The 71,019-nt window shown below is 47.9% G+C and overlaps 2 protein-coding genes across 4 annotated transcripts; both read left to right on the forward strand.

Annotated features, from left to right (window-relative positions):
• Positions 1 to 2,914: 2,914 nt before the first annotated feature.
• Positions 2,915 to 36,361, forward strand: LOC144142954 (uncharacterized). Its single transcript, XM_077674782.1, has 13 exons — positions 2,915 to 3,191; positions 3,493 to 3,605; positions 3,672 to 3,773; positions 5,882 to 6,044; positions 13,268 to 14,834; positions 17,140 to 17,200; positions 19,530 to 19,758; positions 21,560 to 21,723; positions 23,306 to 23,410; positions 23,477 to 23,572; positions 26,685 to 26,789; positions 28,230 to 28,359; positions 34,589 to 36,361. The coding sequence occupies exons 2-13, from the start codon at positions 3,587 to 3,589 to the stop codon at positions 35,697 to 35,699; spliced, it is 3,852 nt and encodes a 1,283-aa protein (XP_077530908.1). The 5' UTR covers positions 2,915 to 3,191; positions 3,493 to 3,586; the 3' UTR covers positions 35,700 to 36,361.
• Positions 36,362 to 40,359: 3,998 nt separating this feature from the next.
• On the forward strand, positions 40,360 to 51,939 carry LOC144142410 (uncharacterized). 3 transcript variants are annotated; one of them, XM_077673906.1, is made up of 5 exons: positions 40,360 to 40,503; positions 40,800 to 40,920; positions 40,994 to 41,095; positions 44,116 to 44,239; positions 50,654 to 51,939. In XM_077673906.1, exons 2-5 carry the CDS (start codon positions 40,902 to 40,904, stop codon positions 51,630 to 51,632), a joined length of 1,224 nt encoding a protein of 407 aa, XP_077530032.1. In that variant the 5' UTR covers positions 40,360 to 40,503; positions 40,800 to 40,901; the 3' UTR covers positions 51,633 to 51,939. The 3 variants fall into 3 exon arrangements, with proteins under 3 accessions (XP_077530032.1, XP_077530031.1, XP_077530030.1); XM_077673905.1 differs by having other exon boundaries at positions 40,375 to 40,683; positions 40,728 to 40,920; XM_077673904.1 differs by lacking the exons at positions 40,360 to 40,503; positions 40,800 to 40,920; positions 40,994 to 41,095 and adding an exon at positions 42,813 to 42,956.
• The last annotated feature ends 19,080 nt before the right edge of the window (positions 51,940 to 71,019 follow it).

The raw sequence follows: 71,019 nt of genomic DNA on the forward strand, positions 1-71,019 counted from the left end.
TCTTGCCCGCCAGGCTTATAAAAGGCATGCCAACCGTATGATAGGCAGGGCAGTTGCCGGCAAGTGATGTAAGTCTCAATTCCTTGTAAATAATTCATGCTGAAATGACTGGCACGTGAACTACTCCAGGGGCAAGTTATTAACTTTTGCATATTTTTGGAGACCTTGTTTCATGGAGAACGTGTTATGGCAAACCAACTGTGCTGTTCGTCAATTTGGGCTTGCTTGCCTCACCTGACCTATGTGTGATTAGACCGACTCACTTCTTGCTGCAGATCAACCACTGGAGTTTATTTGTTCACTGCCCTGGCGGGAAGCTCAAACTAACACAGGGACAAGAGAAGAAAATGAGAACATAGGCGACACAAAGAGCTATTGTGAACTGAAATTTTATTTCGAAACAACACCGATATGATGATATCAGGGAGCCTTAAAAGATATACTTAAAAAAATACATTGCAACTTGGAACACTCAGCCATTTACAGCTGTTAGCCACGAGCTGCTAGATAGTGAAGTTCTTTTCTAGGCAGTGATACAGAATGAACACTGATACACTGGTCATTTAATCTATGTATTTCCGCAGTTTCTATAATTTCTCGGGTGGTCTGATTTGAAACACCCGCCGCGGTGGCTCAGTGGCTGAGGCATTGTGCTGCTGAGCACGAGAATGCGAGTTCGTTTCCCGGCCGCGGCGGCCGCTTTTCTGGGCCAGGTGAAAAGCAAAAAACGCCTGTGTACGAGATTTCAGTGCGCGTTTAAGATCCCCAAGTGGTTGAAATTACTCCGGAGCCCTCCAGTACGGCGTGCCTCATCGCCTGCGTTGTGTCGGTGCGTTAAACCGTACAATCAATGAACAATCAATCAATGTTTGAAACACGGCTTGCAGCTGTACCGGAGGCACTGCGAGCCCAAATGGCCACTAGCAGCACTTGATACATTGTGTTCGTGTAGCCTGTCATTAAGGCAGCGGCCTGTTCGACGTAACGCTTGTTGCATTGGGGGAGCGGGGCCGTGAATACACGACTCCTTCTACACAAGGCACAAACTTTGCTCTGTGCCGCTAATCGCACATCTTCCCCTGTGAAGGCTCAGCTGTAAATTCACAGATGTTTCTTGGGGGCAGAAAAACCTACTGAGACTGCTGAATCTTGTGTGATTTTCTTTAGTCTGTGAGAGATGCATGTACGGAATAATGGTGATCTTACTTTCCTTGGGATTCAAGTGAACCGTGCTTTCCTAGTTCCTTGAACAGCCCCCATGAAATGGAGGACAAAAGATGCCTCGGGCATCCCGCTTTCTCGAGGCCTTGTGTTAGGCTTAGGAAGCTCTCGTGGACTGTATGGCGACACAAGATTTCCAGAGGGCATTCTAATGGTTCAAACCATTAGAATTTTGCTTTAATCCAACTGTGTAGGTTTCTGCAGCACTACACGCAGAATTGTGCAGGCTTTACGAGTCGGGATGGGTGCCATGGCTTTTCTGACAGATGGGATTCTATAAGCAAATCGACCTCTGGACAGAAAAGTGAAATTGTGTGGACGCCCACACCTCCATGGAGGATGAGTTAGCTAACTAAGCAGGCGCTGGGCAGTTCAGGGACTTCCAAGCTCACCACATAATAAAGGGACCCTGCAACACTTTCAATAAATGCTTTCACTCTTTCCTTCGTATCTGGAAGCACTGCGAAAGCTATAAGGTCTATTCGTTCCACCTGCACCGCGTGAACCAGTTGAAGTGGTGCAGCACTTAGCCGTTCGTTCCAGTGGTGCAGCTCGCGGCACCTGAACCGCGCTGTTCGATTCACCGGTGGGGCTGACGAGTGCAGGACAAGTTCATAACTTTGCCTGCACTCCCTGCCGAGGAGGTGCAGAAGCAGACGAAAAATGTGCAGGTCTGGTTCCACCGATGGCGGAACCCGCTTTGCACCGCTGTGAACTGGTTCAAGAGGTGCAGGCTGAATCGAATAGACCCATAGTTATCGCCAGCACGGAGCGGCACTGCGTGATTTGCTCGTCGCAGCAGGTACACCTTCCATTTCTGCTTTGTTTTTGTGGCTTTATTTCTAAAGTTGCTATCGAAAAGCGTTCATTGCTGCAACTGAAGGAAAACTTGCCAACAGCCGCTACATGGCCTTAATGACGCAATTCGAGTGGTTGAAGAACGTCAAGACCGGGAAAGAGAGAAAGATCTTTTGAGCGAGTTTCGAAGTTATCTGATGGGCATAGAGCAATAATTTTTGGCTGAGGTACTTTGCGACCCCCTAATCTAAGTACGGGTGATTACGTTCGCAAGCATTTAAGATTTCAAAAAAAGTTGAAAAAGTGCTGCAGGGTACTTTTAAGAGATCACTCAACTAAAGTTGTAAGCTTAGTTGGAGAGCACGTCCCCACACTTCCACCCAAAACTGTGCTCTCTAATTACCATACTCTTATACATGTTCCCAAACATACTACTATCCCCTTCTCCCAACCCCCTCACTCAGCACCAGTTGAGAGGGAAGCAGGCGTCTTCTGATCGATCTCTTTCTCTCTCTCTCACACTCACTCACACACACACACACACGCACGCACGCACACACACACACACACACACACACACACACACACCTCTGGCGCTAATTTCGCATCGCTCATGTAGGAACATCCTCCATGTGTAGGAACGAAAGCTGCACCGGCTGCATCGCTGGTGCCAGCAGCGCCAGCGCAGTACGTGTACACTGTAAAACAGAAATTCCTTTGATATACTGGCAATCTTAATTCGTTTGTAGTCTAAATTTTGGCTGTAAGTAATTTTTAATATCTTGAAGTACTTTTCAGTACTGTCGACATGCGCTCGTTTCATGACGGACCTTTCGTAGTAATTTTTGGCGGCCGTCAGTCTTGCCATGAGCAAACATTGTATCTAGTACCCTTTTTTTGTTGTTGTATCGCGTTTTGTTTTTTCTTGCACGACAGCCGTTGCAGCGAAGGCAATAAAAACAGCCGTGCGTGTGCCGTAGGATAGGCATCGATGCGTCTGCAACGCTTGGGTCCTCCCGAAAAACGCTAGACTGTCATTGCTATCGCCGTACGTATTAAAAGAGTAAATCGATCGAGCTCAAGTTTTTTCCTTCTGCAAGCAAAGGCTTTGTGTACATTGGTGAGAGAGCTTCCGCGCCGCAACTCTGTGCTGTGCAAGTTTCGTGACAAAGGTAGGGAACGTTGGAGAAACGCAAAAGGGTTTTGTGGCGGCTTTCTGAGTAACTGCACTGGGAAGAGAGCGGAGGAAATAACGAAAATACCCGTACGTAAACCAATGCGCAGCGTCAAGCTGAACGGCGCTTTGGGGTGCTGAGAGGCGACAGCCGCTGGCGATTGAAAGAGGGGCTTAGGTAGTTACGAAAACGGGCTTTGCGACCACGGCTAGGGGTCAGTTTCCAAAGTGCAACTGTTCGTTGTTTTCGTTGTGCGCTTTGTTGATGCATTCACTGACAACGTGCACGGCGTACGCAGAAACGTCTCCGCCAAATCATGGCCAGCTGGCCGGACCCGCAGGCGTAGCCCGGAACAGAGAGGCCGGCAGTGACTTCAGGAGGCGCAAGTCACCATGAGCGCAGCTAGCACAGGTGCCTCCCGCCAGCTGTTTGTGTTTGTGTTCTGTGCTGACACCTGCGTCTCGTTTTGACTGACAGGGACGCAGGGCGTGCCTCTGAGCAACGGACCAGGAGTAACGCACCTCGTTGTTCCCGCTACCACCTGCAGTGTGGGGTGCCAAACGGACGCCCCCTCTTCTGGTGGGACACCTGCAATCTTCTTATTGTGCAATCCCCTAAGAGTTAATACCTTGTGGGACGAGTAAGACATAGTAAACTGTGCAGCCAAAGGGAATACCTTCACTGTTGGTGCCACGCATAAAAAGCCAACCACACGAAACAGTTTTGTGCGTGCGACGAGAAGTGTCGCAAAATGATGCCCTGCTTTTGACCCACAGTCGCAACCACGCAGTAGCGACGTCCGTCGGCAGCAGAGGTGGCATTACTTGTACCACATTCAGTAGGCTCGAAACAAATATTGGGAAAGAATTACTTATGCAGTTCGTTATAACATCACGCCATTAAACTTAGATCAAAATCTTAGCAGCCTACCTCTGAGGTACTGCTGTTCCGTTTCCCACTGCAAGTTTCCTGTGCATGCACCGTCTGTGCACATGTGCGTACACGCAGAAGTTTTTGCAGTGCAAGGAATGTTGCGCCCGTTTTGCTGAAAGACACGAAAGCTTGCCTGCTCTACCGGGTGCATCAGCCGATCTTTGAAAGTTGCTCCATCAGGACTTCCATCGTACGGCACAGCTTCGCATGAAGACCATAGGGGCGGAGAAACTGTTCTTGACTTAACCTGGTTGTTGCTGTCTTCCCAAATGACTGTTCTGATTGACTGTCAGTGTTGTCGCAATGTTGTCACGAGAGCTGAAAGCCAAACAGAAAGGGTCTTTCTGATGCCACCTCTATATGACGGTGCCCAGAGGAAGCCAAAAGCAGGGCTCCTGTTCTCAACTTCTCAACTTTCTAAAACAGGCTTGCTGGGAGGGATATGTGCTGGGAGCTACACAGTGACACGCTAATCCAAAACAGTCTGCACACCATAAAACCACAAATAGGCAAATACAACGCAGAAAAATAGAACAGGCTTACAGAAATATCAATATGCAGATTAATATATGTCACACACACGCTACACGTATCTTTTAAACAGAACCCCACCGCCAGCTTGTGAGAGGTTCAGACAACGGCTTTCAGTTCTCCCCATATTAATTGGATGTTTAGCATGCCATGATGACCCGCCGTGGTGGCTCAGTGGCTAAGGCGTTACGCTGCTGAGCACGAGGTCGCGGGTTCAATTCCCGGCCGCGGCGGCCGCTTTTCTGATGGAGGCGAAAAGCAAAAACGCCCGTGTGTACGAGATTTCGGCGCGTTAAAGATCCCCAGGTGGTCAAAATTAATCCGGAGCCCTCCACTACGGCACACCTCATCGCCTGCGTTGCGTCGGCGCGTTAAACCCCACAATCAATCAATCAATCAGCATGCCATGATGCAAGGTAACGATATTTCCCTGAACTTTACACCTGTACAATACCCTTACATCCATCATTGTTTTTATCTGATTGACCCCTGATCACAAGTCAACGCCTTTTGGCTTAGTTCACTGACATCGGATTTTTAGCGCTTATCTCGTACCCTGTGTGACACCAGGGCCACCACTGATATCGCTAGAGCTAGGGGCATGTTATGAGCTTCCCAGCTCTGTTGCACTTAACCCTCGCCATAGTCACCTCTCGCTGTAATGATCTCCGCGGTTTAGAGCAAGGGCCCTTTACAAGCATATATAATCTATGTTTGCCAAGTACAGGCGGGGACTTAATATTCCAGACCTCGCGAGTGCATGGCAGATGCCATCGATGCCTACTCTGGAGGCCTGGCGCCTGTTGTAGGGATACAAAACTGTGAGCATTCTGTTTTTCCATTGCTTGAATTTTCATTAACTAAAAATCACGGGATGGAATAACAGTGGTTTAGCCACACTGCAGGTGAATTTCACTGGTTTATCTGGTAAGGAGGTTTTTTTTGTATCCCATGGGGCCTTATTAATCCTTCAGTAACTGTCCCAGATCAGCTTATTCTGTTGTCGTGCGAACCCTTAGATTCAGCTGGAACCAACCGTTCCACTAATCCATTTGGACTGTCTCGCTCCGTGCCAGGTTTCGTTACTCTTTGGCAGGTTTAACTGACGCTTGTGTTTCAATTTTGCCACGAGGCGATTTCCTAGCCATCCCAAGCAATGAGCTAGACTCGGAAAGTATCCTCCGTAACAGCAGCCACTTTCTCTGGCTCTTGCGTGACCCCAGGGCTCGAGGTCAACACCGGGACCTGCTGCGAGGAGTGCTGCGAACTCTTCATTCACGAAAGCAGTGCGTACAAGCACTGGAAAGACCACCACCCGGCAAAGACGTCCGAAGGCCCGGAGAAGCCCAGCTGCTGCCTCTACTGCCCGTTTGCCAGTCATGTTAGGTGGGTCACTGAGGCCACCGTGCTTGTTTTCTGGTTACCTGGACACAGAAGAATGATTAAGCAAGCTTGGTTACTGTGATGAAAGTGGCTGTGAATGCGAAACACAGGCTAAACATGGACTCGAGGTGTGCGGCTAAACTCGGGAGCTATGCACAGGGTTTCAGTCCCCCCCCCAAAAAACACAAACCGCACAACAGTGCACACACTTGGTCTTCTGTTCAATTTAATTCGCTCATGATTACCTAGGGCCTGGTTTGAATCCTGTTAGGGTGAACTTTTATTTGTTAGTTTAATCTGTTAAGCCAGTGTCAGTGCAAATTATTGTTACACGGATAGGCAGATCATTACGACTGAACTTTGTACCGTTGAAGTAGTCAAGTGTTGGTAGCCCTGTAAGCCTTTTGCCGCTATTCGTGGGGTTGTCCTCCCTACTAGTGTACTTGCTGCTCGGGGCATGTTGGGGACGAGAACAGAAGGTTAGGGTGCCAGCGCGGCAGCTTTGGTTGTTAGTGCTCACTGCCAGCATGGGTGCAGCCTGTAGGTCCTCCTGGTCCAGTAAATACGGTTTGTTCGCCTTTTACTTGTGGAATTTGTAGCTGCTAATCACTGGTGGGAGGCATACTGGTATTTTTTATTCATTTCTGTAAGAGTACGGGATGTGCATCCCTGACCTGGGTAGGTGGAAGGGGAGGCTCTCTTATAGTTGTTCATGTTGGGGATGAGTGAGATGATGGGCCGCAGTTCCTGGTGAGCAGGACACAGTACCATTGCTCCCTGTGAGATAAAGGCCACAGTTGTAAGAGTGACCTTGCTTCCTTTCAAGTTTTTGATTCATTGATTGATTGGTTGATTGTGGGGTTTATAATGTGCCGACACTACACAGGCGATGAGGCCCACTGTAGGGGAGGGCTCCGGATTAATTTTGATTACCTTGGGGATCTTTAAAGTGCGCAAAAATCTCGAGCACACGGGCATTTTCGCTTTTCGCCTCCATCAGAAAAGTGGCCACCACGGCCGGGAATCAAACACGCGTCCTTCAAGTTTTTGCATCAGCGGTATTAAACGCCACTGTCTCTTGTGAAAAGTGGGACGGACACACTCCTTGTGGAAATCCTTACATTTGTAAAGAGAGAGTGAAAACTGGTTGTGCAGTCAGGGATCTGGGTCCAGGGTAAGTAAAGGCTCTTGGGCAGGCAATCTCCATGGTAGCAGCACGATGAAATGCCAATTTATTGAAGGGTGCCATTTGCTAAACTTCTTGCTAGAAAAGCGGTGCAGCAAACTGAGATGAAGTAGACAACAGTCACATGCGCCGACAAACAACTGAGAGGTCCAGAGGATAAGAACTAAAAAGATAGGAGAAGCACGTCTTCAAAGGGGTCGTGAAGAGAAAATTGATCCACCTTTTCTTAATTTTATCTGATTAAATAACCTTCTGAGAACGTAAATCCAAAACTGTCACAATTCATTGCTTCTGGAATTTAAAATACGCCTTTTAAATGCTCAATTTGAAGCACATCGCAAGCGTCCATGCGATATCTTCGGTCTAACAGTGACTTCATTTTAAGAACATTCGGGAGAGTAAAGCTCTTGTTGTATATTATTTTGCAAAGCTGTAAACCCGATATTTAAAAAATAATGCATCCTTTATTGGTTGCCGTAAAGAGTTTTCTATCCACGTTACTGGTGGCACGACTGCTTCAGTTGTCTGGCAACTGTTGTTGCAGAACTCGGACTTACTGGATGTTTGTACAGTTTGTAGCCAGTTTCCCTGCTGAAGTTCACATTGCTTTGCTGAATTCTCTTTGCAATTTTAGCTTTTTCATATCAAAAGGCAAAAGCTGCTCAAGCAAAAAAAAAAAAAGCCCCCCCACGTGTGATTTGAACTCGCGGCTGCCAGGCAAGCCTGCATTGAAGTCAGTCACTTTACCTACTTGACCAAAGATGCAATTTTTTTTTCTTTATTGCATGGGAAACTAGCCCGAATAGCTTAAAGTCACACCCTAACTATAATAGTGGTACATTCACTAATACATTTTAAGTCAGACAGGCACACACACGCTTCAAGAAGATGCAACCAGTCCGGCGGCTGCAATGGCGCCGCATAGACATTGTACACAAGCGCACATTGTTCGCGAAAAATTGACTTAGTTCCACGAGGTTCCTCGGCATGGCGGTCAATCATGCGACACTTCCATAGGCTAAACAATCCTATCAGCACGAAAAGGTCATATGGCATGGAACAGTTCTTCATCCCTGGCAGGAATCGTATACTGTAAGGGGTGATGTCTATGTCCTTTGTGAGAGTCCGCTGCAGAACATCCCAAAAAAACACAGCATCCCGACATAAAGCAGTGATCAATTGTCTCCGGCTGGTTACACAAGCGACAGTTAACAGACCAAGGCACATATACACCTTTACTATTGAGCCATGTTTTAACAGGCAACGTTGATGTGTGCAACTTAAAAAATAAAGTTTTTGCAGCCGCTTGGATGCACATTTTCTTGATGCGCTTCAACACACTGTCATCTAAAAACATCAGATATGGTTGACGGTGAATGGGCACTGGAAATAAACTTTCAATTAAAATGCCCGTCAATTCTTTCCTGGAGAGACCTACAAATACTCGAGAGAGAAACGCACAATAAGAAACTTGAAAGTGTCAGCAACCTCTTTCAGAAAGCCCCGAAGTGGCCTAGGATTCGCAGGGTGGGTTGGAGCAAATAAAAAAAACAAATGAGCACTCAATTTATGCTGAATAAAAACTTTTAAAAACGGATGATCAGCCGTTTTAATAAAGTAGAACCGCGAAACGAGCTGTTGTACAAAGGCACCAATCCAACACCACCAGACCTTGACGGGAGGAAGAGGTTATCGCGGCGCATGGGCTCCCGCTTGGACCACCATACGAAGGTAGCCAACACTCTGTGAAATGCTTGAACGTTATTTCGTGCGCAACTAAGGACCTGCAGAACATAAACAAGTTTGGAGGCAAGAAATACATTACACAGTTCTGCGCGCGCAAATATAGACAGCTCCCGCCCCATCTATGCCTGCGTTTTACGCTTCACTACAGTAAGTGCAGAAGACCAATGAGGTCCACTGTTCCGAATCTGATGTAGAGGAACCCCAAGGTACTGTATTGTTTCAGAGTCCCATGTTGTGCCTCCATATTGACGCGGCTGCGTACCCCACCAGCTCTTCCAAAAACCTCTTGATTTTTCAAGGTTGACCTTAGCACCACTTACATCGCAAAAACGCTGTGTCAGCATCATTACCTCCAAAACACTTTTCTTGTCCGTACAAAAAAAGGCAAGGTCATCTGCATAGGCTAAAACTTTGACTTCATAGTTTTCCGGTGAGAAACCATCAATGGCACTGCTTTGGAGAATACTAATGCACAAGGGCTCAAGGTACAAACTGAGTAAAAGGGGTGACAATGGGCAACCTTGCCGTACAGAAGATCTAATGGGAATAGGTCTAGAGAGTTCGCGATTTATAATCGACCAGGTCGTACAGCTTTTATAACAGAAAGATATGCCTTTATACAAGGCTTCCCCAAGCCCAGCTGACTCCAGAACAGCAAAAAGGAAAGGATGGCTAACCCTGTCAAATGCTTTGGCAAAATCAATTTGAAGAAGCGCAACCTGCCCAGCACCATCGGATACGCACTCCAGTACTGAACAAGCAATATGGATGTTGGTCTGAATGCTCCGCCCCTGAATACCGCAAGTCTTTTCGAACCTATCAGACTTGTGATTACAATTTGTAGCCTGCGTGCCAGCACCTTCGCGAATATCTTGTAATCTACGTTACACAAAGATATCGGCCTGAAGTCATCCACGCTTTTCAACTTTTCTGCGTTGTCACTTTTCGGGATTAGTACAGTATAATCTTGGTAAAATGTAGGCTCAGTGACGATGAGCGGGCTCTTGTAGAAGGACCAATTATGCTTCAAGAACTGGAAATTGCCATTTTAAACCTGCAAACCCATAAGTCACCTTGACCTGATGGCCTCACTTCGGAGTTCTACCAAAAATTCTCAAGTATTCTGGCACCTGCCTTACATGAGGCATTTACAAAGGCCTATGAACTCGATGTCTTGGCCAAAGATGCAAAGACTGCACGCGAGCGAGAACTGTGGTATAAAAGCCACTGCGCATATGTAGCTTATCACTCGGGCTTGTTTTTATAAATTCTACTCTACCCACAGCTTTAACCACCAACTTATTGTTGAGCACTTCTACAGTAGCCCAGACAAAATCATATCCAATTGGCTAAACAACGTTGAAAACATTGTTTATTGCAGGAAAGCAATTTAACTGTGCGGTAGTGGGACTCAGTGACCCACTGTGTGACTGATTTCCGCTTGTTATTTTTACGCTTGAAAGGTAAATGATGGGTTCATTTTATTTTTCGACTACTCGAAGTTCCTTCAATAAATGTGCTTATGTAAGTAGTGAATTCCCATTTTAAGCTTTCGATCATTCATCTCGATTGCCAGGCCATGAAGTTCACGTTCGCTATGTAACTGTCATCAGAAGTTATGTCAGACAGACATCTGGAAGCTTGAGCAATACCAGCTTGCAGAAAGACAGTTTAGAATAGTGTGAAGTAGTGTAAACAGCTTACAAATAGCCAGTTTTCTTTAAACCTGGTTACTCCGGCCTGCGCCACTCGTGCGGGCTGGGGACTAACAGCTCAACCATGTTGACCAGTTGTATCAGAGATGAGGCATCCCCTGTTCAGTTGTGGGTGAATTTCATTACGGCGTCAACATTGTAGCTGTATTTGACCCTATGCGAGCTCGCTGTACTCTGACATGTTGTGCAGACAAGGGTGAGCTAGGATTGGCTTCTTTACATGACGTCACTTCACGACTTGAGGAGGAAAGCTTCGCCGAAACCATTACTGCATTTTTTTACCTATTTGCCAATATTGTGCAACGAAATGGCTATGTATAGTTTGTTTATCAAGTTTGTTCATCAATTTTTTTTTTAAATGTCTTCACGACCCCCTTAAGAAGGTTGAGATCGGGAACAAAGCAGACGCGTGGGTGCTGTTTTCTGTGCCAAACAAATTGACCACCCTGCGTGCCGCAGCAAACAATGAAAAGAGACCCAAGTCCACTTGTGGGAAGAACCATGCAAAACAATTCGTGAAAGGTGTGGATTGCTTAGTGTATGAAATACTTTTGCGTGCAGGTCTACGTAGGCCATGCAGGCAGGTGTGTCAACAAAAGTCTTAGAGAGCATGCAGACACCATGCACAAAAAGGGGAAGAAATCTTGCCTCACAGCGTACAAAGTGCAACTGCTACCCGAAGCTTGATCAGACACGGGTCTTGAAATGATGCTGAGATGCCCAATCCCGTGAAATATACGAGGCATCGGCCATTGGCATTAGGGGCATAGATTGTGTAAGTTCGCCTTCGGAGGCACTCATTCAGCGAGAGACATCCTATTTTCATTTAGCTAAAGAGAAAGAATGCTGCTGTTTTTCAGGTACTAACTGGGTTCTCTTTAAGTAGTTGCTGTTTTTAACCCTTTCCCCTTTGCGTTTCCTTTTCGCACTGTCGTGAGATTTTTCTGGCGTGTTCCTATATGTTGTCACTAAATAATGGTAAAGCATGAGCTGCTTAAAGGGACAGACAACCGATTTTTCTCAACTATATGTTCTCTATCCCAAATAAAAGGGCATCACTTAAAGCACCTCGACGAGAAACAGTTTTGCTGATAACTCCCTAGAACTATTTAATCAAAATTTTTAGATCTACGAGCCGAATGTGTCCTCCCAAAAATAATGCCGGCAACCGTGACATACAGTAGCACGGCTACATACTTTTGTCTGTATGCGAGACGAAAAGCGGTATTTAAAAACTTTGCCCCAGCTAAAGATATTGTGAGTTGCAGGCTTTCTTATTCATTTATGCAGTTTTTTTAACCGCTAGTCTATTTTGCACAATGGCGCCATCTGTTGAGACGGACAGTAGGTAGAATGCTGTCTTCATGTTGTGGGGATCGGTAGTTCAATTCTCCCAGGGCGCATTTTTTTTTTAAATGCAATTGGTGTTTTTGAAAGCTTAAAATGAATATCTCAGCAGAAGAAATGCTTCTGACACAGGCAAAATCATCAAAGCTCCTTCACTGGGTCTGTTTACTGACCACTGCCATTGATTCTGGGCACGGAGGTTCAGTTAGCCACACTGAGAGCAACCCAGCGGCGGTGGGCGGCGTGTCTTTAAAATTTCCGAAAGAATGTTTAAAAATACATATGCAATTTAAACATATACAATAGAAGGTTTTCTATAAGTGATTGAACGTTTGAGCAGTTTCAGTAGCTGCAAGGTTTGCAGTTCATGTGACCAGGACACGTAATGTAGTGTCACGTTTGTGCATTACGTACAACCTTGACATCTGAAGGGTACGTTCATTCATACCCTTCAGATTTTGAGAAGTTTGGTGCCAAGTTAAAATTATTCCCGCTAGTTTGTTTATAAATCGCCTGTGGTTACTCGACTATATAAAACGCTGGCTTTCATATGAGCTAGAGAACGTGTACACAACAAAAATCGGTGGTCCGTCCCTTTAACCATCTGACTGCTTCTGCAAATTTGCGCACACCTTGTGCACAGTTGAAAAGTAGCATTTCCAAAATGTTTAAAACAGCATTACGTTCTGTGCAGACTGCTGCTGAGCACGAGGTCGCGGGTTCGATTCCCGGCCGCGGCGGCCGCTTTTCTGATGGAGGCGAAAAGCAAAAACGCCCGTGTGTACGAGATTTCGGCGCACGTTAAAGATCCCCAGGTGGTCAAAATTAATCCGGAGCCCTCCACTACGGCGCGCCTCATCGCCTGCGTTGCGTCGGCGCGTTAAACCCCCACAATCAATCAATCAATTCTGTGCAGACTACTGGAAAACTTTTAAACAGAACTTTGTGTCTCACCTCTTGCAATCACTGCTTCAACCTTGCAGCAAAGAACCTCTGAAAGCTTAGTTGAACATCTTCCTTCCTCTGAAAATGTGCTGCTGCATCAAAAGGGGACTTCAATTGTAGAAAGAAATGCAGAGAAGAGGAAAGCACGATGAAACGAGAAAAATACATAAAAAAGAACCTTTATGAGTGCCTTTATTGGAGTGTTGCACGTTTATATGCAAAGACAAGCTCCTGGAACCCTGTTGATTGCTAACATTTTGTACTCTTTCTCCACCTCATCCACCCAGGAACTTCTTACAAGAGCGTCAGAAGAAGCAGGCCGAGAAGCAGCCTTGCCTATTCTGCTCACCGTGCTGTCCCGAGAAAACTTGCTCAGCCGTCCACGGGGGGCAGTTGATCCAAAGGCCACAGATCTGCAGTTACTGCAAGAAGCTCCTTCCCTCTCAAGACGACTTGGACGCCCACGAGAAAGCGCACACCAGGAAGAAGCCGTACGAGTGCTGCGCCTGCCACAAACACTTCTTTCACGTGTACCACTTGAACTCTCACCGGAAAACGCACCTCGTGGAGAAGCTTCTGCACTGCCGCTTTTGTCCGCGACTCTTCAAGCGGAGAAGCACCTGGAGCAAGCACGAGAAAGAGCACCTCAAAAAGGAGAGGCCCCACCCGTGCGAGGTGTGCCAGAAGCGCTTTTCTCGAAAACGGGACTTGGTCCTCCACATGAGGGTGCACACCGGTGAGAAACCGTACAAGTGCGACGTCTGCGACAGGCGCTTCGCTCAGCGATCTGCCTTCACTTCGCACCTGAGGACACACACGGGAGAAAAGAGGCACGTCTGCCGCTTCTGCTCTCGGGGCTACGCTCGGAGAACCTCGCTGGAAATGCACGAAAGAAGAGATCACGCCAGTGATGTGGCAGGGCGGTCGTGTCGGCAGCGCTATAGTTGCTCGTCCTGTCTCCTGCGCTTCACTCGTAAAGGGGAACTCGACTTTCACGAAAGAACGCAGCATACCAAAGAACCAAATGGCACTGGTGAGGAAAGCTTTTCTAGCAGAGAAGATGTCGACATGCAAGAGGGCGTCCACACTGGTGAAGAGAGCTATGCCTGCCGGTTCTGCCCCGAAAGCTACGCAGAGAAGGGTGACCTTGACGCACACGAGAGAGCACACACAAACATAGCGAAATACTTCTGTAGCTTTTGTCCAAGTAGCTTTTCCACTCATCGTGGCTTGCTGGCTCACAAGCGAACCGCTCATCGGGGCACACCGCAGAAGCCGTACACTTGCCGCTTCTGTCCTCAGGCCTATGATCGGCCAGGCCGTCTTAAAAAACACGAGAGAAAACATGCGGATAATGAGCCGACTACAGAACCCGAAAAGCACGTCTGCACTGTCTGTGACAAATCCTTTTCCTGTAAAGAGGACCTTGCAAATCACAAAAAGTTGCACTCTGGCGAAAAACCCTACGAGTGCAGCATCTGTTCGAAGCGCTTCGTGGAGGAACATCAGCTTTCGTCTCACATTATGTCACACAGCACTGTAAAAAGCTACAGCTGTACCACCTGTCAGGAGACCTTTACTCAAATGAGTGATCTGTCAACTCACAAAAAGCAACACACAGCGCCCTCGAAGGAAGGCTGTAGCTGCAAAACCTGTGGTGAGCTTTTTGTGGACAAAGAAAGCCGCGCAGATCACGAGAAGAGCGTGCATGCCAGCGCTGAGGGTGACACCTATGTGTGCATTGTCTGCCATAAGACATTCGACAAGGTGTCGGGCCTTGCCAACCACTACTGCCCACAAGTGAGCAGTCGCATTTTTGCAGCGACTGCTCAAGCTTCCCTTAGTAATCTGTTGTAGGTAAACACAAGATATTTCATGTGCAGCAAGTGTTGTGCGAGCTACAATATGACTACATAGAGAAGCATACGAAGATGCAAAGCTGTACTTGTGGCCTCAGTCAGAGAGAGAGAGGAAGTTTTTATTTAAAGACAGGTGGGGGGGATTGCAAAGTGGGGGGGCCTCAGTCCTGACTTCTGTTGACAGCTTCCTGGATCAAGTTATCAGGGTGGCGTTGCTCTTCTTCTCTACTAGGTGAGGTCAGCCACTCTCCGAGAGTTTGCAACACTATTCTTGCCGATTTGCATGTGCACCTAAGTAGAGGGCTTTGTGCACGAGGTGCACCAGAAGCTACTTTCTGGCCGCCTCTGTTGCCAGCGCTGAGGCAATCTTAGAGGGCACGTGGCAACGAGTGGCCAGCTTCACTTTGCCTGGTATTGCTATCTTTTTGCTATCTTTTGCTCCCTTTTTTTGCTCTTAAGGGGATCAATGCACTTCTGTAACGCCAGGAATGTGTTACGCTCGACCCAACAAGCTACGCGCGCAGAGTTCGAGAAGGCAGCACCTTCAATCCGTTTTCACCCATGCAGATTTGGGGAAGCCCCCCGCTCAGGCCATTCCTTTTTTGTAGTACAAGCTTGTGGCTATCCTGTGAGCAGCTTGTGGTCATCGTGGGGCAGTGGCGTTGTTACAGCCACCCAACGCAGAGTGGAAGGCCTGGTGTGACCAATGTCCTACCATATGGTACCTGCAAAAGTGCACTTCTGTGTTACATCACTCACTGTTTAAGTGTCTTGTGTTCTGTTCCCTGTTCCTGTTGTATGCCTTATTTTGTCATTTATTATCTCGCTGTTGTTGTGAATAAACTTGTGGGCACATCTGATTTTGTGTGTCAGTATACATTTTTAATGGTTTGGCAGGAGCAGCAGCTTTGCTTTTATGACAAGTTTTGTGGGAGATGTTTTGTGGGACAAGTTTTGTGGAAGATGTGGGCTTTGACAAGTTTTGTGGGAGATGTTGAAAAGAGCCGTGCAGACAAAACACACGCTTGGTTCATTCCAAAGGTTGCCTCGTTATAATTGTACTGACACCTCCTTTAATGCAAACTTCGCTCAAATAAGCTATATTATGAGGAAAAACTGGAATGGCCATGTGACTTACATTTGCCTCACTAGAAGCTGTATGGTGTAATATGTACAGCTCTGCTATTGGCTGAAGCTGGCAAAAGCAAATGCAAGTTAGGCAGGGCTTATAAGCTTGCAGAACGAGCTGTAGTTGCTGAAATGTAATGCACGTTCTTTTTACAGCAGTAAGACTGCTGGGATAAACAGTGGAAGTTACGAAAGCACACTTAAACATAGAAGTAGCAATGCGTACTGCTGTTGGTACTGCGCGCACTATGCTTGTTTTAACTGCACAGCAGCCCAGCGCTTTGGGGTTGTCTCGCACAACACTGGCTGATTGGTGTAAGCAACATTGTCTGTGTTAACCTGTTTGCCAAGCTAACCTGTTTGCCAAGCATGTTTTGCGAAATAATTACTACCTACCATAACAAAAACAGGCGAGGTGTAAACATGGTCAAAAACAAAGCGAGGGTGTACAACAGTCCTGTGCGTATGGTGATGCCTGACGAATTGTGAACAAGGCATTCGGAAGTCTGATACAGACTAAACAGCGCACTGACGTTCATTTGAAGACCTATCCTGGTTATGTTGTTGCAGGCGTCACGAAACACTGTTTGGTGGGAGAATCAAAATTTTAACCTAAATTTAATAATTTATCAGTGATTGAAGCATCGTTTGCTGCCAAACATGCACTGGGGCCACTATAAAACACCTAATTTTTCAAATAAAATAGACTTGTTTTGTCTGCTTGGCCCCTTTATTATATCCGTGGAATTTCACATGCTAAAAAGTATGCTGTACCTTGCATAAGTTAGACTTTTTCATATCGCAAGTTCATTTTTATTCCTTTTTAGTTGAGGTTTTAATTTCCTTCCTTTTACAAATGGTCTACATTTACTAGTACGACGACTAAGCGTTAACTTCACCACTTGTGCGAATTTCAACTTCTTCGCTAACTTTCAGCGACACATATGTAGTCCAATGTATTCATTTGGGGCCAAGATTACAGCTTGCCAAGATGACAGCCCAGTTTTGGATGACAGCCTAGGTGACGGATAAGTTCCTTCATTGACTCCGGATATGCGGCTGAAGCAGCTTTCATTTTTAGATATTTATTTGGGCTTTCTATTTATTGAAAACTGCAGAGCAACTCTTCGCACAGCCGGCTTCGTGCTCTCATATCCTGGCCCTGTGCACAGGATAGCTTGGCAGTGTCATTTTTGGCCGGAGGGGTGTGTGCCTTGCTGCAGTACGTGCGTGGCAAGGTAGCAATACTGTATATGTAGTATTTTGGTGCTACTTACCTTAGTTTAGGCTTAGATATAGCTTGAGCTATATCAGTCATTGAAATTGATCTATAGTTCGGCACCATATTTTTTTAATCAATTAATATACTGAACATACGTTATACAACACAAATGCTCCCACTGCCTTGAGTATTGACCTTTAAAGGCAGCATTAAGTTGGGAGCTTGATGCATTGTACAGAGAGCAACACCCTCGTCTATAACACTGGTTTCGTACTTATAGCCTTATCTTGCCTCGGCCGAAAAACATTTCAAGAAAACTACTGTGTCATTCTGAAGTCTTGACCATATATTTTGACCTGACGTTTTTTGTGACAAGTTTGAGTCCGCAGTTTTGAGAGGTGACCAGTTCAAGTTGAACTTGGTGTTATAGACAAGGGTACGTGTTGCGCACTGTACGTACGCTGTTTGGCTTACAGCAGAGCATTCAAGGCGTTCTCGCAGAAATGACTAAACCCTTAAAGATTCAAGCAGAAAAGAAAGCTGCCCTAAACAATGTGAAAGGAGTTAGTTATTAATGTGGCACTTAAAAATTAGTTTGTTTATCCCTCAACCTTTGTCCGTGTCTTTTTGCGCCTTTTCGAAGATGCATGCGGCAGTCATTGTTGTTGCACCCCTTTCCCAAAAAAAGGTTACTCAGTGGAGTAACCAATTCTTTTGCGCATTTAGTGGAGGGTGTGGGGGAGGGGGCTGGGTAGCGAAAAATACCCTCTAGCTCCGCTTACTCTCAGCAACGAAATTTTCAGATATAAGACAAGGGAATAGAATTTGACAATGCAAAGTAATACAACATACTTATTCGTATGGGGAATTAGTTATCTGGTTTTTAATACCTGAAAGTGGATAAAGGCTAGCGCGTACTTGGTTCTGAACTAATTCAAGACACGCCCCAAATGGTTAACAACCAGCCGTCGCAAAGTTTTTCGTCATTAGTCGCAACAGTTCAGCACCCGCGTGTACACCCTCCCAAATTTTTATTAATATTACAGGAGCGGCAACCAATTGGCATATGATCGAGTTAATACGATGGGCATTTCAGCACCTATTATAGTGCCTAGAATATACTGCCAGTGTATACGTATACACTTGCAGTATATTCTGTAATGACTGTGATAAGGCACTGTATCCTTATCACGGTCATTATTGTATGAAACTATATATGATCACGGTGTCCGCCAGCGAAATAGATGAGTGTGAATAGATGAGAAATAGATGCGCACGAGCCAAAAGCCCCATCTTTTGTGGGCATTGTTTGCTACACTTTTTCTTTGAGAGCGATATACCCCCTGCCAGTGGGTAATGACGTAACTTTGTTTACGAGAAACCGGGAAATTTGAAGCACATGCGCATCTCCAATGTGTGTTCGATTTTAGGGCTCAGCCCTTTGGTGCTGTCTCTGGGCTGAGCCGCGTTGTCGGCGTAACCGAGTGAACGATGGATGAACTGACGAGTGAAAGAAAAAGCAAGCGATGAAATAAAGCAAAGGAGGAGAGTGTCGCGAAAATGGGAGGGGAGGGCGGTTCGCCGTGGCGGCGCGAGCCAGCGTTCCGGGAGGGGAGGGCGCATATGCTGTGCGCGCACGAGGCGCTCGACGGCGCGACATTTGGCCAAACATGAGGGGGGCGTGCGCGTGACTACGATGTGCGTTAGCTCAAGACGCAGTTCGCGGTCCCTTCCTGAGACGCACTTCGCGCCGCCTACGCATGCAGACTCATCATCGCTGCCGTCGACTGAACCCACGATCGTGAGTGCTGCCTCAACGCACTGCTGCTGCTGCTGCTACGCCCAAATATCGCCAGCCAATTTTTTCTTTCGCATTACTTGCCCGGCACGTGCATCAAGAATGTTCACGCTGTTTAGCTACCTGGCAAAACTGCCAACAGCCTTCGCACATTCCTCTGCACAGAACAGCGTAGCAGACGACACTATATGCCCGCGCGTACTCTCTGCCGCTAGAGTCTGGACACTGCGATAAGGCCCTGGCATGCCGATCGGTCGTCACTCCCGTGATTTTATCAAAAATTTGGGAGCGGGTGCACGCGGCATTCTGGAGCCGCTCGGCCGGGCCGTGACCTGGCACTGCACACGCAGAGGCAAACAACGACGCATGCGAGACACGCACGCGACTAGGACAACTTCGACCACACTTCGCCGAATCCAAAACCGTAACAAACAGCGGAACACAAAAAAATAATACGGAAAAGAAAGTGGGCACACGGCGCTGCCGGCGCTGCAATCGGGATCGAGGAGTGCGAACAATTTAACAAAAATTATTCGCACTAGGAGTGCGGACAATTTTAAAAATCATTTGCGCTAGAAGTGCGGATTTACCGCCGTTGTCCAATCCTCCCTGTTCTGTGGTTGTCCGGTCCTCCCTGTTGTGTGGTGCTGTGGTCGAGACCACAGCCGAGTTTACGATGGGTAACAACTCGCGAAAACCTTCTCGAACTCGCAAAAATGTATCAGCACGTCGTCGAGCGCAGCTGAGAGCTGCCGCAGCTGCTTCACTAAGGTAAGGATTCCCTTTGCGTTGTTGTCATTGCGCGCAGTCTCGGCGCTAACGCGCTGCAGGTGTTTGCTGTAGTCTTTTTATTGCACTCTTGCGGGGTATGAGGGTCCAAGTAGAGCCACTAAATAAGCTATGCTTGATCTAGTGGCTCTAGGTCCAAGTGTTCGCATGTGTTATGGAAATGCAAATTACTCGGGGGGCTGCATGTTTTACCTCCCACTGTTCATATTTCAGTGCTAAAAGCAGTAGAACTGGCCAGTTGTTGTTGAAAGCGCTCACAAAACATGGACGACGGTAGAAAAAAGAGGCGACACGGCGCTGACTCGGAACACAGGCGAGGAGGCCCGCCGTAGTGGAGGACTACAGATGAAGTTTGACTTTGACCACCGAAATCTCGACACACCGGCGGTTTCGCTTTTCGACTCGACTCCATCGGAAAAGCGGCCGCCGTAAACCGAGCCCGCGTCCTTGGGCTCAGCAGCACAATTTGGGTAGTAGACTTGGGTAGACTTTGGGTGGTCAGTGCACGGGAGAGGTTGGGCAAAATCAAAGCAGCTGCGTTCGCTGTGTTTTGTGTAGCGGGCCTAGGGTAGCGGCTTGGATTTCCGTCCTGATTAATAATTAACAGTGACTATGGCTGTTCAGTGCGGTGAAGCAGCTTGGCCATTGGGTAGAGATTAAGAAAGTGTTTGCGCTGCATGTTGTCAAGCAGGCCGAGGGTAACGGATTGGACTAGTACTCTGGACTGAGCTTGAGGCAATTCAATCATCCCTAATTATTACATAGTGGTTAATAATTCGTGACGACCCCGGCTATTCAGTGAGAGGAAGCCGTCTGGCTGGTTAGTAAACAATCAAGAAAGACTGTTGTCACCGCGAGTTGCGTGCTCTCTGATGGAACTTCAGTGACAGCTGCCATTCCGGAAGATTAGCTTTCCTTATCGTTCCATCTAAATGGCACGCTAGAGTGAGCTTTCTTTGTAGTGCTTTTTTGTTCACCTTATCCATAGCCTCCTTTTTTCTTTATTCAGGAACTAGGGGATACGGGTTTTCTACCTAATTATGTTTTTATGCCAATTTGAGGCCCTTCATGAGTTATGTTGGGATAGATTAGTAGAAAACATCTAGGAAACCGATACACCAGCGTGTAGGTGGCATAATTATTATGTACTTTGCAATTATGTAATTAGGTTATGTACTTTGTTCAATTGCCTTAGCGTTATTGTGTAGCTGGCTGGAAGAGACAACAGCTGCATGTGCTTCTGCCATCCGGAGATTGTTGGCAAGCAGGTGCTATAAGTACACAAAAAGCAGGTATAGCTGTTTTCAAGCCATGATTGTCTTCTGTAATTGCTCAGTTCCAGAAACCAGCACTACACAAATAATTAGGAAGTGCAGGACTGTCACATGGCTTACGACTCCCACTTTTTAGGAGCAACTACGTGCACATTCGCGGCGTGTATCTCCACATTCATTTGTATGAAATCGTTTCCTGCCAAATATGCTAACGGTCGGAGCGAGGCACTGTCATTACAGCGTAAAAGGCGGAACGGCTTTGTCTTTGTTTTTACCGTGTGTGTGTGTGTGTGTTTGTGTATTTTATTTTTCTCACTACCTACGTGATTTGCTTAGTTTCCCCCTATGGTGGTGCAGGCTGGCCAACATATTCTGCTCTCTGCGAAAATTGTCTTCTGCCATTGTGTTGCACGACATGCAGCACCCACCAAGTGTTCTATTTGACAATTTTTTTCTTGCGATGCATTTTGCTGCTGCAAATGTAGTAAAAGAGGCATTGTGTTTTACAGAAATCGTGCAGAAAGAATTCAAAAAGCAGCGCCTGTGATGGGCAGCAACAGTGCAACCATCACAAAGGCAAATCACCTGTCAGTGTCAAGTCATGAAACCACGGCTGACTGCTCGGACAGCCTTGGAATTCAGGCGCCTTCAGAAACAACACAGGCACGAAGAAGTAATTTTTTTTTGTTCTTTCATTGATCTATTTGAACGTAATGAGAAAGGCAACTTCGGTGGAATGTCAATGCTGGCAGCCGTCGCTTCTGATTTTTCTTTAGCCACTCAGTCTGTGTGTCTCCTGGCTCTTGGCGAAAATGTCAGCTGCTGGTAATTGCTCCTCCCATAGCATTTGCTATTTTTACCCATATATCAAGCTAGCTAGCCACCTGCATAACATCGTTCAAGCAGGGGCCAGTGCTGTCTTCGCTCGCCTACGGATTGGGACAGCGTCAACTTCGACAAGATTCCAATTGACAACGCCGCTCAGAAAACATAAGACACACCCGAAAGGCCGTACGTAAACAGAAAGCCAGACGGGATGAGGCGTACCACAGACCGGAGAATGTAGCCGAGATGCAAGTACCATGCCGCCAAAATAGAAAAAAAATAAAGGTAGTGACAATTGATTACAATTACCAGTGCTACCCAAATTGGCTCAACCAGGAGGGAACGGTAGCTGGTACCAGCTGGTTTGCGGTTGAATTCCCGTCTGGGCACTGCATGTCCCAGCTGGTGTATGGTTAAACCCAGCTGAGAAAAACCATTGGAAGTGCAATAGGGACTGCCGAAAACACAATTGGAACCAATTGGAAGTTCAAGATAGTCCAATATTGTGTTTTCGGCTGTTCCTATTGGACATTCCAATGGTTTTTTTTTTCTGTTTGGCTGGGAAGTCCCAGCTGCGACCAATTGAGACCAGCTGCGCCCAGGTGGGAAGTTAACCATAAACCAGCAGGTACCAGCTACCATTTTCTTCTGGAAGAGTGAAGCTGGTAGGGAGGCGGATGGAGCAGTTAAAGTGGTTTTGGGGATTTTTACGACTTGTCGGGTTGTGGGATAAATCAACTCTAGTTCTTTGCCAACCTTTCATGTTCCAACCACCGTTCTTCCAGACTCGAATTTTTGTGACGTTAGTTTCAGACGTTTTCCCTGCAAAGCTCAGTGCGAACTGCATACAGTTGCGATCAAGTTGAAGGTGGTCGCCCGAGTGGCGAAGAAGTGAGCAGGAGTGCCGTGTTACGGGTTGTATCATGCAAGAGACTACGAGGGGAAGAACGCAATGCTACCTTTATCTCCAAAGTTCTGAAATAGGCCGCTATGCAGCTTCAAAGGCCTGCCATTCGATGCTGCCGGGATCACCTTCAAATTTATTGGGACTGTACATGTTGCATGGACTGGCTGCTACCAATAGCTCACAAAACAAATTCAAATGGTGGAAGTTAACTGCAGCACAACATGCTTGACTACTGCAGTTTCCACGATGGGATGCGCAAGGCAGCGTTCGTGCTGAGGCAGGAATGTTCAGCAGAGCTGCCCGCGACTTGCTGATGGTGCGTGTTGCCTCGGATGTGCTGCACTGTATGGAAGAACCAACTGTGCTGATTTTGTGAAACGTGAATTGTGCAGCCCTAACTGAGGAAACTCACTTTGTGGGAAAATTGCTGCCACCCAGTAGTGCGAGTTTGTGAACTGTCTAAAGTGCCTCTGTCTGCCACGTTCATCTCCCGCACTGCTCATAATGGACGTGCCACATGCAGCAACGATGGCCGGTCACCGGAACATGGCTGCACGCCCGGGTGTCATCTCAGGCCACAACGTTGCCATCCCGGTGACCAAGACTGCTGTTACCACTGCCAATAAAGGTGCTCTCCTGCAGTGTTTTGTCACCTTCTTCACGAGTGTCTGACGTGGGTGTTTCTTTCCTACAGGCGTGCAGTGCTGGGGGAGCCAGGCATGTGCAATGCGGACACACCGTGCGTCCCTCAGGAGAGCCACACGCCGGAGAGAGGTTGTCACATATCCAGGTTTGATAAACGCCGTTCCTTAACACGCTGTTTGCTGAAAGTGAGGCAGGCCTTTTCTGAACGTTGTTAGCGCGTGCTGTTTCTGCATTGACAGGGCTGCAGCAGCCGAATGAGCGCCCCTCTCCTGATTCTGTTTTGTTACTCCGCAACTCTGTCTAGGGTTTGTGTGGGTCTTGGAAACCCTTGTGGGACTGACCTGTGCAGTGCAGCGCAGGCTGCCCAGGTGGCCACCGTGGGTTCAAGCAAGCCAAGCCGCATGCGGCACAGTGGCCCTCGCCACGCGTGTGTAGCCACTCCGAGAAGGTGAAGTAACTCCTCAGAACTGGTTTTAATCCTGGGTTTTCCACGGTACAACAACCAGCCCTGGTATGACACTCGTAGCCTTGGGGCAGGGACGGGAGTACCAGCCACAAAGCCCAACTGCGTGGGGCAGGTAATCAGGAGCTGTTGGTCCAGTGGCATGAGCCACCGAAGCACTGCAGGTGATGGACCCCGGGTGTGACCAGAACCGACCACCAGACTGACTGAGGAACCAATAACAACTCAAATCACCTGTGCAGGCAGGCAGCACGAAGCCAGGGGGTGCTTGCAAATCTGACTCCTGGTACGTGCGCCAACCTTACGCTGGTGAGAAAGCGGTGGCCACTTCAAGCCGAAGCGAAGCGAGCTGCATGCACGGTACCTGACAGAGTCGGGGCTTGGTAGTCTCTCCCATGTCGGACCGGCGCGTGCAGTGGTGAGCCCTCAGCCGGTGCCACTACATCGCTCCTCACATTGCCCATGGATCGCCGCACACTGGCCAGCCCATACTCACCTTGCAGGGACAGAGGGTGCGGGGAGCAATCTTCGCCCCTCTGGGAGAGGGGACCGCGGGCTATGTGCACCACTTAATGAGAGCAGCCTCATTAATTTTGCCACACCCTTTAGTTTGAAAATCTTGTTCTCAAGGCCCTGAGAGTCCTGGAATTTTTATGGACTCTTTCTTGAACTCCATCAACATGAGGCTACGTAAGGCCTGAGTTAGTGTTTTGTTGTTGCTTGGTTGACCTTGCTTAGTGAACGAAAGTTTTCATTTTGTTGCACACCAAAAGTGTTATCTGTGTCACTCAGTAATGGAAATCGTCAGAGAAGAAAATGTCACTGCAGCCGTTGTTGCGAGAAGCAGATTTGTTGGAGAACAGGTCCTATTGTGCAAACGTCACCTCCAGCAACTGTGCCATTTTTCTATGCTTTTTCATCATTCCGAGCCTCCTCTTTCCCCCGAACATTGGTCCAGACAGTAGTCTTTGAGTATCCACAATCAGAGCTACCTTGAAATTTCCTTGAAAACCCTTGGAATTGTCATCTTGAACCCGGTTTGTCATGCTTTGCCACCTTGCTAGTACTTGAGAAGGCCGAGCGGTGTGCTTAAAGCTTCAGTGCCTTACCTGTGTTCGCTGATGCAGTTTTGGGGAGGCCTCTTTTGGATAGACCTGGGGGGAAATACCTGGGAAAGGGGGACCCACACTTGGCAGGAATTTCAAAGTGACATAAAACAGTGCTTACAGGCAACGCTGAGAAAAGTGCAGAAAACACAGGTGCTGGCTTTCAGCTATAAATTTATTTTGCGAGCTGTCAAGATTTGTGCGTCACATGTTATGCGGACAAAAGAGGAAGAACACAGTGGGAGTTTTAAGTGCGGAGCACTTTAGGGGCCCAGCTTGTCGTGCAGCCAAACAGAGGCTTCGAAAAAATACCAGCTTGTCCCTCCATTCAGCCTTCAGGTCAAAAGATGGGAGGGCGCTCAAACAAGTCGTTTACCTATAGGCAGAACCATTCGAAACTCCTGGAACCTCTGGTACCCGTCATAGATGTCCCCATTATTTACCACAAAGAAAACTGCAGGTACATTTGAGGCAAGATATGTGTACTTTAACGGCAGTCCCCTCGTCCTGCTGGTTCAGCACAGAAAGTTTCTCGTGGCAGTTTCCACAAAAGCCTGCCAGGCTGTTCTGGAAACTTAACATACCCTAGCCAACCCTTACCCAGCCTAACCTAACCCACCCTAGCCTGGCCTAGTCTAACATTAACCTAACCTAACCTAAAACTAATCTAAACGAAACCAACCCAACCTAGCTTAGCCCAACCTTACCTAATCTAACATTACCTAACCTAGCCTAACCTAACATTAACCTATCCTAGCCTAACCTAAGCTAACCCAACCCAACTCGGCCTAGCCCAGTCCAACATAACCTTACGTAATGCAGCTTAAGGGGGGACAAGGCTTTTTAAACTATTTGTTTTAATTCTTAAATAACCTCTGTCAAAATTGTCAGACTTGCTGCTTTTCCCCACTGATTTCAAATATGACATTTTTTCCAGGAAGTCAATTACTTTGCAAGGTACTTTGCTTTGTAAGGGTAATCAACCATTTTTGGAGGAACAATGGACAAAACAGTGTTGGTCATAAAACTGATCTTTACATTTTCTAACACTATGAACACTGGTAAATTCAATAAGAGAATCAGTTTTTTGAGGCACCGCTTGGAACTAGTTTTACAGCTCATTAAACTTTGGTGTTTGAAATATGCATTCAAAATGGTTCCTTGCCACTGTTGCCACCAAAGCTTAATAAAATGTAAAATTAGTTCCAAGTGGTGCATAAAAAAAAAAACTATTGTCTCTGCATCCACCAGTGTTCGTAGTGCTGGAAAATGTAAAGATTGCAGTTCTATGACCACCGCTGTTTTGTTGATTGTTCCTCCAGAAATGGCAAATTATCTCTAATTATCTCGGGAACTAATTGACCAACTGAAAAAATAGTGGCCTATCTGAAATCGGTAGCACAAAAGCAGCAAGACTGACAAGTTTCCCGGAGTTTACCTAAAAAATAAAAAGTTTTTTTAAAAGCAGTGTCCCCCCTTAACGACACCGAAAAGAACCTACCCAACCCAACCCAGTAGAAATCCCGTGCATCGATTGCGCGATAAGTAGGAATAGCCCTCCTGCAAGGAATTTGACAGCTACACACTCCACAGCGATGTCGACAGTGGACAGTAGTGCAGCCTTTACGGCAGTTAGCGTCGTCATTCGTTTGTGTCGTACCACCTTGCCGTTTTGCTGTCATTTGCAGAAGCGCAGTGTGGTCCTAGTTGGCTCCAGCACGTGCAAGGTGGAACGCAGACGGATCCCACGACCTTCTGCAGCTCGGGTTGCCAAACAGAGGCCACATTTCCAGGTGGGCTTCCATGGTGTATCGTGGGGTAGATGGCCACAGAAAAGTTGTATGACCCTGTTGCATAGTCGGCGCACACACGGTGCGGGAACGACAGACGAGACCAGCGCTGGGCACTGAACCATTTATTCGTCCAAGAACAGAGTATTTAAGCATAGGCAAGAGAGAGGGAGTTGGGAAGGAAGAAAGGGCGAAGAAAGACATGACGCTCAGTTGATAAGTCACGCGCCTGGCTCAGGCGACGGCAGATAACACAGCTCGACGATTTACAACAGACCCAGTTCAGGTTTCTGGGCCCGGGAATTGCACGTAACAAAGGGGGATTGGCCGAGGGTTCATATAGCGATTAATTTCAACCGATCAGCGGTCTATCAGTTGTGATTGACCAACCAATGATTATTTGGGCCGATACTTTGCTTGTCGGTTTTCCCACAAGTTCTTATGAATGTGATGCATGCTTTGAGGAGCAGTGTTACGTGTCATTCGGAATTCTGCCCGTCGTGCAAGGCAGTGGTGGGTGTGTGGACAAAAGTCTGGTGGCCCCAACAGCACACATAGTTTCCCGAATCTTGAGGATTGAGTTCATGAGAAAGGGTGTCGCCTCGCCATGCGGTATGCTCTCAAGGGGGTTGGTGTGTGTCACCCGCTGGAGAGCTTGCGTGTACGAGCAGCTTTGTAAAATGAAAATAACCATGAGACTATTGCATTCATCCGTTTTCAAGTGTGTCTGAATTTTCGCTGTGAATCGGGAATTTCGATTTTTATGGTACTTTCCTGGCAAATAATTGTGGGCTGGTTGCAAGCCTCTAGCATGCATCTAAACGAACAGCTTCAAAATCACATAATTTGGGGAACAGTTTTAGTTTGTATGAGTCAAAGCTACCAGCTTGTTTTCACTCGAATTTAACCCAAAGATGGTGTTTTATAAGCTGTATATAGCTTGGCACCAGCATTAACGATAGCACTCACCCGATTATGCCACATTTGGTTTGGCTCTCGACGGTGGACCTGATCGGGTCCGACGATTGGTCGAAGCAACAAAAGGCCTGCTTACCCGGTGCTGGGCCCCCCAGGCAGGGCGAGGTGTGGGCATTTCACTGCGCTCGCGTTGACCTCTGCTACTACACCAAATGGGGCAGATGGGGCATGCAAATTGCTTAAACCTGGTTCAACACAACAGAGTGCGCCACGCCTCAGCAAGCACACGATTGCTTCTCCCGTCGGCACTTCTCCGGCGCCCGATCAGTGTGCACCGTGTGGCAGGAAAGAGACTTATCTTTGAATACGCTTATAGGCTGCATGCTTTGCCCGTCCCAAGGTTCCACGTTAGTAGAGATGGTCTGGGATTTTTTCATTGCAAAAACGTTTTCCAAGATAAATTCTATGCATTGTGTTCTCTAATAATGGCGATTTGGTATCCTTTTCACCCTGTGTTTGGCGAAGGTGTTGCTGTTCTCAAGGCAAGTGCCTTTTGCAAGAGGCATCCTTGCAAGTCCTGCCATCGGAGGATAAGCGCGGACAAGCACGGTGGTGACCAGCAGAATGCAGCCGAGCCGCCAGTTTGTGCAATCAGGTGAGTAACATTTGCTGCGTTCCAATTCGCAGACAGCTTGGTAGACAGTCTACGAAGCTGTCTAACTAGACGTCTAAAGGAATGAAATTGGAACGGCGCCGCGGTCGCAAACGCAACACCAGAGCAGACATGAGCGCAGACGACAGCGTCGTAGCAGACATGTTGAGTTGAGGAAGCCGCAAGTTTCGTAACTAATATTACCATTGTTATTACAAATGTTACGTAATTTAAAAACTAGGCAAAGTCACCTTCATCACTAGTAAATTGTACTAAATATTTAAATAAAGGAACAAGTGCTTTTGGTTCAACATAAAAACGCAAAAAAGTGGCGCTGGCGTCGCATTTTAGTTTAGACAGGAAGGTAGCCTGCATCGTTGCTGACTTCGATGCTGTCTCCTTGAAGCAGTCTTCGTTGACTGCTTCGTTCGAATTGGAACGGGGCTTAACATGGCGTACTGTCCGCGAAGACGGCAACGAAGCTGTCGAAACGGTAAATTGGAACGCACCCATTGTTATGCTACCATGGCACTGGTCATTGGATTTCAGCAGCATTAACAGCGGAACGAATGGTTAACCATGCAAATTCTGTGAATGGACCTCTCCCGGGGTACGTCACGCAGCGGCCGTGACGTCACGGAAAGCGCACGTGCTGGGTGTGGCCGGGAGGGTGGTTGGCAAAACATTCGAACCGGCGCGCGGGGCGTATGCAGTGGGGCTGCATTAGACGCGCGCAAAAGTGGAATTCTTGTTTACGCGTTGGCTTTTCTGATGCCGGTGGGCTGCTGTGCCCTCGGCTACGCAAATCTTGCGAGCAAAATCAGCGGTATCATACTTTTCGGAGTCCCCAAAGAGGTAAATTCGGCGTGTATTGTGAATGCGCGCAATGTGCCGAAGAGGCTGGCAGCCAAAGCAGCGACATGGTCTGCTCTTACTCGTAGCAACATTTCCCATTCTCGAACTTCTGCTGCCCGTGTGCACGAGATTTTGGCGCACGTTAAAGATCCCCAGGGGGTCAAAATTAATCCGGAGCCCTCCACTACGGCGCGCCTTATCGCCTGCGTTGCGTCGGTGCGTTAAAACCCTATAATCAACCAATCAATGAATCGAACTTCTGCTGTTCTCCAAAGCACAGTCATACCGTCTACATTGGCAGTCCGGGCTGATTCGTGCCATGAAATGGTGCTGTTTATCAACCATCTGCTATCATGCAGCACCAGCAGAAATTTGGTCAAGTGAAATAGTGGGGGGGGGTAGGGGGCACACGGAAATTTTCTTGCTGCGAAATATTGTCATGTTTTGAGGAGGTAGAGCACTGTATTAAAAACACGAATGCCTAACCTGCTTAGGCGACACGAAGTAAATGTTTTGACGAGGGATCGCGATAGCCACCTGCCGCCAGATCGACAACGGCAAGTTTGGACTTTTGGGGGGATCTGTTCAAGACGAACGAAATTCATTGCTTGTAAGTGCAATAAATTTTTACCTTGACCAATTATATTCTGCCTCGAGGATGCGGCAAAACAGAGATGCTTACCGTGCGCACATGTAGCATCGTGCCTTCGGTGCAAGATGGGCCGCTCACGAGACTCGAAAAAACTCGAAAAATGTGTTTGCCCTAAGCGAACAGACTCAGTGAATGTATTCTTTTGTTGCGGTCTCCCGACGCTTTCGTATTCAGCGGGCGTACAAAGACACTAACTTTAACTATCATGAAATAATGACTACCGAAAATTATTTCAGTGCACTGTCGCAAGCTATGCGCACTAACCATTTGTGGCTGCTATGTTACTCACACAATGACAATGAACCGTTTCGCGATTTCACTGGGAAAAAATTCCCCCGCATTTCCCCGAGGGGGAGAATGTGAAAGTGCGAATGCACGGTTGTCGGCCCGCTTGCGGCGCTTGCGCTCGGCCCCCGCAGCCCACCGCCTCGCCGCCTTCTCTTCCATCTCTTCCATCGGGTTTGTAGTATCACGTGTACACCACGCAGTTATCAAGCCGCTATAACGCCGCTGAGTCGCCAACGCACGCCGCTGACGACGTAGTTTGAATGCGTTAAAGATATAAGGCGCGTCTAACACTGATATCACCGTCGCGTCCGTGGCTTGGTCGGTAGAGCGTCGCGCTGCGGCCGCAAAGTCCTCGGATCGAAACCTGGCGCCGGATGCTGTTTCTTTTTCAAATATAGAGGAGCAGTGCGGACGCCAACGCCGCCGGCGGTGGATGGTTTGGGGTCGCTTATAAAGTGCATTCGCACTTAAAAAGGTAACAAAACAATCGGTCAATTACGTAGAGAACGACATCATCGCAATATTTTATTGGAATAATTTTTGGCTGTTGCTCTTCATATTTTTGTTTCGTTGCTGCTTATTTTACTTTTTAATCCTTTCATGCTTTACCTTTCCTTTTTCCCCTCGACATGAAATCGTGTGTACGCCACTGTCTCCGGGCGACACAAAGAGACCAAGAACAGGGAGCGTATACGTACGCTGCCTGAGGCACCGCGCTTAGCTTAAGCAGACCTCGAAATCAACAATGAATTAGCTTTCCTTGACATGTGTCCGAACACAAACAATCTTTAAAAAAACATTCTTGGAATGCGTCGCAACAGCACCAACCTTCAGAATGACTCGTTTAGGCTGTCGCGCACAGATTATCCGAAAGCGTCGCCCTTCAGTTGACCGTACGCTAAACGAAACTGTTGCGGAGGTTGTAGATGCGGACAGCTACATGGAGGTGCGACGGCCACAGCTAGGATAGCTAGACCCCCACCTGCAATGTGGGCGGCCAGTGACGGCCCGAACCAACGGCGCATCGTTCCTTTCGGGCGCCGCGCGGCCAGGCCGGGCCGTCAGAGCAGGCGCGTTCTGCCAACCGCCACCGCACTTCGCCGCCGCGAGCAGGCGCCACCCGTCGCGCACGTGCGCTTCGTGACGTCACGTTGTTTACATACAGGGAGAGGTCCATTAGTATCATGACAGCAGATGTAGTTCAGAATAGCTAAAAAAAATGTAAAAGCTACTATACTCGGTGACAACTTAAGAACGGCACCGGAAGTTGCCGCTGTGCCTTATCACCGTAGCCGGATGTTTCTCCGCGCGGCGCAAGTAGGGCGTTACTGGGAATATTTTGAACATGGCGTGAGCCGTTCCCGTGATGTTTTGGACTTAATATGCTTATAAACGACTCCAGTGACGACAAACAAACTGCGTGAGACAACGCAGACGATATCACGCATTCATAGCAAACCCCTTTCAAAACGCGCGCGCACTAACGTCACGGGTCCGGGGCTTTGGCGGAGTGATACACTACATGAGGTGGTGCTGTTCTTGAGTTGTAACCGAGTATAGCACCAAATTGTCAGAGGCTAACTTCAAACGCTGAGAAAGTTGACACACTTTTGTGTGAATGTATCGAAAGGGGATTAAATTAGAATGTTGTACCCCAACCACACAGCCTCTACACTTGCTGATTGTATGAAAGGGCTATAGAGAATGTGCAACCTTGCATCAATCAGGAGATGGCCAACTAACACGTATGAGGAGTTTAGGATGAATCCAACTGAAGGGCGAAAGATAATAAGGAAAAATGTAGGTAAGGATGTGGAGACGGATGGCATTTCCTAGTACTCGCTGGGCGATGTCACTTGGTGGCCTGCATGTATCAGCTGGTGCCATTACACGAGCATTGCACTGTCGCGATGTGGCTTTTGTAACAGCGACATAAAAGGGACACTTACTACTCTTTTTCTCATTGAACACTGAGTCTTGGGTGAGGCTGTAGTGTTCCATTTTTATCCAGTATATTCCTAATCCTGAGGTTCACTGTCTGAAACAAGCACAGCTGTTGTTGAGGTAAATGGCTCTGCTAGGTGTTGCTAGGAGGCCGTTTTTCGGTTTCTGCTGATCTGCGTGTCTTGATGTGTAGCCGGCACACTGTCGTGTTCTGTCTGCTCAGCCAACCCTTTCACTGTCGGGTGTTTTTGGCCATGACGCATTCCCAGTATCGGCTTAATTTACGAAATATGAGGGACGAAACATAGTGATCTATTTGACTGTGATAGCGTCCAGAATGTAACACGTCGAACAGAAAAAGCAAGGATGAGAAATCGCCTTTCTGCGAGATAGTTTCAGCTTGCCATGCACACTTCCGAAACGATGACCCCACCGCTTCAACATCAGAATGTGGCGCTGCGGAACTCGCACCCCTTTCTCAAATGAGAAACTCTCAGAATGCGAATCTGAGCCTGTCTCGTATTCACATCAGAATTGAAGAACCATCGCTCCTGTTCGCAGTCGAAGGCCCCGCGCAGTCAGCCATTCAAAAGGGAGCACTTTTAGCAGCCCGCACAACGCACAGAAATGAGCGAGTGAAAGCTGCAATTGAGTCATGTTTCGGTCTAGTGAAGAGTAAACGGTGCGCTGGGCTAACCTGGCGTGCCGTAGCAGACGCGGGAACAGAATAAAGAAAACCTAGTAACCCGTTACGGATGGCACAACGACCCTTGCACCCGTAATCGCATGCATGCCGCATGGTCACTCATCCCGACAGAGTACAGCACGCAAAGCGATCAAGCCCCTCAGCAACAAAGGGTGGGAGCGGTCGCTCCGTACTCTTAAATACACTGTCGCAGAGAGCTAGCAAGGGAAAATACGAGCTACCAGAGGGATTTGACAGATGGTGCGAACAGTACAGGCTTTGCGCTATGGCGCAAATTTTTGAACGCACAATGGAGAAGGTACCAGTACGTATGTCAGTGACACTGCAGAGGGGAAATGCGAAAAGGTATCGGTACGTCAGTGACAGCAAAAGGGCTAGGAATGTTGCAAGGGACACCTGGTGCGTATCTGGGGCAGGAAGCGCACAGGCATTTTAAAATGTGCCCTTATAAATTCTAATTCCTCTGTAATGATAACATGGGCTTAGCCGTACAACATTGTAGAGAGGCATAAACATCCCAGCTCTTAAAACAAGCTCGCCGCACTGTTTGCACTTGCAGGCTGTGGAGGCCTTCTGCTGCTTCATTAGTCCAGTGCTGGTCAGTCGCATGCTCGCATATGTTGAGAAGGAGCACGATGCTGTTGGCACTGTCGACTTTTGGCTGTTCAGAAGCAAGCAACGATGAGAGAAGGGTCTGGCAGCAGTGTATTGTTGCTGCCGCCACACTACTGAAGTTCTGTACCCATTGAGTTGCACTTTTTGCATCGCTTGCTAAAACTGCTCAGTGTGGTTGCCCTTTTATGGGAGAAGTATGTCCTGCAGTGGATAGAAGGTCATGATGCTAAGTGCCTGTACTGCTCGTACATAAAAAAGAAAAAAGATTTAGCGCAGTGACAGACACGGACGGTGAAAAGGACGGGACATATCACCGTCCGTGTCTTTCGCTACGCTAAATCTTCTTTCTGCAGTATGAACCAACTCGCCCAGCAACACGTATTACTGCTCGTACATGTTTGTAGTTGCGTACTGCCCGAGTTTAAAGGCCAACAGTATTTGCAGTTTATTCTTTCAATAAGTGATTCCCAAATGAAATACTTTGAAGGCTTCTTAATGAAAACTAGCTTGAAAAGCCTATTCTGAAAATGTATCTGTTCCAGCTGGAACAAATAATCATGGCAAAGTTCTCATACCAGATAAGTTCTAGAAAATTATTGCTTCTTTTAGAAAACTCACACCAGAAAGGTTATTGAGTTCAATGCGTGTGTGTGTATTTACAGTACCATTGTATGGGAATTGCTTTAACAGAGCTGAACAGTATGTTTTGCTCACAAGGTGCTTTTTTTGGGGCTTGATGAGCCAATGAAAAGTAATTGTCAGTTACGAAATATCCATACAAGGTGTATAGAAATAACTTGCAACATCTTGATAGATGTCACTGCATTTTGGTTGAGTTGCGGTAGATGTTTGTTGTATACTGTGTCAATGTCAGATTCTGTTAAAATTCACGTTAACTTAGGACCTAGTTTTAGTGAATCACTCATCATAAATCATTTACCATCTGTGCTTTTTTGGCTCAGAGTAGTCAAAACAGAAACTAAAGTTCTTTGTAAGGTATTTTGATCTGCTGCTTTATATGAAGAAGCAAGAGTGTAGGCATTGGGAACAGTAATACAAAACTATCAAAATTTGGGGTTCAGCACTTTTGTAATCACTGTTCTTGTGCTCCGTGATGTGTCACAGCCTGTTAAAATTTTGTATTTTCTTTCCACCCCATTCTACCGCTTCAGGAATTCCCTCCAAGCACAAGAGGAAATCCGCCCTGAAAAGGAGTGCAACCACGCTTCTCACTTTGGCTCACAAAGCAACGGTGATGAAGCAAGCCTTGGCAGTCGCGGAATAGAACACATGGAGCAAGAGACTGAGCCCCTTAACGTCTGTCGAGAGCGCTTTCCCAGAAGGCAGCAGTTGGTCGCTCATAGGGAAATGCCTCACAGCTGCAAGGTCTGTGACAAGTGCTTCTCTCGGGAAAGTGAACTAGTTGAACATGCAAGGATGCACACTGGTGAAGAAGAACGTTGCCATCAGTGCTACACAACCATGCAGAGCCTTGATGTTCACGAGAAAACGCACAGGGGTGACCCAAAGCCTTACGTGTGCAATGTATGCCAAAAGCGCTTTTCTGAAACGCTACTCTTGATTGCCCACCTGAAACTGCACACTGGGGAGACCTTGCCTCACAGCTGCACAATCTGTGAGAAGCGCTCCTCTCGGGAAGGGGAACTAGTTGAACATGCAAGCGTGCACACCATTGCAGAATACTACTACTGCCGCTTCTGTCAGCAACGCTTCACAAAAAAGCACCGCCTGTACATTCACGAGAGAACTCACACTGGTGACCTGAATCCGTTCGTCTGCAAGATCTGCCAAAAACATTTGTCGACGAAGAAGCACTTGGTTGACCACATGCAGGACCACACTGGCACTGGCAAGAGATCCTTCGGGTGCAGCATCTGTTCCGCATGCTTCAGTCAGAAGTGCCAGCTTTCTTGCCACATGAAGACTCATGCAGAAGGCAGAGCGAGGAGCTACACTTGCACCACCTGTCAGGAGACCTTTGCCTGGAGATGCGATTTCTTTGCTCATAGAAAGCAACACGCAGTGCCTGTTAAAGGCGGCCACTTGATCGAGGACATTGGGAAGCTTTTTCCAAACAAAAAGAGTTCTGCAGATGACAAGAAGAATTTGCCTGGCGGGGCCGAGGGTCGCGCCTATGCGTGCATTATCTGCCACAAGACCTTTGACCAGGTGTCAGGCCTAGCCAGCCACTACTGCCCACAAGTGAGCCGTGGCATTCGAGCATTGGCTGCTCAAACCTGTACCCCTGGTGTCTTGCCATAGGGGATCATGAAGTAATTCCTGCACAGTGGGTGTTGACTGAGCAAAGCTAGAGCTTGGGCTTGACTTGGGGACCTCTGTCGAGAAAGAGATTATTTTAATGAAATGTGTGCAGTAGAGTGGAAGGGATTGTAGAGAGCATTGGGAAGTTCAGAGGCCTCTGTCCAGGCTTCTGCTGGCGGCTTCCAGAATGAAGCTACTGAGCCTTGTATTGTGCTGTTGGCAGAGACTTTGTGTTTGAGCTTATTTGAGTTTTGTTTGAGCTTATGAGGGTCAGTCTTGTTCAAACCCAAATAAACGAACTGTGCTCACTGAATACAGGGAGGTAGCAGCTCTATACAGAACTTGCGTGTGCACATCCGGGAATGCCCCTTGGAGCTCAGGTCCCTCCTCTGGCTGAAAATGTGCAGCCGTTCCATGAAAGGTGCCGCGAAGTGTTGCATGTGGACATTGTGCAACGACGACATTGACCTTCATTCAGCCAACCCGGAGTGGGAGTCCGGGTGGGATGACAAGCTCGGCCATGTGCCTCCAGCAAGTGTGTGGTTCCATGTGACACCGCTCGCATTTCAGCATGCTGATATTCTGCTCTGTTTCTTACCCCTGTCGTTTGCGATCCTGTAACTTATTTTCTCTCCCTTGGGAGTAAACTTGTGCACACCCGACTGAATCATATTGGTTCATCGAAAGCAGCTGGTTCAATGTTTTGGCAGCAGCTTTGACAGTTTTTATGCACGATATTTCACCCCCAAGTTCAACAACATTTCAAGGGTGCTGAAGCACTCAATGTTGGGTAATTAGATGATGTGGAACAATCTTTTGAGGCCGCTGTATCTCCCCCTACAGGCACAATATGCCTTCTTCCCTTTCAAAATATTAAAACTTAATAGCGTGTTCCTACTCCCTTAATACTGTCCCAGGTTTTGTGCCAACACCTCTCAGCGTGTTGATGCCCCAAAGCTGGGCTGCGGACAAATCTCGTCCGCGGTTAAAGGCAGCGTTAAAGGAGCCATGAAAAGAAAACACAAGTTTGGTTCATTCAAAAGATTGCCTCGTTAGAATCATATTGACACCACTTTTAAGGTAAACTTCGCTCAAATGAGCTACATAATTAGGAAAAAAGGGAATGGCCATGCAACCCACTAGCTCAATTCCCGTAGCAGAACCTATGATGTCACATGTGACAGCTCTGGGATTGGCGGAGGGCGGCAAAAGCAAACGCAAATTAGGCAGAGCTTATAAGCTTGCCAAACGAGCCATTTGCGCTTAAATTCGGGCACATTCTTTTCAAAGCCATAAGAATAGTGGGACAAACAGTGGAAGTTACGAAAGCACACATAAACAGAAGTGCCGATTCATACTGCTTTGGTAATACACGCACTATGCTTGGTTTAGCTGCACAGGACTGCGGGGCTTTGGGGTTGTCTCGGACTACACTTGCCGATTGATGCAAGGAACGGTGTCATACGTGACCATATTTGTCGAGCGAGCACTATGTTTCACGAAATGATTATTTTCTCCGTGAACAAAAACAAGCCAGGTTTAAATACGGTCAAAAACAAACCAAAGGCCACGGAGAAAGAAATTATTGCTCCGTGCCAAGGGCAGAAAACGGCTTGCTACGGTATGGTGGCGCAATCTAGGTTCACTAACGGCAAACAAGGCCTCCCAATCGGCTTCAGAGCTATGGTCCCTAGAAATATCTTTCTAGGGACCATAGAAGAGCAGTCGGTTACCGTGATGTCATTGCAGACAACGAAAACGCACGATTTAGCGGGAGAATCAAAATTTTAAGTAAGTAATGAAGTAATTTTAAATAATTAATTTCTTTGTGAATAAAGCATCGTCTGCATTCAGACAAGCGCTGGGGGCACTAAAAACAAGAAATCTTTCGAATAACACAAATTTGTATTTTGTCTTCATGGCTCCGCTCCTTTAAGGAATTCCACAGCCATATAAAAACTTTACTAGATGCTTCTCTTTCTATTCTTCTAGTCCAAATGTTACAATTCTGGGATGATTGTTTTCAGTAATTTATTTTCGACACTTTTCACACATGGAGAAGTTCCATGCACATTAAGCATCAGCCCTACCTTGAACCTCAGCCAATTGAAATGAACGAAAATCATGAACCGTAATGTTATCTGAGGTGTTGATTAAGTCTTCGGAATTAAAGGGTGCAGAAAAGTAAGGGGCGATGCCGATATAGTTTGGCACAAGAAGCACCAAGAGGGTGGCATTCCAGTGAAGCACTTTCACGTGCGTTGTGGTGAACCCATCTGTACCTTCACCACCACATTAACAATTGGGAGATCTCCGCTGACTTTGGCAAGTCTCTTCTTTTGTTTATTCTGTGGGCACTGGTATGCCTTTGGTGAAGCGTGTTAAGGCTTGTTTTTGTGACGTGCATTTTTTAAAACTTTAATTACAATACGCGAGCATGGATCTCGGTCATTGCTGGTTGGGAGGACGGAGCAGTGGGAGGAAAGAGGGGCTGATTGGCTGGATTAAATGCTGGCTTCTCGAATTTAGAAGATAATAGGGTCGGAACCCAGTCTTCTTCCTGTGCTGACAGACTCTACTCCTGCAGCGTTTTTGGCCCGACTACAATGTGGCAGTAGAGCCTGGTTCTCTGGTCGTGCAAGGCAGGACTGTTCTATAGCAAGCTGTTGAGGTCGGCGACTTGTTGGTTGCCCGGTTATCCACATAGCTTGCAGATACCATCGCCCAGGTGCAGTTGAAAGCGGTCCATGATGTGCGGCGTCGTGGCAGTGTCCATCTGAATACGTCTAAGTGTGACTGTTGCTATCCATAACTGGATGGGATAGGGTCATCCTCTTCAAGTATAGTCCAAATTCGAACCGCTGCATGTCATTCAGCACGTTCTTGGGCAATGGCTTCCTTGTAGTCGTGTTCGAGGTTGTTCTTTTCCTCTTTGAACTTGTCGGGGCAGAAGCTCTATATGGAGACGCTTGGAGAAAGGGGTCTGGGCAATTATTGGGCCGCCTTGTGAACCTCTTCTTTGTCAGGTGTCCCAGAATGAACCAGCACCGCGAGCCTGCTTAGTTGTAAGCGATCAAACTATTATGAACGTCGATTCATGGGCAACACGCAAAAAAACGTCATACCAGCATGTGAGGTCGCACTGAACCGTTTGGCATAGAGCTAATTTTTTGTGGACTCTGGCTGCGAGGCTAGTCGGGATTGGCATGCATTCGCTTGTGCCTGAGCCTGACTCTGCAATGTGGATCACACCACTGCCATTTCGCTAGAGTCAAGAGCGAAGAATGGACCATCGTGGAAGAAAGTAAGTTGGGAGAAGACAGAGGAGTCATCCCGTGAATGGCAAGCAAGAAGCCGGCTCACCCAGACTTTCAGTCACGGCGCGGCCCAGACGATGTATAAACGGTTCGTAAAACAGCGGATTGATTGATCGAAGACACGTTTATTCCATTTTGTTGTGATTGAGTGCTGCTATGGACAGATGGGTCGGTAGGGGATTGGTAGGGAAGGAAGTGGGAAAGGATAATGCCGCCATTCACTGCGTCAGCGGCCTGGACACAACACTATGGTCACCTGGAGTCATAGCCACCATACTGTCCTGCGCATTGCCACAAAGCCGGTCGCCAACGACTGGTGCTGCAGGGTCCAACAGAAAAAGCAGCGGGGTGCGCCACAAGCTAGTAGCGTACCCAGCAGGAGCTTTTGGTGGCGGACAGGACCAGGACTGGAGAGACGTGGGCCAGCTGGTTCATGTCGCACTTTGGTGAGGGCACGGTACTGAGGAATACTGTAGCGGGGGCAGTCCCACACTAGATGTTGTAGGTCTGTTCTGGTATGGCAAGGCTGCAGGTGCTCGGGACACTGCGAGCAGCCCCACGGCGATGAAAACGGTGGAGTAAAAACGGTGTGAGCAGTGTTCCCGTCTGAATCCGTCGGATGATCACAGTTTCCCGCCATGAGAACTCACGAAAAGGAACTATGGCTCTGGTGAAGGTTGGCCATGGCTACGAGGTAAAAACAGTGGACAGGAGATGAAAGTGAAATCAGAGGAGGTGTCAGATCAAGCAACACCACTTAGACTGGGTGGTGTTGGATCAAGTCATGGAGGATCATTGTTGTTGTTGTTCCTTCACTATATTGGCGCATACCCAATCAGGGGATCGGCCAAACATCAGTCGTTAATTCGAATTGAGATTACTGCCTAGGTGGAGGATCAAGTGGCTGATTTTCGTCTTCGAAGAATGGGATGAAGGGCATTTACCCAAACAAGTAGTAAAAATTTTTAGCAATGTACACGGGACACCATAAATATAATTGAAAGCAGCAGCATTTTAAAGTATTTTCTTCACTTACGAAACCTGCGCTGTTTACGCAAAAAATGTCTCGCCGTTTTCAGTCGCAAACTATTCAATCATTTTTACGCCTAATAAATGTAACAAGACATTGTCTAGCTTGATTCTTGCGCCTGTTTATGTATTAGCTTAGAATTTACCATTAGCACAATCGTGTTTTCACTTTGCTGGTATTGGCCAGTTAGCGATAACAGTCCGCAAACACTGTAGTATAATTTTTCTTTGTTTTATAGTTTTATATAAAGAAAAAAGGAACGGGGATGTGTGTTTGATGTGTAAGCAACTGTTCTCGTGTGGACTGAAGGATTCCTGACGAAGTCGCGGTCGACACGCTTCCGAACGAAAGTTGCGTTGTTCGGCGCCGAGTTGCTGGTCACACACTTTCGGACGTCGCAGTTGTTTGCGGGCTAGTTGCAGCGAACGCCAGCCGAAGCGTATCCGCCGTCAAAAAAGTGCGCTTTGTGGTTGTTGTGTGTTACGCTTCCCTCTGATTGTGTTGCGCACTGCAATTGCGACATCAAGGCATCAAAAATCTCCGTCACCGAAGCGGGGGCGTCTATTTGAGCCCGATTTCTGCCGCCTTAAGAGAAGTGGCCGAACGTGGTAGTGGCTGTCGTAGTGAAGTCGGTGAAGTATTTAGTTGCAGTTACGAAAGTCGTGGCCTTACCGGAAATAGGATGGTTAACCCGGATTGTACGGGGCACTTGCTGTTTCGCGTGTGATAAGTATGCACCTGTGTTGCGCGCAGTAACAACCTAGATCGGCTGCGAAGTCACAGAAGGACCGACAGCCACGGCCTGCTGCCGTGACGGCCGTGCTATCCCGGAGCGGAGCAACACAGTCCACTGCGATGTCGACAGTGGACAAAGGTGCAGCCCCCTCGCCGGCTGTTGGGGTCATTTGGTTGCGTTGTAGCACCGTCCGCTTTGCTTTCTTTTGCAGAAGCGCAGTGCTGTACAAGTCGGCTCCGGTGCGCACATGGAACGCAGACGGATCCGACGACCGTGCACAGCGCGAGTTGCCAAACGGAGGCCGCGTTTCCAGGTGAATGCATACGCCATTTTACGGCCCTATTTCGTGCCTTCGTGGTGTACGGGGAGGGAGGGGGGGGGAGAGGGGAGGGCATTCCTACGGACTCGGCACATAACGATGGGGGATTGGCCAAGAATTTACATAGCGGGTAATTTCAAGCTGTCTACCAGTTTATGAGTTTCAATCAACCAACCAATAATCATCTCGGCCGATACCTTGTGTGGTTGTCCATTAGACTTATATGACTGATGTGGGCTTTCAGGAGCAAAGTTCACTTTCAATTCTACTTGTGGCTTTTCGAGCAGCACGCCGTCCCCCCTTCTAGTAAGTGAGATCGTGACACCTGCAATGAGAAAAATAATGGTGGGGAATGGTCCCTACTCTCAGGAGGGTCAGGGTATGTCATCGTTGGAGTGCTTACACGCGTACCCTGTTATGATATTCTGTGCTCTTGCTGATTTTTCCCAAAGAGCACTTAACATGACACCGTTATTGCCATTGATCCATTTTTGAATGTGTTTGAATTGCCGCCGTCGTGCAAAAGTATTGGTTTTAATGGATTCTTTCTCATTACCTGACCTCCCAGCGGCTGCCACAGCCAACTAAGCAGCCAGGGCAGGAAAGAGCTCACTGTCAACAAACCTTGTGCACAAAACATTCTCATTGCCCAATCACTTCCCCCCCACCTCACACCACTCGTTCCTTTTACATGAAACCCACGGACACAGGTGCACATTTTCGAGACTAACCGGCATTGGATGGAGGGCCATTTTCTTTACTTTTTTTACTTTGTGGCTCTCACACTTGTAGTCGCGTGCTCGCTGCTTGGACAGCCTCTTCTTTCCTTTGCAAGCTTTTTTTTCTATGTCTGTATGCAAGAACCCTCTGCGAACTGTTGAAAAAGCGGGTGTGTATAAAAGGTGCATCGCTGAAAATTAGTTACACTAAGAAAAACAGCACAAACGACAGGACTTTTTCTGTGGTTTTGTCATCCCTTTCTTCGTCCTGTTGTTTGCGCTGTTTTTCTTAGTGTAACTAATTTTCAGCGATGCACCTTTTATACACACCCGATGACAAAACCACAGAAAAACAGCACAAATGACAGGACGAAGAAAGGGATGACAAAACCACTGTGGTTTTGTCATCCCTTTCTTTGTCCTGTTGTTTGCGCTGTTTTTCTTAGTGTAACAATGTACCAACTGGCCCGTCAGCAAACCCTTCTGGAAATTTAGTAGCTCCTCTCCAAGAGCAAGGTGGGAATGTGCCAGGTGTTTATATTTCCTTTGATTTACCTGACAGAATGGCGGATGGGCAGCTCGCGCATGCGCAGATCGCTACTGTAAAAAGGTTCATTGTACTTTCCTGGCGGCTAATTGTGCAATAGTTACAAGCCACAAGCAGGCTTTTATATGAACAGTTTGAAATCACAATTCAGGGAGCAGTTTAAATTCGTAGAAGTGTAGGCTACCATCTTGTTCACACTGAAATTGTGCTTCAAGATCTCTTTTTTTATTGGCGATGCTACCGCTGCGCCAAAGTGCCCTGGCTGCTACATCCTGCTAAATTTCCTCAAAATTTGGCGAGTCTGCTCCCAACCTGTGCCCAAGGGTGTACGCCGAGTTTCAGAAACGAAACTAACCACTTGAGGTTTACCATTGAAAGCGACATCGCGGTGCACCTTTTTTCGGGACGCAATCCGAGCCAAGCCAAGGCAAACTGGGCCCGGTTGCGATGACGGCCGTGATGTGTTTCGTTGTGTGGACATCAACTGGAGTTGGTGCCACAACTGGGTGCCAAGCCCATCGACAGCCTGTGTTGATGGCGTTTCCACAGCTGAAGGATTCGTACATTTTACTTGCATTTTGCGTTTCTTGTACGTGTGCCACTGCAGGTCGGTGGGGATCTAATTTCATGGCCGCCTTTACGCATAGCAGTGTGCAAACAAACGAAGGACCGGTTCTTTTTCCCTGACTTGCAATGGATGATTTACCGTTGATTTTTGTTGCACCGCCGGCGCAGCAGCGTCACGCGCAATTTGTCGTTTGGAGTTTAATGGGATACCTTGTCGATAACGGAGGTGTTTTGATCGCTTGCACCAAACTTGTCATGAAGGGGCAAGATTCAGCCTGGTACTGCATGTTTGTTGCCACAAATGGTGGCCCGCTGCCTTGGAAACAATAACACTGCTATCAACGGCTTGCCGTTTTAGACCCTGACGGCGGCAGCGCCGACACCGCTAAATAGTAATGCATGTGCAACACGGGGCGGAGCGTGATGCTGCATTATGCAGTAAAAGCCATGGCGCTGCTGATGTTCTTGGTCACCGCTCGCACAATAGCCTTCCAATAGCGCTCGATTTTACATAGCATTTTCGTCGTAATGAACAATTGATAGTAAATCTGCCATTGTGTAGAAATGAGGGCTTGTTTATTTTTATGCAGGCCACTGCACAAAGTTCAGTGCAGACATGCTTCAGGAGGCTAATGAAAATGGGGACGAAAAATTAACGTTGACTCCATACCTCGCAGCAACATTTTTCAAACCATGCGACATGTGGTGAACATAAGGCACCACGTCCATCTTTTTTCTTTCTTCAGCAATGTCTTTTTCTTTGGCAACTAGACCAGGCCATCCAGGCCATTTCGCCATTCTGAGAAGTTTGTTGCGAGATGCCTTTTGTAACGTAATTAAGCCTAACCAAACCGAACCCGATCTAACCCATCCTGACCAGACCTGACCTGACCTAACCTAATGTAAGAGCTATAATGCTATTCCGGGGCATCTTGTCTTCAGCTTGTGTGATGCTAACCTTTTTGGTGTTTCTCTGATGCGGCTCGTATGATACTTGATAAGGTTTAGGCTTGGGTGAGTTGGCTCATGGTTAATGAAAGGGGAACAGCGCAAAACAAACGATGCAAAAGACGAAAAAAGGACAACCACAAGCACTGTGGTTGTCCTTTTTCTAACCTGTTCCCCTCTTGTTGGTGCATGAACAGTTTGTAAAAAGCATTTTCATTTTTTTCTTGGTGCAGGTGTTGATGTCCTCGAGGCTGGTGTCTTTCACCAGAGGCCTCACAAGTCTTTCCATCAGAAGAGAAGCGCAGACAGGCACAGTAACCAGCAGGATGCAGCTATGCGGCCAGTTCGCACCACGAAGTGAGTAACGTTGTTATGCTTGCCATGTCATTGCTCATTAGATTCGAGCAGCGTTAACAAGTGGACAAGTAACGGTGTGAAAAGTCCATGAATTAGTGCTCTGTGAATTAGTAATGTGGTCGAGAATAATGCCAGAAAATAGGGAAGTGCTATGACTGACTCCTTTCCTCCGTGGTGCTTGCTGGACGGTGCAGTGAGTGGTGCCTGCTTATCGAGGCAGTATGTGAAATCAGCTGGCGATATGGGACGGCACGGGTTTGAGGCGGCAGAAAAACAAATTGGCAGCGATGTTCTTTGATTTTATGGTAGCTCTTGACCCGTGATCGAAATAAAAAATTCGGAAAGTGAAACGAGAGGGTTTTCGAGCATCCGAAATTTTGGTCAGTGTTATACATTGACTCTGTGGAGTGTGTGCCGGTGCCGTGGCAGAGTCCTGATATTCAGGCAGGACCGAAAAATAGGGCATCCAAAAAATTGGTCAGCCAATGTTAGCTTGTGATCTTAGATCGAGAAATCACACAAGCTGAGGTACGCGCGGCGCTCCTCAAGATCCACACCAACACAGCTCCCGGCCCGGACGGCGTAACCAATAAACTTCTACGAAACCTCGATGATACCTCTATAGCCACTCTCACCAAATACTATAATCACTTCTGGATTACCGGCACTCTCCCTCTTGAATGGAAACATGCTAAAATATCCTTCATACCTAAACCTGGCAAACCCCTTGCACTCGAACATGTCCAACCTATATCTCTCACTTCCTGTGTAGGCAAAGTCCTTGAGCATATTATTCACGCCTGCCTTACTCAATACCGGGACGACTCCAACGCCTATCCCCCTACCATGCTTGGCTTCCGCTCTGGGCTATCAGTCCAAGATGTCCACCTACAACTCCTTCATGACATCATTGCCCCTCCCTCCCGAATGGACACAGCCGCCGTTCTAGCTCTTGATCTTCAAAAAGCTTTCGACCAAGTCTCCCATGCAGCAATCTTGAGCAATCTTGAATCACTGAAAGTAGGCCACCGGACCTATAATTACATCCGTTCCTTTTTAACCAACCGTACCGCGGAGCTTCACCTGGGAGATGTCGTCTCCGCACCAATAAAAATGTCATCCATAGGAACCCCTCAAGGAGCAGTGGTGTCACCGTTGCTCTTCAACGTAGCCCTCCTCCAACTCCCACAACAGCTTTCTCAAATACCCTACCTTTGACACAGTTTGTACGCAGACGACATTACCCTTTGGACTTCTGGAGGAAGCGATGCCCAAATTGAAGAAAGACTTCAAACCGGTGCAAACGTAGTCCTCGCTGCCGCGGCTCAAGCAGGGCTCACGTGTTCCACAGCAAAATCCGAGCTACTAATTCTCCCTCCGCCTCGCGGTAAACCCCTGAGCCCTCCTACCATTACTATAACTCTCGACCAGAGCCAAATTCCTACGGTGCCCCGGATAAAGGTGCTAGGGCTCTCAATTCAACAAAATCGCACGAACTCCCAATACCTCACTCAACTAAATCACTCAAACCATTGGCCTTCTCCAACGCATCGCTCCCTGGCATCAGGGCCTCAATGAGGCAGAATGCCTACGCTTCATTCAAGCTTTCATTATCAGTCGCCTCACCTTCACCCTCCCGTACCTCAATCCCACCCGTGCAGAACTTGACAAAGTAAACCGCCTGTTGCGTAAAGTCTACCGAGTTGCCCTGCAGGTACCTCACAGCACTTCCACAGCCAAACTAGAACAACTGGGTATCCACAATACCGCTGAGGAACTTATTGAGGCCCATCTAATGAATCAATACTCCCGTCTAGCATCGTCCCCTGCGGGACTAACAATTCTCCGCCGATTATGCTAGTAGGAAAATCTAAGGCCACTTGAAGGCGGGAGAAGAGTCAGCAAAGTCAATATAGGTACTAAGCAAATAAAATCAACTGAAATTTTTACCGTACACGTAAAACTAGGGAGCAGGAAGCACTTTTTTTGCGCTGGGTGAACAAGCACAGCAGTCAGCAGCATGACTACACATCTGCGAACGCTTTTCCGTCTAAGAAATACAATTGCTAAACGTGAGATATGGTGGAAATTTGGGGGACGCTTACTGCACGAGCGCTGTACAACAAAAAGTCACCTAAGCTGCTTGAAATGCTAAAACTAAAAAGTGTAAACTGGTTATACATTATGTACCTCATGTTTCCATTGCCGGCAGCGCTGGCCCGTGACCGAGTGGTCTGGAGTGCTAGGCATGTTATTTTGTAAGTTGCAAGTTCGAATCCCTGAAGGTACATTCTTATTTTTTGTAAGTTGATTTTTTCGTTTTCGGCCGATGTTTTTTACAGTAAGTTCGCCATTTCTGGGCTGTAACCTTCACTGCTCCACAAATGAGCTCACAGAAAGCGCGCAGACTGACACTGATGCGCTAGCGAGTTCTCGTTGGCGTGCTGTTGCCATAAGCACCGACTGCTTGTGGGCAGTGGGCACAGGCCAGAATCAGCAGACCCTTGGCCTGGTGCGAACACACTTTTTACGATACAGGCATGAGTGCAGCAAGCTCCAAATATGGGGGAAAAGCGCATGGCATTTGAATGTCTGCGGTGTTGCGGAGGGCATTCATCCACTGCGTAGGCCTCGGCTAGTGATTGCTATGATTCCAAGCTGCGTGGGAGGCTTATCTTCTGCCATGTTGTCGGCATTTTACAGCCGACAACATGGCAGAAGCGCAGTATGACATATAGAGAATGCCCATCCAACGATAACGTCGGATGTCAAGCATGTTGTTTTACAGAACCAAAACCAAAACTTGCTTGAATGCTAATCTTGGACATCGTCCAATCACGGTGCACCTCCTCCCGATGTCACAGCCTTTAGTTGGTGCGACCGCCGCAAACCGCGCATGGTAGTTTTTCTTCTTTCGGGCTTTATAAAATAATTACTGACTCATCAGCCGGATGAACGATGAAAAGTGTGTTAATTTGAGCCAGTCTACGCAGTGCAAGCAAAAACGGGAGCTTGACGAATTCACGTCAATGTCCCTTTAAGATATATAAAAAAATGGTCCACACAGTTCACTTTTGCTTAAGTTCAAAGAAGCCAGAGCAAACTGGAATACATTCAAAGAAACGTCTAGACTAAACTACACAATCATAACACACCTACGCGTGGAACCAGCGACTTAACTCATCGTGACGCTAATTCTTGACGCCACTGAATAGTGCATTCCAAAGGCCTCTATTGTCACGCCCAACCCAAGAAGAACCTGGTGGAACAAGAACTGCATGTGGGCACTGGAAGTCCAGAACAAAGCATGGGGTATTCTTTGTCAAAGCCCCATACCAGGCGACCTGATATCTTTTAAACGGGCAAGGGATTTTGATAAGTGTGGGCATTGTTAGGCAAAAAAAAAAGCATACCTTTCCGACAAATAAATTCTGGACACATGAATGCGTAAACTTAGATGACAAAAGATACATAGCCTGTTTCTGTTGGGCACAACAGGGAACAAACACTCTTTAAGACCGAGCTAATGTATTTGCAGAACGCTTCAAACGTGTCCAATTCTGCCCAATTTGGGCTGCTGAGCCCAAGAGTGTGGGTTTGATTCTCGGCCGCAGCGGCCGCTCGCTTTTCAAATGGAGGCAAAAAGAAAAATGCCCGTGCGTTCGAGATTTCAGCACATACTAAAAATCGCAAGGGGCCAAATTCTCTAAAACAGGGTCGTCATTTTGAAGCGGTGCATTACTGACATGCAAATGCATGTATTGCTAGGTTGGAGTGTCGCTTCGATGTGCGGGGAAAGAAAAAAACTCGGGCGCAGTGTTTCAGGGGGAGCAGCTCTTTGCGCCTTTGTGCGGCTGCTCCTTATGAGACACTCAGCCCGAGTTGTCAATCAATCGATCAATTCACTTACACAATAAAATGGATTTCGGGATGGCTTCCCCGACTTAGAGGGAGGCCATATAGTGCTAACTTTCTTGAAGGAAAGAAAAGATGCGTCGTACCCCGCAAGTCACCATCCCATTGCACTGACTAGCTGAACATGTAAACTAGTACTTGGAAGGATGATCAACAAGCGACTCGATTCTTAGATTGTAATGGTCTCCTGAAGAGCTCTCAGGCGGGATGCTGGACTGGGCGATCCACCAGCGATTAACTTGGGGCCTTAGAATTGTACATCAAGGACGCTTTCCTACGTAACCAGTACTGCAGGACAGCATTCTTTGTCCTTGAAAAAAGCCTATGCCACTGTGTGTGGCCATGGCATTCTCAGGGTTCTGAAGTGTTTTGGTATATCGGGTAAAATGCTAAACATGCCTGAAAGCTACATGTCAAGAACCGCATCTCATGTGAGAGTTGGTAGTGCACTTTAGGGTTTGTGTGCAAGAAAATGGCACGCCTTAGGAAGGAGTTTTGAGCTGCACCGTGTTTATAGTTAAAATGTACTCACTTGAAAAATTATTGCTGCATACAATTTCCTATTCTATGTAGTTAGATATCGAAATTTATTTAAACTCCTGTAATCTGGTGATTTATGAATGGCAAGTCCAGATTAGGGTTAACAGACTTGCTGGCAGGGCATAAAAGAATGGTTTTAACCCGGAAACCTACCGCGGTGGCTCAGTGGCTAAGGTGTTGTGCTGCTGTACCCAAGGACGTGGGTTCAATTCCTGGCCGCGGCGGCCGCTTTTCTGATGGCGGCAAAAAGCGAAAATGCCCGTATGTTCGAGATTTCTGTGCACGTTAAAGATCCCCAGGTGGTCAAAATTAATCCGGAGCCCTCCACTGCGGTGCGCCTCATCACCTGTGTAGCATCAGTGCGTTGAAGGCATATTGACACGAAATTTCAAAGCTGAGATAACAATGTAAACAAACTGTTCCTTTTTATCAGGAGATATCTCCCAGCAAGTTTCAACAGTAGCCGTCCAGTATAACATATTTTAAATCCATTTTAATCTCTGCCTGCACAAGAAAGCCCAGAGCGGGCCAGCATGATATCATCTGCTACTTGCCCCAAACTGCCGACACGCTGGCCGACGTGCTGGCTGCGGTTGGCGTGCGCTGCTACACCGGGTGTACACGTCATGGTTTTGGGACTGGCGTCATGCTGCCTGGGCGGGCGGGTATGGTGAAGACCTCGGCCAGTCTGGGCGAGCGCGTGCGCTTGCTAGCTTGCGCGTCTAGACCTGCAGCGGTGCGGCATGAATGGTGACGTCAGGTGCTACCTCTGTCATGGTGGCTGCTTGGTGTTCGTTTTGTCGAAACTGAAACTGACGCGAATAAACGCCACTGTAAATGATTGTTTATGCTGCGATCGACCGTCTAATGTGCCATTCTATGATTAGTGGGCTAATAGGCACCCGTAGCTGCGAAAAAAAATGTAACGAAAATTTTGTGTCAGTATTTAAACCTTCAAACAATAAACATTTCTGGAGGTGGACTCATGCCAATATTATGGTGCAGACAAACAACTCCTGCTGCATGTTTTTACCAGCCTGGTGAGGTCATGGTTGGACTATGAGAGTGTCTTTTATGGGCCAGAAACAAAAATTACACTAAAAATCCTCAACTAAGTGCTGCGCTAGGTCTTTGCCGGGCATGTGGCACTTGCTGTACTAGCCCAGTACCCAGTACCTTTATGTCGAATGTGGCCAATGGTGCCTAAAGCACCAGAAACGTATGTAAACATTTCATATTTTGTTAAATTGCATCACTGACTTCACATTTTTTAGATGTCATTTACGATACATCCACATCGGAGCTATTTTTAGATCGTCTATTTCTGTTCCTTTCCCGCACTGAGTGAAACAAATCGTCTGAACTTGGCATCTCCTTTTTTTGATACTTTTAAAGCATCAAATACCAATCTTTTAGCACCCTAGCAGCTCTGCCCTGTGTCGTTCGAGTTGTCTTCATGCCAAAACTGTGAAAAACTGAGTACCAAGAGCTGCAGTTCTGTAGCACTTCGTTTCTGCTGGAGAAATGCAAATGTGAGAATTTTACAGCGATGCACCAGAAACTGCTTTCACCATATTATGTGCTGCACATGAACGTGATATTAATATCTGTAGGACCAGCAACTTCAGTAGCAGTGTTTTTGCGGCTGAAGCATATGGCTTTCTTCTTTTTTATAAATCCTATTGCCTATCGTGGAATTTCAAGTCTATCAGTGGTGCAGATTCCCAGCTATATCATTTTCACAGATATGGTGCTTTATATCAAGAAACAAGAATGTAAGGATTGGAACAGGAGGACAGAATGATCAAATTTTGGTGGTCAGTGCTTTTGTAATAAGTGTTTTTGATTCATGATGTGTTGTTGCCTCAGCACTTTTGTAATCACTGTTCTCGTGCTCCGTGATGTGTCACAGCCTGTTAAAATTTTGTATTTTCTTTCCATCCCATTCTACCCCTTCAGGAATTCCCTCCAAGCACAAGAGGAAATCCGCCCTGGAAAGGAGTGCAACCATGCTTCTCACTTTGGCTCACAAAGCAGCGGTGACGAAGCAAGCCTTGGCAGTCGCGGAAGAGAACACATGGTGCAAGAGACTGAGCCCCTTAACGTCTGTCAAGAGCACTTTCCCAGAAGGCAGCAGTTGGTCGCTCATAGGGAACTGCCTCACCGCTGCAAGGTCTGTGAGAAGTGCTTCTCTCGGGAAAGTGAGCTAGTTGAACATGCAAGGATGCACACTGGTGAACAAGAACGTTACCCCTGCCGCTTCTGCCATCGGTGCTACGCAACCAAGCAGAGCCTTGACGTTCACGAGAAAACGCACAGGGGTGACCCAAAGCCTTACGTGTGCAATGTATGCCAAAAGCGCTTTTCTAGAACGCTACTCTTGGTCGCTCACTGGAAACTCCACACTGGGGAGACCTTGCCTCACAGCTGCCCGGTCTGTGAGAAGCACTTTTCTCGGAAAAGAGACCTAGTGAAACATGCAAAGATGCACACCATTGAAAAATACTGCTACTGTCGCTTCTGTCAACAACGCTTCACAAAGAAGCGCGGCCTTGAAGTTCACGAAAGAACTTGCACTGGTGACCTCAGTCCCTTCGTCTGCAATGTCTGCGAAAAGCGTTTGTCGACAAAGGCGGACTTGGTCGACCACATAAGAGACCACGCTAGCGAGAGACCTTTTGGTTGCAGCGTCTGTCCAGCGCACTTTCGTCTGAAGTATCAGCTTTCTCTCCACATGAAGGCCCACGCAGAAGGCAAAGCAAAGGCCTACATCTGCCCCAACTGTCGGGAGACGTTTGCTCGGAGATGCGATTTGTCGGCTCACATAAGGCAACACATAGTGCCTGCTCCAGTCCACAGCTGCAGTGCCTGTGGGAAGCATTTTTTAGACAAGGGGAGCCTTACAAATCACGAGAGGCACGTTCACACCAGCGCCTAGGATCACACATACACTTGCTTTGTCTGCCACAAGACCTTTGACCAGGTGTCGGGCCTAGCCAGCCACTACTGCCCACAAGTGAGCAAACGCATTTTTGCTGCGGCTGCGTAAGCTGATCCCGTCAGTGATTCATCAGAGGTGGTCACAGAATTCACATGTTGTGGGTGTTGTACAAGCTGAATGGGAGATGTGTGCTGGCGTGCAAAGATGAGGCATGACGCTGGACTTGGGGCTTTATTGAAGACGTCAGAACACTGTTGTGGCCAAATCGCACGTGCACTTCGAATAGATGGTATTCACTGAAAAGTTTAGCTGTCAATTTCTTTGCTCGGCAACACTGGAAACAGCCCGGACATGTCCGAAGCGGCATGGACATGGCATGGCTTGTGCCACCGCGCTCGCACGCCGCAGAAACAAAGAACACTGGCGTGCATCGTCTGCTCCGTTTAAACCCGATTCTCAACAGTGGTGTCAACAGAGATGTTATTAACCGCAGTCACATTGGAGTCGAGGCATTACTTTGCTATCAGTGGGGTAGAGTTTGGAACGTCCAACACACATCATGTGCTTAGCATGGACAAGTACCACTATGTGGGCTTTGTGGGAGCAGTGTATTAGAAGCTACTCTCTGGCTGCCCTCATTGCGAGTGCCGAGGCAATTGCAAAGTGGAAAAGTGTTTGTGGAAAAGGGGCTATGGTAATGTGTGGCCCCCTTTGTTTAGCCTTGTATTGCGTTGTCTATTGGGGCTTTGTTTTCGCAGTTTCTTGTGCTTAAGGGGACCAGTGCACTTCTGCAGGTTCAGGAAAGTTTTCTTCAGCTGAGCTCGCATGAACAACCTGTTCTCACAGAATAAAGGGGGGCAACATCTTTATACGACACTTGCATCTACCCTTTGGGAAAGCCCTTTTGAGCTCAGGTCTTCTTTTTTTTTTTGTTGTTGAGGCCATTTTGTAAACGGCACCGCAAACCTTGTAGATGGTGTTGCTTCTGGACACCATGGTACAATGACATTGAGTGTTGTTCACCAAGCCAGAGTATTGGCGCTGTTGTGACCAACCGCATCGAGGGCCAACTGCTGCTATATGCCACCAGCAAAAGTGGGCTTCTGTGTGACACGGTTCCTCACCTGAGTGCCCTGACTTCCTGTACCCCTGTTGTTTTGTTGCCCTGTTCATTTTGGTGTCTTATTTTCTCCCTTCTTCTGTGCAGCTGACTTTGCACATTAGGATACAGGTTCAATTTTTTTTGGCATAGGCTTAAAGAATATTTCTTAGACAAATTTAATGATAGCCGAAGCTCGCAGTTATCCTTGTGCGATGATTCGATGGGACACCAACTTTTTTGTCGTAGTTAGCTCTACAGGTAACTAACGTTACGTAGTGGCAGAGCAGATGACATGAACTATGGTTGATGAATGTATTTACAAGATGAGATGATCTGTTTACAGGCAGCCATAATGGAGCCCACCATAACGTAACCATAACTGAAAGATAATAACATGGAGCCCACCATAACGTAACCATAACTGAAAGATAATAACATTGGAATAGAAAAGTGGGTCCTATTGTGTGGTCCCTATTTTTTGCAGCATTCATTGGTGGCAAGTGAATGTCCTTCAATGTGTGGAAGCCCCTAGCTGGGCTAGAGAAATCTCGCCAACTGTTGATGGCAACGTTGAAGTTCACAACGTTATGGAACTTCTCGAAGTGTTTCAGCTGTTTTCTTCTATACCAAATGGCACAATTCTAACAGTATTGTTTCCTCCTGTTACTACTACTGTCACTCAAAACTTTTGAAGAGGGCATATCCATGGCGGCATAGCAAAAGCTTGCCTGAGGCGGCCATCAGTTGGACGGTCACAAGGGCATACAGTAGAGGCAAGTTTTTCATGTCACAGGTTTCTTGGCTGGTTGAGGTGGACTTCCCAAACTTATAGGCCAACTGCACTCAAATTTTCGGCAACGTAAAAATAATGCCACCTAATAGTACACGTAACAAGAGTGCGAAATGCAAAATACCACGTTTCAAACATGAACGCGAGCGACGCAAACAGCTCCCGACATTGGCGTTACCGAAACCAAAACTGAACAGAAAAGGCGGCCATTACCGGCGGCCGGACGTGACGTACGTGATGGAACGGAAGCGGCCGCGCTAGACGCGGCGGCCGCTCAGAGCCGCCTTCAAATGCGCGTGGTAGCGTCGCGTTTCGCACTGTTAATTTCAGAGAACTCCCACTAACGTTTGCCCAAGATAATGCAGTTATGCGCAATTCCGACATCGCGTTGCTATCAATCGAAATAAAGTCGTCCGTACGACAGTTATTTTTTTCCATCAGAATAACTGCCGTTGCAGCAATCCTTGGCATTGCGAGTAAAAAAGCGGGCCCTAATTTATAAAGCTAGTTGCTCGTACAATATCGAAAAGCAGCTTTAGTTAGCCTGCTTCTCGGCTAACCCATTTATCTTTTTGAAGGGAATAAACCGCACGCGGGCGGAGATCAATCACTATTTTTGCTATACATTACGTGCAACCAGCTTCGCAAATATCAGCCCAGTATTTTTCGCCTTGCTGCACACCGAGAACCGAATTATAAAAGGGATCTGAAACTATAAGCCGGCTTTCACAGCTAAGAGATGTATTAAAACACGGAAAAAGTTACCCACTACTGCTTTTTCTTCTACTTTCACCAGAGACATGTGCTGTTGAAAACATTTTACTTTCAAGTAAACTAAATCTAGCGCACCACACAAGTAAATTCATTTGGGAATTGAAATAAAAATCAATTTTTTTTGTTAGGAGAGGATGCAGTTTTGTTAGCTTTCTCACCGTTCGCGAATACGACGGCCGAGATTTGTGCGGATGTATGTTACCACGAGCAAGGCTGATTTTGGTTCACTTAGCGAGTGAAGCAAAAGTCGCACAAATGTTTATACCCGCGTGTACAACAACTCTAGTTAGGTCGCAAAACTTTGGACAGGTCTAAGGGATGGAGGTGGCGTTGGCCCAGGCCAAATATTGTGAATACTGGACGAAGAAGTGCACGTGGTCAATAATTTATGAAATGATCCTTTTTACTGTGATAGATGCCATAGGAATGAAAACTGTAAATCAAGTGTGCGTGTCGCGCTATTTCTTCAGTAGTAATATTATTTTTAAGTATAAATGTTTTGCGAACTCCAGAACATTCGCAAGCGCGTGAATAGTTTGTAGACTTCTAGTCTCTTTTATTGCACTGGAAAAAAACGCGGATATTGTTACATATACGGTTAGTTTTATACATGTGATGGCGACGGCGGTACAGCGCGGTGGTGTAGCAGAAAAACACTGGGAGAACGCGTCCCTGCGCCCGGCTGAGCGCCGCGCAAGTCACCGGAGAAGCGCAAGCTCCACGGAACAGGTTCCCCAACCTCCGTCACAGGCCGCTCGGAACTTGTTTCGGCGACTCTCCGCCAGGTGCAAACGTCGTCTGCACGGGGCTACTTTGAACGATGGTACCTAGTGTTCTGTGTGCTTACGAAGCTTAGGATTTCGCCATAGTGATTTTAAGAGTATTAACTACTCATTGGGATAAAAAAAATATTTGAGTGCAGTTGGCCTTGAATGCTAACAAGTGTAGCCGAATCACTTTGCGACATTAAAACCTCGTGATTCGGCCAAGCATTGCACCACGGTGATTCCTTATGTGCATAGGGTTTCGCACAACATAAAAAAAAAAACATTAGCTCAGCTCCACTGACTTCCCGTCAGGAACGTGAAGCTGCCTCACTTTCCCTAATCGCACAGCTAACTTGCAGACGACGCGCAAAAGTTACACTGGACGAGGACAACCGCTCGTCCCCGTCCCATCTCTTGTCTCGTTCAGTGTCAACTTTTGCCCTTTGTCTACCAGAATGCATCACCAACTTCATATTGTACCGATAGAGCTTATGCAAAAAAAATTACACCATCTTCCGTGGATCCGCAATTTCGCACGAGGAAGAATTTCCGGCGCGGCGCTAAGGGTTCTTTCCCGCCGCGAGACAAACCAAAATGCCACAACCACGTTGATATGGACGCCCGCACACGCGGCACTAGAAGGCAATGAACGGGCCAACGAGGCTGCTCGAGATTTTACCCACGGAGAGCCCCCGCAACCCGGCTCACAATCAATGGACAGCGCCAAGGATCGCCTCTGTGCTTACCGAGACTTGCTCGAACACTACAAAGGGGAAAGACGAACCTACCCGGCTGCCCACCCCTCGCTCACTAAGAAGCAAGAAGTCGCGTGGAGACGCCTCCAGACGAACACGTATCCTAATCCAGGCCTTTACAGGCACTTAGCACTGCCCCGAAATTGCGAGCTTGACTCACATGTTATGGGAATGCCCCAGTGTCCAGAAGAAAGATTTTAGCAATACCAAAGGCACATTTATTATAACTAGTAAAGAGCAATGGGAGACCGTGCTACACAGCGAAAACCCTGACATCCAGCAGTGGGCCGTCCAAAGGGCCGAAGACGCCGCCAGGAGTCAAGATATCTTGGCCGTCGTCTAAGGCGCCACGGGCCTGAATAGGCCTCTTCTTTGGACTAAATAAAGTTATTTCCTCCTCCTCCTCCCGTGGGGAACCCTGATGAGGATGCGAAGCATCGTGGCGGTTCCGTGTGGTTCCATTATGTTGAGTGATCTGGTTTTTACTAGCGCCAGAGGGAATTCCGCGTCCGGGTCCACACCGCGGCAAAGGCACGCAAGTGCTGTTGTGTTACGGTGAGTAGGCGGTGGTTCTCGAGGCGCCGAAACTCGTCCATCATGTTCTTGTCGATGTTGTCTCTGTGGTAGAATCGGTAGTCTCCGTCAGCTTTGGTGAGGTAAAGGTTGTTGACATTGGTGCACCGGCTGAGAGCAATGTACACGCCCTCCTCTTCGCAGCTTTGTCTTCTCGTTCTTCTTCGGCGGTTCCCCTACGGGAAGATGACGACGGTGGTTGAACGCGAACCTATCTCGTGATGGATTCTTTGGTTGGCCAATCCCTAGGGGCATCCTGCCACAATCAGCATCAGAGGCGCTGCGGACGGGGCTGGTTGAGCTGCAAGGCGCGTGGCGCTTCCCGCCACAGCTTTCCCACGGGAAATTCAGCATCCCCCTCTAAAGTTTTCAGTTCGTCGTTTCCGGTGACGTTCAGCTTCGCGTGCCTTCGTTGTATCATTAGCTTCTTGACGTAGTTTGAATGAGTCAAGGACATAAGGCGCGTTCGTAGCACTTGCTCCTGTCCCGGATTTGTAGCGTAGCCATCGACGAGCTGAACGCTGGAAAGACACCGGGCCCCGATGGTTTATCCGCAGCCTTTTATAAAAAGTTTAAAGAAGACCTTAGTCCGGTGTTGTGTAGAGTGTATTGAGTCTTATCAGAATGGCGTGCTTCCGCCTTCATTTTTAGAGTCGCATACCATTTTCATCCCGAAATCTGAGGATGACGCTAAACTCAGAGAAATCTCTGGGTATCGCCCCATTAGCTTGACGAATGTCGACTACAAGATTTTGATGAAAATATTGGCTTCCCGCATGCAGACTGTGATCAAAGACATTGTTGGACCGCACCAAACTTGCGGAATAAAAGGGAGGTCGATTGTAACGAATGTTCACACGGCCCGGAGTGTTTTGGAATGTTGCGATAGCGTCCAGGGAACTTTAGCAATGCTTCAAATTGATCTGGCAAAGGCCTCTGATCAGGTTTCGCATGAACTTCTTTTAAATATGTTAGAGCAAGTAAATGTAGGGTCTGTTATTCTTGATGGTGTGCGCATGGCGTATACAGGGTGTACAACTAAGCTCGTTGTCAACAAAACAATTGGCAAACCCATCCCAGTTCAACGGTCTGTACGCCAGGGTCGCCCGCTGTCCCCGTTGCTTTTTTGTGTGTACATTGAAGCCTTTTGTTTGAGTATTATTAAAAGTCAAAGGTTCAATGGTTTTCTACTAGAGTCATGCGAGGTGCGTGTTTTGGCGTATGCGGATGATATTGCTCTTTTGTGTTGATAGGAGCAGTATAAGCGTTGGTGTAAACACGATAAAAACTTTCTGTAAGTACAGTGGCGTAAACTGGCAGAAATGCTTGGGTTTTTGGCATGGCTACTGGGACACTACACCGAGTGTGTATGAGTGCATTAGCTGGCAGACGACACCAGCGAAGTGTACGAGTGCCGTTGGAAAATTATCTTGATAGTGATCCTTAAATTGGCACAGGCAGGCTGCTGAACTGCGAGAAAAGTCCGAGAAATGGAAAGGCACTGGCCTTTCTATGTTTGCCAGGGCCTCAATGTGTAACGTGTTTTTTATGAGCAAACTCTGGTACGTTCTTCAGGTACTTCACTGTTCGCGTAAGAACGTACAGGCTCTGCATCGTGTGTTTGCAGTGTTTATATGGGGGTTCACGTGGGAACAAACGAGCCGGACGAACTTGTTTCGGCGGGTGCGCGTCGGGGGTCTTTCTCTCTCGCATTTGTTTTTGCAACAAGTTGTCAGTTGGTTTTTGTTTCTGCGTCTCGTGAATGATCCTTTCTTGTGCACTGTGTGTCAGATGAGGCTAGCTAGGGCGCTACCTGATTTTGTTGTTTCTTCTGCGTTTTTTACTTTTGGTGCACCCAGAGGATATTTTCGGGAGGTGGTACTGGCAACAAAGTTTTTACGGGCCCGCTTCACGCTTGAATACTTATCAAACGTGACGCGCAAAAGACTGTACCATGACCTTGCGGATATTGTTTTGCCTGAGCCGATGTACAGATCCATGTACCGTGCAGGGCCTGGGCAGGACGTACTTAAACGAGTAAAGAGAATGGCAGTGCCGCAATGGGTTAAAACGTTCTTTTTTAAACTTCACGTGGGCGTCCTTCCAGTAAAAACCTGGCAAAAAGAGAAAGGTCTATACATTCCATGGGGGGTTGACTGTTACCCATGCAAAAAACCCGAGACGGTTGAACATGTTTTCTTGGAGTGTTGGGATGGGGTCTTCTTTTGGGATGTGCTTCAGCGCACATTAAAGAAGGACTTCCCCCTGGATGCCTACGGGATCAGGTTTCTACCCATTCAAAGCGAGGATGGGGTGCCATATGACCTCGTCATGGTTCTGGCCCTGCACGGCATTTGGAAATCGCGCATGGCCATCCGCCATCGCGACATCGATGCCAAACGGTCCAAAGAGTACTTTTCTGAATCTGTTCGTCTGATTATTGAAGTGTGGAGGGCTCAGCCCGAGCCTCCGGAATGGTTGCCCGTGTTTGAAACATTAACAAACATGAAACAATTTTAGCCATTACTCTGTTAGTCAAGTGCTGGCTAGCGTTTTTAAGAGTGTAGTGTTTTGTTTGTGTGTGTTAAAGTATGACAATAGAGAAAAAAAAAGATTTGGAGTGTAGTGGGAAGAGCACCGCGTACCTCCCGTTGCGCCAGAGAGTCGTGGGATCAAAACCGGGCGCCGCTATTTCATTTTTTTATAGTGTAGTATCGCGGAGCTGTGGGTGTAAGGAAGAGATTTGCGCATGCGCAGTGAGCGTGTGGACGGCGCCGCCATCAACGACGCAGGACCAGGTGAGCCTAAGAAATGATGCGCATTTAAAACTGGCGTCCTCTTGCGGGAACCGCGTGCGGTTCCGCCATGTTGGGGGATTCCTGGATCTCCGGATACCGCTGTATACATGATAGCCCGGGGTTAGCGACGCGCACGTCGACATTCATCGTTGTCCAAGATGCCCAAATACTACCGTGTAACATTGCTGTGCTCAAAGATGATACGAGGACGACCACGGAAATAGCGTACAAATCTTTTTTTTATTTCTCAACGGAAGCGTGACTCGATCCCTGCGTGAAGTCGCTTGCGGGTGTCGACTTCCCTTCGCGCAGCAATATCATAGCTTGATCGCATGCATAGTCAGGAAACGAATAATATGTGCAGGACTAAAAAGGTCCCAAAGTGAGCTGTTTTCTAGCCCTGTATTTGCCAAGGAGCACTCCTCCCTGCTGGACGTTCGGTATTCTTTTATGGAAGTACTACGCATTCTACGGCGCACTGCATCGGTCAGCTCGTACTTTATTGTGCGGGTAGAGTTTTGAGTCTGCCGTTCGTGCTTTGCGCGCCCGCGTTTTCTTTTTATTGTGGAAATTCGGTAGGCTTTTATGGAAGTACTACGCATTATTTTGTTTGCCAAACGTTACAGGAAATAAGGAATCCGCGAGAGTTGCAACCTTCACGTAGCGCCATGAGTAGCGCAATTAAGTAATGTACATAGTAACCCATGTATCGGTCATTTACCGCTCGTCGCCTGCTGTTCGACCGTAGCCTATTTTCCCAAGATCAAATTTTTCAAGCGGAATTTTCTAAGCGGTAGTGTGCACCCAGTTTTGTTGTCCACGGCGCAAGCAAAGGTCGCTCGGCGGTCGCCGCGAGGCACGCGCTCACCAGGTCTCGTTAATTTATTGGTAATGAATTATTAATTGGCAATTTATTGGCAATGTTTAACGCGTTACACGCCACACACGTTACGCGCTACACATTACGGCCATCTACAACAGCTCCGCTGTTAAATATGCCAGGTATGTAATTTATTTTTGAAGTTTTTTTTTTTTTTTTTTTCGTTTGCAGGTTTCCTCTGCGTCCCGGAGGATCCTTAACGTATAGCTATATCGCGATGCGCCCCCCACTCCCCCGTTTCAACCCCAGGACAGCCCGCAAGTTTCGAAGCGTTTCAGGAATGACCTCCTGAGAAACCCGCAGGATGCGAACCGACACAGACGTACTTTCAAAGCCAAAAAAAGAGAGAAGAAATGCAACAGCTTCCAACAGCTTCCCTGCCGGTGCCTCCCTGACTACTTTATCGATGCATAATGCGTATTTACGAAGTCGCCCGCAAATGTGGGCAACAGAGGGAGGTCCACAGATCACTCGTCGCTCATTTTGCTGCGCTTAAATCTGAATATAATAGGATCGCCAAGCCGAGAAAGCCCCTCACACGCTCCGTACCAAGCAATCCCGCGACCGCCATCCCCCAACATGGCGTCGCGTGCTCGTTTCGTTTTTCTTCCTTTTGATGGCGGCACTTTTGCATAAGGTCTATTGCCTCCCAACTGGGACCAGCTTAAAGGAGCCATGAAGACAAAATACAAGTTGGGTTTATTAGAAAGACTGCTTAGTCCTGATAACAATGACACCAATATCACTGCAATCTTCGAACAAATAACGGAGATATGAAAGAAAACGTTTGAAGCAGTCGCGACACCCTAGCCAATTTCCCGCAACTTTTCTATGACGTCACGGAACCTTGTTTGTGCGATTGGCGGCCGCCTAACTGACCTTTCGCGACGACACATGACTGGACGTCTGTGATAGGGCCTCTAGTTCCATTTGGCCGCATCACTTGAATGCTAACGTGCTGTTAACGCACTGAAAATTATGTTTTATTGTTGGCCCGTATGACGTCATTCCTGCTCATAACACGTCACTGTGGCGCAAAATTTGAAAGTTTTTAAATACTTCTTGCTATTTTTTCGCCAAAAAACATCTTTTGGGGCTGTAATGGAGCTGAGTGAGATACTGAATTCTAGTTCTTTCAAATTAAACAAAGTTGTATTTTCTCTTCATGGCTCCTTTAAGCCTAACTGGGACACATTGTCCCCCTGCAGATTCGCAGTTGGGACCAGTCACCCCCCCATCTGGGACCAGTTTCACTAGGGCTCGCAGAGCGAAGTTTCATAACACTTCTCAAAGCCAGCAAATTGATTCCCGCCTGTGCCAATCCATTTCTCCCATGTTCCATTGCTCGCGCCATCTTTGAACTTGGCACGTTAACACGAGAAAGCGCCGCGAGAGCATTTTATTTTGTCACGGCCGGCGTATTTCTTTTATGTGCTACCGCAAACATCAAGCAGCCATGTATTTTTAATTAAAACAACCATGCCAATATCGGTTATGTATTGACGTTTTACCTCAGATATGCTTAATGTTTTTTTTTTTTTTGCTCAGAAAAGCATTGCCATCAGATTTTGTAGTTTCGGAAGTGTTTTAAGTGGCATGTGTGCTTGGCGGTTCCTCTCCTCGCTATGCCATGACATCCACATCGCTCCGACCACGTTACCACAGTTCGTCCCATCAAATCCTCGACCAAGAACCGCTTCGCTGTTATAATAGCGGGAAGATCCGGCATTCGTGTTGTCATCACTGCCCCCAGCGAACTCGTACGCTTGTGCTGGAAAACGAACCACAGCCAAAACTCGGGTAAGACCAGTGGGAAAAGGCACGTCTGCCTAGTCTGCAAGTCTCGAGTTGTGTACAGCATCCCAATTACAAAAAAATGCGGACCAGACGGGCCGTTGCCATAATGACCGCCTTCGCGAGCATGCCAGTTTGCTTATTGGGTCTTTTGGCAGCCACGTTGCTGCGCGTAAGGTGGCTGCACGCAGTCATGTGAAAAATTCCTTAGCTTAAGCCGCTGGCAAAAGCAAAAAGGGCACGCGAAATTTTTAAGGGGTATTAATATTGTGCGGTGCAGTGAAGGTCAATTGTGTTAAAATAAAGTCGTTTCATAGTAAAAGCATGCGAAGTGACAAAAAAAAATGACTTCTGTTGGTATTATGTTTGCTAGTTTATGGAAAGTTTTCTGCGCCCCTAGCGATACTGCTGCCAACTATGAGAAAGGATATGGCGCATGCATGCCATACGAATAATAATACTGACGAAAGGATTGAGCAAGCATTGTTAATTAGAGGCCCTAATGTGGGCGACTTTTAGCCCCAAAACTGTCTGAGGACTGCCCTTGAGCAGTCCAGGACACATCCATCGAAGATACCCTCAATAAAGTAAAACCGAAACTGGAAATTGCAAACTAAGAATAAAGCCGCAGCGGCGTGTTCGCGAACACCAGCGAAGTGTTTCCCATTTCCGACATCGAAAACGCCATGTTTGGTTGTGCATGCCGAGGCCTTGTGCTGTGCACTGCAACTTTGTGCGAAAAAGCTAACATCTTATTTCTACGCAATATGAAGCCTTCCGAAACTGCTCCCACCGAAGCGTGGCTGTTGAGCTTTGTCACAATTTGTACTATAGCTGACTTGAGACTCGTGGTGCCACGCGAAATGGTGGGCTTGTTTCGTGTTGCGTGACCCGAGCAAAAATGGGACGTTAAACCCCTGTGTTTTTTTTTTTTTTTGAAAAAAAAAAAGAAATAAAAACCCTTTGTTTCTCGTGATGACAGCTTGCGTCCGTGCTACAGGGAATAACGACCAAGGTCAGCCTCGCGTCCGTGAAAAGACGGGGAAATGTTGGCTGCAGACGCGGCGGTACCGTTCTTTCCCGGAGCCGAGCAACGTTGACCCACCGCGAGGTCGACAGATGACAAAGGTGCACCCTCGCCGGCAGCTTGCGTCGTCGTTCGTTTTCTTTCCCTTTTGAAATATGCACATTGAATGGCCTGTCCCGTGAGGTGCACTCCCCACTCGCAACTGCTCTAAGTTTTAAATGCAGAGCATTTTAGTAACTCACGATGTCACCCGCGTTGGCGTCCGTAGTCCGCATCACTACGTAGTCCGCACGCTACACTATATAAAGAAATAATACCTTCCGGCGCCAGGTTTCGATCCCACGACTCTGCGGCCGGAACGCAAGGTACACGGCACTTTACCGACTGCTCCACGGCGCCGACACAGAATGGAAGGTTACGCACGCGCCTTATATCCTTGACTCATTCAACCGTCGGCCACAGGTGCGCCCTCTCCCCCGCGTCCTCCTCGCCTTCTCTCCGCTCGCAACACCCTCTCGCCGCGTTCGGTTCGCGTTCATGTGGTGGCGCGATTTCGGCGCTATAACACTCTCTCGCGAAGGGCATTGGATTGGATTGGATTGGATTGGATTGGATTGGATTGGATTGAATTGGATTGGATTGGATTGGCTTGGCTTGGCTTGAATTGGATTTGGATTGGGTTGGATTAAAGTGGATTGTGTTGCGTCATAGCCGCGCCACGTTGCGTCGTAGCCTCTCCACGTTGCGTAATAGCCGCGGCAGGGGGTTCACGGCACGTTTCACGTTTCACCATCGACTTCATCGACAATGTCTACGCTGGAAGACAACAATTACAACAACAACAACCAATACGTAATCCATAAGACTTGCAGGCACGCCCCCCGCGGAAATGCTCTGCATTTGATCGTGCCCCTCGCGAGGGGGATGTTTTCAAGAAGTCGTACAATGTCATACTTTGTCATGCTGTACCAATCGTACCGTCTCGTAGTTTTGACTTTAGTTCTGCAGAAGGTGGCGAAAGGCGTTCGTTGCCTAGTTTGCCTGGTACAGCTCTTGTAGTTACGAGCTTTGACCGATGGTCATGGTCAACAAGGGGAATCCCCTTTGAGTTAGGTTCTGCGCTTTTTTGCTCCATCTTCCTCATAGAGCACCTATAGCACATTCATAAATCCTTCGCACTGCCGTATTTGGAGTGCCTTTCTCTGTAGCCATGCCCGAAAGGGTACTGCAGCCAAACCAGAGCCATGGATAAAGTTGAGGGTTTGTCAGAACTTTACAGCCGTCATAAAATTTTTACTGGGTGGGTTTCTTTCTGCCCTTCTCGGTCAAATCGGACAACTTAGCACTATGGTTATCATTCATTATTTCGCGCACGTTGGGCAGTTTTGGCGGGAGTCTGAGGCGAAGTGATCCTAGTATGGGCGAAGCAAATAAGGTGCGCTATCTGACGAAGGTTGTCAGGGAACGGCCCCTGGCTAGTACGTCTTACACACACGCCATTACTGACACTTCGAAAAGTGTCAACAATGGAGTGGCCCCTATATAGCACCGAACCATACACTACGGGTACAGTGAACTAGAATAAGTATTCTAGTTCACTGTAGTATAGTGCCTAGAATATACTATTCTAGACACTATAACTGTAGTATGGGTGTCAAGCCTACTTGGCGGTTGGGGGTAGTGCAAATATTGGCGCTGTGGGTATCGTGTGAAATAAACAAGTAAATAAATACCTTTAACAAAAATACACTAAAAGGTGGTGCGAAGAGAGAGAAAGAGAGAAAGTGAGAGAGAATAAACTTTATTCAGAAAAGCCGCCCGCATCTTCCCACAGGGGGAACTCGAGTAAATGCGTCGCATCTACTCGAGGCAAGCAAAGCATCATCACGTCAAGCGAAAGCCAAGCAAAGACACCCTTGACTGAATTCCGAACGTGCGCTCCGCCGCTTATATACGTTGAAGGGACTGCGTAAGCCGGTCCCACTTGACGACGTTGGCGTACTTGTAAAGCGGCGAGGACCGTAGGTGTTTGAGCCAAGCGCGGATGTTGCTTCGCCGGAGAACGGCACACCGGTTATATGCGCAGCGCGCCCGAAGGAGAGGAAACCGCGGAAGAGAGAGTAGGTGTCTTCGATTTTACTGCACTCGCTGCACTCATTCAGGTAGTGCAGCACTCGTCTCTTCGATTTTCGAGTGCAGCGCGCGGCGCCTGCACTTTTCTCTTCGATTTACCGACGGTGCAGAGAGTGCAGGATGAGTTCACGCTTTCCCTGCACCTCCCAGGGAGGAGGTGCAGAAGCAGACGACAAAAGTGCAGGACCGGTTCTGCAGTGGCGGCGCCTGCGCTGAACTGGCTGAACTCATCCTGAACTCGTGCAGAAAGTGCAGGCCAAATCGAAGAGACCTAGTACTGCACATGCGCCGGCCCCAGCGCGTCTGCCGCGGCTATGACGCAACGTGCCGCGGCTATGACGCAACACAATCCAACAAAATCCACTTTAATCCAATCCAATCCAAATCCAAGCCAAGCCAAGCCAAGCCAAGCCAAGCCAAGCCAATCGAATCCAATCTAATGCCCTCGCGAGAGAGTGTTCGAATCCAATCCAATGCCCCTCGCGAGAGAGTGTTCGCTTTCGCCTCGACTCGACGCGCATGCGCAGTGAGCGTGCGGACTACGGACGCCAACGCGGGTGACATCGTGAGTTACTGAAATGCTCTGCATTTAAAAAAAATTAAAATGGAGTCTTCGGGGTGGCTTCCCTAGTACAGGACGAAGTGTTCTGTACTAACTGTTGCCGCAGTTTCTGGTGGCTACAGGGAACACAGCGGGTGTCATGTGTGACACCTTGTGTCTAGAGAAGAGCTTTCTTCAGTCGGCTGGCCCGAGTGCTGTGGCGTGTTGAACGAAAAATTTTATGACGGCTGTAAAGTTCTGACAAACCCTCAACTTTATCCATGGCTCTGGTTTGGCTGCAGTACCCTTTCGGGCATGGCTACAGAGAAAGGCACTCCAAATACGGCAGTGCGAAGGATTTATGAATGTGCTATAGGTGCTCTATGAGGAAGATGGAGCAAAAAAGCGCAGAACCTAACTCAAAGGGGATTCCCCTTGTTGACCATGACCATCGGTCAAAGCTCGTAACTACAAGAGCTGTACCAGGCAAACTAGGCAACGAACGCCTTTCGCCACCTTCTGCAGAACTAAAGTCAAAACTACGAGACGGTACGATTGGTACAGCATGACAAAGTATGACATTGTACGACTTCTTGAAAACATCCCCCTCGCGAGGGGCACTATCAAATGCAGAGCATTTCCGCGGGGGGCGTGCCTGCAAGTCTTATGGATTACGTATTGGTTGTTGTTGTTGTAATTGTTGTCTTCCAGCGTAGACATTGTCGATGAAGTCGATGGTGAAACGTGAAACGTGCCGTGAACCCCCTGCCGCGACTATTACGCAACGTGGAGAGGCTACGACGCAACGTGGCGCGGCTATGACGCAACACAATCCACTTTAATCCAACCCAATCCAAATCCAATTCAAGCCAAGCCAATCCAATCCAATCCAATCCAATTCAATCCAATCCAATCCAATCCAATCCAATGCCCTTCGCGAGAGAGTGTTATTGGCCTCGAGGACATACCGTGGCGCCACCTACGACTGACGTCACTCGTAGGATGCCGAATCGTGTTGTCGTCTGCTACAGCAGCTAGAGTTCCCGTGCGTATGCGGAAGCGTGGTTTTTTTTTTTTTTCTTGTGGCCACCGTCTCGCCAGCTCCTTGTGGATTTGATGCAAATTACCAAAAACGTTGTCTTTAAACCAAATAATTCCGGTAAGCAATCAGCGACTCGCTTGTTCCCGGCGACACCGCCGCGTTTAGGTACTTGCTACCACCGCGACCCACAGCTCTTTACATACGCAGCCAGCTAACGCCAAGGACGATGCAACTGATGCCGAGAAAAGTACGCTGTAAATTCATTATGAAATACTTGTGACGGGACATGTGTGTGCAAGCAAACACCTTGTAACAGCGGCGGAAACGCTTCGCTCACTTATGATCTCACCGCGCAAACTGCTCGTATTGCCTGGTAAATGAATGACTACGCGAGAACTCTGATCAGATTGCTTCGCCGCACATGCTTAAAAGTATTGTTATGGTCTGCAGTTTGGCTTGATCAGTGCCTATTTCCCCTATATTGTTTTTATAGTCATGCCCGGATTTGATTAACGATCACTGCCGTAGCCTGTACATTGCACGGCTCATGTTTACTTTTCGCGACTTCTCCGCAATGTATGAACGGTATAAACGCGAGTTTTCAACGCCTTCGAGCGGGTTTGGACGAGCCATATTTAGTTTTCATTAGGTGCTCGGCGGGGTAATTTTTAATTGCAGCGTGTTTTGTATGTTTACAGTAAGCAGGCATTTCTCAAGCATCAATTTCGATACTCCCGACTGCTCACAGAACGCGAGGCTGCGCACGAGGAGAAACACGTCGTTGATGGTTTCGGGTAATGGGGATATTTAGAATAGGAGAACCGAGCGTTGCGGGCCCCCAAGAAGTTAGAGGAACCCAAACGCAACACGCGCGTGCGCGACGGGAGGGCCTTCGCCAACAGCTCGCAGCCGGCTTCGCGTGCACGTAATCGGTTGTTGGGAACTTTAGGCTTGGCGTCGCAGCAGATATTTCATCGCTGTTAGAGTTGCGAGTGACAGTCCCTAACAGAACGTTTCACCGCGCTGGGAACTCTGTAAGCGCGGTGATTTCCGTTGAAGCGATCGACGATCAAGATACGTGCACGGCCTCGGCCGATTCTTGCGCGCAAGCATATCCATCCTTCGGCCGCTCGCAGCACCGTGCGTGAACGGGCCGGCGCTGCCGGGACCGACCTCCGCGGCCGGTCGGCGTAAATCGCGGCAGATATTTGAGCATCGCTTTGAAAACCACAGCTGATGACACTACCTATCAGAATTTTTCATCACGCTAACATCCACTTTCACCAATCTGGAACTTCTTTTCAACGACTTGTGTGATTTTAAAAAGCGGCGACAAGTTGTTGCTGCCGCGACCTGCGTCGGTTCGAGCCGCACCGTCGGCTGTGCGGGCAGGCATGGCGGGTGCGTGTGCTTCTGCGAGCAGTTATCGCTTCACGATTTCCTGCTTTATACATTTCTTGCAAACAAGGGAAATCTAGAAACTTCACTCGGCGATCGTCGTAGTCCACATTGTTGATCGGGGAAACAAGCCGCTGCTTACGCTTCGGTCGCATACGTAATACACCACCATGCTCATGGTGTTTGCGGATAATCTACCACAGTTGATACGGTTATAAAGTCCCCATGAGGTCGAACTGTACTTGACGCACTGAGAATTAACTTCAAACGAAGGAAATTAACACGAAAATACTTGTAGAACGCGCTTCCTAAGCGAAGTGTCACGCGCTGCAAGCCAACTACGCAGCAAGATAGGAACGGTGATCCCACAAGTGACGTCAAAACGATCGCAGCGCCGGCCTCTCCAGTGGTGGGCCTCGCGCCGAAATCGCGCCACCACATGAACGCGAACCGAACGCGGCGAGAGAGGGTGTTGCGAGCGGAGAGAAGGCGAGGAGGACGCGGGGGAGAGGGCGCACCTGTGGCCGACGGTTGAATGAGTCAAGGATATAAGGCGCGTGCGTAACCTTCCATTCTGTGTCGGCGCCGTGGAGCAGTCGGTAAAGTGCCGTGTACCTTGCGTTCCGGCCGCAGAGTCGTGGGATCGAAACCTGGCGCCGGAAGGTATTATTTCTTTATATAGTGTAGCGTGCGGACTACGTAGTGATGCGGACTACGGACGCCAACGCGGGTGACATCGTGAGTTACTAAAATGCTCTGCATTTAAAAGCGGTGTTGCCTCAAGCCGACGTAATTTAACATTGGTGACGCGGATAGGATTTCGTTGAGCTCCGGTGCTAATCGGAGCAATCACTGTAATATGGATGGTCAAATCCGGAAAAGTGCAGCTCTTTCGTTAAACGCCGCCCAACCATGACCAAACATGACATGCTGTGTATACGGGCTGCCAGGCACCCATCAAGTGGTCGCTGACCGCTTTTTCGCCTGGTGGACCCCGTACACTCTAATGTTGGAAAATAAACTTGAAACTTTTCCAGCAGAGGGTGTGCACATCGAACTGTTAATGCTTGTCGAACCCCAAAGATTTGGAGTAGTGTGCTCAATGGTTAGAACCTTTCCAGAAGAGGGACAAACCTCGCAAGATGCTTACGTGCCCGTAACACTGCTCGTCAACCACACCGACAACTTGGCGCTTTACCTTCAAGAGCAAAGAAAATACCTGTCGCCGCACCTAAACAGGATAAGGGACGAGCCCACGTACCTTCAGAGGCTACAAACTCTTAAATATCCCCATAGCACCCTCATTCACGTCAATTACCCCCCCCCCCCTCCTCTTCCGGTACCCAAAATTTTTCCTGCTCACCCAGGATCCTAGCTGTACTATCATTTACATGAGTGTCCAAAGTGGGGGAAAAAATCATATTGCGCGCCAATGGAACCAACCTGTAGCAGATTTGGCGAATCGGGGATGGTTAAGAAGATCACTGCGCGGCACACGGCGAAAAAGAGCAGAACGCGAAGGAGTGAGTAGCTTGAGCGGCGGCTGGAACTTGGCTGCGAACAGGTCCTGTGAAAACCCCCGACCATGTATAGGCGCACATGCTGTTGCGCCAGGATGCCTACAACTCCTGCGTGCTCACCGGAACCCGTGTTTCGCGCCGGGAAGTCTCGTGCGAACGCGTCAGGGCCGCTGAATCTTCAGGCGGACCAGCCTTCCTGCACCAGCGCAAGGCACGCGCGCTGTGAGCAGGTCCAGGGGACCCACTGCATCTTCAGGCGGGCAACCTCTTCCGCACAGCCTGGACAACCTAACCACTCCTCTACTGAAGTGTAATCAATTTTCTACAAGAATTCATAAACATGCCTGCTGGCGCTGGCATGTTTATGGCGCTGGTGTGGACTAGTCGCAGTGGCCCTGAAGAGATAGTGCCCGCGTGCTGTAGTCGCGACGTAGTGCAACCGGCGTAGTTGCCGTTCTCTCAGAAGTTGGCGCTTGGACGGCTGGTCCCTTCATAGTCCTTAGCTTCAGGAAGCACTGCCAGGAATTGGAAGCGTCGCCGTTGTAGGGGCCTTCGAAGCGTGGGTTGACGGTACGACGGCGCTACGCGCAGGCACCAGGCACTGCTGGGGCCGCCGAAGCGCATGCATGCAGGTTGGCGGTGCGACCGCGAGGCTGAAACCTCTGAGCCATCGGCCCACTCCTGCTCAACGCATACTTGAGCGCGACGTAGGTGTCCCGGCAGCGTTTCTCCGGGCTTGGTTCTCGGGAACTTTGTCGTCTCTTCGTGCCGAACCTGCCTGCCTCTATCCTTCGTCTCTAATCGAGCTTTGAGATCGAAATGAATTGAATAAACATTGATTTAATAAATAATTTTTTTTCCAGCTTATTGCGGAGCGACTTCAGTGTTCGTTCGATCTTGCTGCATATCCTACTTACGTCGCGGGGCGTTGCCCAATCGGTTACGTCATAGGCACCACACATTTAATTTTCCAGCTTACAAAAGCGCCGCAACAAGACGGCAATTGCGCGGACCTTTGCGGGATGTATGACTTGCATTACTTCTTGGAATAGCGGGAACAATCCTTGAACAAGGAAGAAGACAGGACGGAGCGCTCTTCAAGCTTGCCCAAGCATTTGTCCGCGCTTTTCCCAACTTGAACCTTTACAAACACGCCCAACTCGCAGTCCCTCTTGTTGCATTGTTTTTATGCCCAGCGTAGTGCTCAATTACCCCGCGCCGCGGTTACGAAGAAGACAAAAGAGGTGCAGTGTTATGCCTTATTCGATTCTTAAGTGCCTATAGCCTTGCTATACAATGAGAAAAAAAATGGACGCCGCTTAGCTCAGCCGACCTTGGATATGCAAAGCAAAAGCTTGGTTTTGCTTGGTGTAGCTGTATTGATGTGGCTGTATTGCCGATCACGGCTCAAAGCCGTTCGGTCCCGTGCAACGCTCACAGGAGGAGGCCCGGCCTCGCTTTCATTCTGGGCGAACGCGGCGCAAGACGAG

The sequence above is a fragment of the Haemaphysalis longicornis genome, unplaced genomic scaffold (assembly GCF_048455015.1).
Source record: "Haemaphysalis longicornis isolate Haplotype H1 unplaced genomic scaffold, Haemaphysalis longicornis Haplotype H1 scaffold_6, whole genome shotgun sequence".
NCBI classification, from domain to species: domain Eukaryota; kingdom Metazoa; phylum Arthropoda; class Arachnida; order Ixodida; family Ixodidae; genus Haemaphysalis; species Haemaphysalis longicornis.

What these genes read in the sequence shown, in the direction of transcription:
- LOC144142954 (XM_077674782.1), top strand. An exon ending in AACGGACGCCCCCTCTTCTG is followed by an intron (nt 3,774 to 5,881) that starts GTGGGACACCTG and finishes GCGTGACCCCAG; the next exon opens with GGCTCGAGGTCAACACCGGG. An exon ending in AACAACACAGGCACGAAGAA is followed by an intron (nt 21,724 to 23,305) that starts GTAATTTTTTTT and finishes TGCCACATGCAG; the next exon opens with CAACGATGGCCGGTCACCGG.
- LOC144142410 (XM_077673904.1), top strand. Translation starts at nt 42,815, where the DNA reads ATGACGGCCGTGATGTGTTTCGTTGTGTGGACATCAACTGGAGTTGGT. An exon ending in ACTTGCATTTTGCGTTTCTT is followed by an intron (nt 42,957 to 44,115) that starts GTACGTGTGCCA and finishes TTCTTGGTGCAG; the next exon opens with GTGTTGATGTCCTCGAGGCT. An exon ending in CGGCCAGTTCGCACCACGAA is followed by an intron (nt 44,240 to 50,653) that starts GTGAGTAACGTT and finishes CTACCCCTTCAG; the next exon opens with GAATTCCCTCCAAGCACAAG.